Below are 53121 nucleotides of genomic sequence, written 5' to 3' on the forward strand. Positions count from 1 at the left end.
ACTTATACATGAGCATATAGGGTAAACAAGCATCCCATTCACAGGCAACTAGAAAGGAACTTAAAGAGCTCTCTTCTGAAGGATGCATCTTCCACCTAAGAATTTCCTTGGAAAAGATGTTCCTATCTTCAGGAATAAGGTTTCTTTTCCTGCTGTAGTTCTCATTCAACCTTCACTCCTCTGATGTCATGTGTTTCTAGTCTCAAATCCACTGCCAATTTTCATTCTCCTCATATACAACGTGTAGGACTGGTTTCTGGTTTAACAGTTCTAATAAAGACATCTGCTCTCAAGACAGAATAATTATTCAAGAAAGGTTAAAGATGTTCTCAGTGAACCATGAAGTGCTCAAAATCTAATTAGTATTACAATTACTGTATGAATTTGATACTCATACTTTCTAATTCATGGCAGTTGGGGATGCTTTCATTAGAAAATTGGCCCAATCTGAAAGAAGAAGGTCAAATTACATGGATATGAGAGTTCTCTGATTAGATTTTCCCCTCTGTTTACTTTTTCTCTGTAAAAAAATTGTGACAGTCTTTACTGGGAATTTAGCATATTGGAAGAGGGAGTGATTCCACACTTATTTCTTAATTAAATTGAGGATGGAAATCCTATGTCCCTGCTTCTTGGACTGCAGTCCTAGTGAACATAGTTTTTTTTTCAGTGTCGGGAGCGACTTGAGAATAGTTAATAGTGGGAGATGTTGGAAGCAGCAATCCAACAACAACTGCTTTTGATTCTGAATATTTCAAAAGTGTTAGGATCAGAATGTATTCTTATAAACTTATTCAGATTACAGTCAACCCTCCACATTCACTGAGGTTAGGGGCACAGGACCTCTGTGACAGTGAAAAACCACAAATAAATAAATTACAGTGAGAGAACATTTCTCTAGGAATTTCTAAGTCTTTCAGCAGGACTTTATGGCCCCATCTACATTGCATTGTAATGTAGTGTAGGGGCCACGTTATCATGAGGCACCCAAATGATGCCTCATGATAATGCACATTAACCCAGAATAAACCTGGAAATCCAAGTTTATTCCAAGTTTTAAAACACCTGCAAAGATCCAGAACCTTTAGGATCCAGATCCAGATCTTTATAAGTGTGGGGTGTGTGGAGACTCCTTCTGGGATGGTCATCTGTGAACCCAGGAGTAGTCCACACATCAGTCCTGTCTCTATGGTCTCAAGCAGCCCACAGAGGGATGGCAATGCCATTGCCCCCCTCCCAAGACCCCATTTCCCAGGCACTTTCAATCTTTACAAGAAACAGTCATAAGAGTTGGTATTGTTCAACCCCTTCGGATGTTCCATTTGGAGTGTGAAAATCCAAAAAGATTCACGCTGTAGGAGCTTCATCTGGAAATCCATGCCCTTGGAAGGTGTGACAACTTCTAGAATCTGGACCTGGAGTGTTTCAGGATTGTGTTTTAAATCTTCCAAATGCTTATAGAAAATCGAATCAGTTCACATGTCCCTGCTCACTAATGTACATAGGCCAAACGAGCAGGGAAGTCAAAGTCCATATTATAGAACACAAAAGTAAGGTCAGGAAACATTCTACTGATTTGATTTTCTATAAGCATTTTGAAGATTTAAAACACAATCCTGAATCACTCCATGTCCAGATTCTAGAAGCTGTCACACCTTCCAAGGGCATAGATTTCCAGACAGCTCCTACAGCCTCCTATATTGAAGGCAAAACAAAACCCCTTCAAGAGACGAATGGCTAGTCAAAATAGCCAAGATAAAAAATATGGATAGACTGACTTATCTGATTTCCAAACAACTTGGTAAGGCAAGAAAAGAAACTGATTGGGGACAAATAGAAAACTATTTAATACAAGGAAAATAGAAAATTACGGAGGAAGGCTGGAGAGAGGAGAGAGATCCAACCAGAAGAGACCCTCCCCTTCTCAGAGAGGAAGAAGCTTGGAAGATATAGAAAATAAGAGAATGAAGAAAGAACTAAAGAAACCTGGATGAAAGACCATCCGCCCCTGGAGTTGCCTGGAAGTAAATACCTCCCCCTTCCCCCTCATCCTGTATTCTCTATCTACCTTCTGTCCCTCCTTTTTTTTTCTTCCTCTTTTCTTCCCCCCTCCTTCCCTCCTATCCTGATTCCTCATATATCATTTTTATTATATATATTTAAAAACCTTTAATAAAAATTATTTTTAAATAAAAAAAACCCTCTGAGGATGCCTGCCATAGATGTGGGTGAAACATCAGGAGAGAATACTTCTGGAACACGGAAAACTCACAGCAAACCAAATTCTAGCTCTGCTTCGATCTAATGATTAAAAGTTTGGTTAAATTGCTGACCCTATCTGGAGCAACATCATACTCTGCTTATTGTTCATTCTACTTATATTCTGTTCTTGATCTATGAACATTTTGAAATACAGTAGTCCCCCCTTATCTGCTCATTCGCTTTCCATGGTTTCAATTTCCCAAAAATATTATTAGTGTACATCCAATATTATTTGTGGCTTCAGGCATTCTTGAAGCATATCTCCTGTGGATAAAAGGGGGTGTTGTATTATTTGTCCCACTTCTTTGGAACTTGGGGAAGGGGTATTTTTGGTCACATTTCCATCTTTTAAAATATGAATTTTGGAATAATCCAGTTACATTCTGCACTTTAAATGACTGTGTCAAAGTCAAAATTGGACAATTTTTTCCTCTACTTTACCTTCCATTAATATTTCACCTTGCTCTTTGAACCATGAGGAGATTTGCTCTCATCTTTCTCTTATTACTGATGTTTTGTTAGCCTTTCTAACACCCCTTTCTATTTGAAATTGAATTTCAGAATTGCCTTTTTGGCCTTTTGTTCTCATTCTCTTGTTACAGGCTTCCGCCATTTATAGCATCTTTAATTATATATTACCCCCTTTTGTGTTTTTAATGTATATTCCCCATTTAATTTTCGGGTCTAGCTTTTTTAGCTTGTCTCATGGCAGGAACAGCCATTCCTTTTTCTGTCTTTTTTCTTTTTTTCCTTTTTTAAAAGCTGGTTAACAAACAATCTCTTTCTGCCCCTGTCTTGTTCCTATAGACAGGAAGGGAATGGAGTGGTAGGCTGTGGTAAAGAAAAGAAGTTACAAGTGAATCAATCCAGATCATACATAAGTAATCATGGGACTTCACCAATGCTGAAGGGAAGTGCAATATTAAAGTCTCGGTCTTTCCAAAATCTTTCAGGAAAAGGGAGTACTAGTTACAATAAGCAGTTACCGAATGTGTCACATTAGGCAGACAAATTGCAATTACATCATGGAAAGCATTTCTTTTACAAACACAAATAATCTGTTAATTACCTTCTTTTGTAAAAGCAATTTCACTTGTTCATCAGATTCTATGGGGTGAATTAAGACAGTTCCAACTAGTGGTCAATGAAAGTGTGGAGCAAAGCTTCTTCGCAACTGTACACAAGAAACCAATGCACTTGCAAAACGGGATGGGTCACTGAAATAAGAAGCTCTACACACACACTTCTGATACAGATATATGAGGAATAATTCCGTATAGCAGGCAAGATCTCCCCTGCCTTAATATAACCAATGTCCAGAATATAACCAATGTCATAAATGTTTTGTTGCTACCATTGGCATCTGTTTGGATCATTCCTTGTGGGATGAAAAATTATGGGAAGCTTGGACTATACATTTGCATGGATATAAACAGAGTCTGGGACACATGTGACCAAGTAACATCTGAATGTGGTCTAGATTGCAAAATTGATTACCACTTCATTAGACAGCTTGATTTGCCCATCGTATACTGACTGGCTCGACCTTGAAGGAGCTGGGGGCAGCGACTGCCGACAGGGAACTCTGGCGTGGACTGGTCCATGAGGTCACGAAGAGTCGAAAACGACTGAACGAGTAAAGAAGAATACTGCTTGCTCTCAACTTTTGACACGGAACCCATTACACAACACATGTGTACTTGCGGCCAAGTGGATTCCCATGTTGCCTTTGGATCAACGAGAGGAAGCTAGGTGATGACACTTCCCCCCATGGGATGGGGTTCCAGGTAAGTCAGGCAATGTGGGGTGTGGAGTGACGGGTTCTCTACACCCTCCACCATGGGTTTGTCACCATGTGTGGCGAATCCTTACCCCTTTGTGATGAAGATGAACACATGAGCTAGGTGTCCTACATTCCTGTAAGCAAGTGATCCAAAAACTAGGTGGTTGAAGTGTAAGAGCTGTCAAGGAGTTAATTCAGTTCAGGTGACTCACAGGAGAGCCAGCAGAACGAAGACAGAAATAATAAAATGGTGTTAGCTGATCCAGAAGTTGTTTGCAGGCCAGTAATAAAGCCAGAATAAAGTAAAACAGAGTTGTACATTGTAGCCAGTCCAAAGTCTGACAAATATTACTAGTGGTCAGAAAGAAGAGTTGAAATACACGAAACTGCTGAGGAGCGCCTGGGATATTTATAGGCAGGTAATTAGACAACAGGTATCCAAATAGGTCAGCATTTCCTACTTAATAACTCTTGGAGTGCTGCAATCTCTCTTTGTTGCTCAGTGAATGATGGCAATGGGTCACCCGTGTCTGAGTCTTGTGCTGGTTGCAAGCTCAGAAAGATTGTCCATTATCAGGAAATGCAGCTTCCTAGCAATTTGTATCCTCCTCTCTGTCTGAATTATCCAACTTTAGAGAATGGGTTATGAAACAAGAAAAGACTGGAAGTTTGCTTTCACCTGGTCTTGCTGGGAACAGCAAGATTTCAATTTTTCCTCTCCTTTCCACCCTGATGGGTTGAGTACACATTATTTTTGCACTTTGAACTCAGTTTGCACCAGCTAAAATAAAGTTGGACAAAGAAAATGGGAAGAGGAGAGAAAAACTTTGACTCTTTAAAAGCAGCTGAAAAACTGTGACAACAGAGGATTAACTGGGACTATCCCTGCCAAATCAGGACAGATGGAGCATATATTAAAGAAGTAGCAAGAAGACAGGGTGACAACTATGCCATGTGCTGCATGGGATGAGTCAGCTGTTACACTAACAGGTAAAAACAGAAGTGTTGATTAGGTCCAGGTGAAATGGTTTTTTTTTCATCTACCTAATCCCAGATCTAGTCCAGATTGACAGCTGCTATGCTGAGTTTCAAGAAGAAAATGGCTAGTTATTTGCTAACAGAGCCCTGCACTCCATGCTTAGACTGATGCTTAGGCATCTTCTGCATGTGAAGGAAATATCAGCCACTGAACTGCCACCCCACACAGACAAATAATAGGTTACTCATTACCAATGACAGTACAGTACAGAGAGGAGACATGATAGCCATGTATAAATATGTGAGGGGAAGTCATAGGGAGGAGGGAGCAAGCTTGTTTTCTGCTGCCCTGGAGACTAGGACGCGGAGCAATGGCTTCAAACTACAGGGAACGAGATTCCACCTGAACATTACGAAGAACTTCCTCACTGTGAGAGAGAACTGTTCGGCAGTGGAACTCTCTGCCGCGGAGTGTGATGGAGGCTCCTTCTTTGGAGGCTTTTAAGCAGAGGCTGGATGGCCATCAGTCGGGGGTGCTTTGAATGCAATTTCCTGCTTCTTGGCAGGGGGTTGGACTGGATGGCCCTTGAGGTCTCTTTGATTCTATGATTCTAGGTGTTGTTCACCATGAAAATACACACTTTATCACAGCTGATAAATGATTTCTCCCCTCTTGTCTCTCACCCAGTTCATAATATATTGAAAAATATAGCTGTCAAATCTCTTACCACTGTAGGCAAAGCAAGAGGAACAAAATCAGAGTCTTTCTGGTCTTGTTAATCAGCCTGGATGCACACTGAGCTATCTTTATGGAAGATACTCAGATTTCATGCAACTGCTTATTAATAACTGCAGATATTGGAATAAATCAAATGTTAATACCATCTAGAATAAAGACACTGAAACATGTGGGAATTATGTTAGATATTAGTTTTATTCAACCTTTGCCCATAAATAAGACAAGTTGTACAGTAGAGTCTCACTTATCCCACATAAACGGGCCGGCAGAACGTTGGATAAAAGAATATGTTGGATAATAAGGAGGGATTAAGGAAAAGCCTATTAAGTTAGGTTATGATTTTACAAATTAAGCACCAAAACATCATGTTATATAACAAATTTGACAGAAAAAGTAGTTCAATACGCAGTAATGTTATTTTGTAATTACTGTATTTATGAATTTAGCATCAAAATATCATGATATATTGAAAACATTGGCTAGAAAAATGTGTTGTATAATCCAGAATGTTGGATAAGCGAGGTTGGATAAGTGAGACTCTACTGTATTTAGAAAATGTTGTGCAGTTCTCAGAAAGACTAAGAGAATCCTTCCCTAACATAAAAATAGTTTTCTATCTGGTTACTAATTTTGTGGCTTGTGCCTCCTGCCTAATGTGTATTTTATTGAACCAGTCAATGAAACCTTACCTTAAATAGCTTGCTCAGTTTGAAACTTAGTTTTTCCCCTCATGGGTTTAGCTTTCTTATTCTCAGAACGGTGGATAATTCCTGCCAGGATGGCTACCACTTTCTCTTTTCCAATTAACACCTGTGGGCCAAAGTGGATCCACAGATTATTTTCATTATTTTCTGAAGCAATATAAAATAGAAATATATTTTAATCATATTCTAGCTAGACTTCTATGTCATGAATGTCAAAACCTCTGCATGTACATGAGGTTTCCTACTATGGTAATTGCAGACAGATAGACATAATTTACACACAGGTTATTGCATCCACCACAGCTGGATACTAGAGAGATGGGGGGAAAGTCTGCCTTTTTGGATTGCTGCCTATTAGTTTTATATTGATTTGTTGTTCCAGTGAGTTGCATCGAAAGTCATACTTCCAGCTAATTAGAAATTCCTTTATGAACATTCATACATTTTTAAAGAACGACCACTGGAATCAGAGCTATTGATATTTTTTATTAAATGCATATCTTACCCACCTTTCAAGACTCCAGACTTCCCATGGTAGATTACAATGTATCTTATAATATATCTGTATACTGCTATGCATGTATGTTTATGGTTATTTTTTTTAAAAAAACAACAACTAATTGAGACTGTTCAATAACCAAAATTTCCTAAATCATTAAAAAGTACAATAAAATAGATACAAAATATAAAGATGAAAGTGGAATCAGGCATAAAAAATAATGTAGCAAATAATGAAACCAGAACAGGACCATTAAAAAAGAGAGCTTGGGTTTAACAAGATATAACAGCATTGTAAAAACAACTACAAAAAGGTGTTGCAGAGGGAAAGGGGGCAATAATTCAAGCAGCAGAGATGGTTAAAGCCACTGAAATATTCATAAGATGGTCTGGACAATATGCACACCAAAATGTAGATCCGTGGCTGGGGACCTGCAGCTCACAGGTTTAATCTGAACTAGATCTGGACCCCAAACCCAATTCCCCCCATCCTGCTTTGACTCCTCCCTGAATCTACTCAACCTGTACCTACCACTTTGGGTCATATAGTGGAGACATTATTGATGACCGCTTTCACATATTGTTGCTCCAAAAAAGCCCTTTGATTCAAATGACACAAATAATAACATTTTAAAGCCCTCAAGATCAGGCAATGGATCTGAATATACATATCTTTGGAGAAGGATTAGGCTCAGTAGTTCTCAACCTGTGTTCCCAGAGGTTTTCACCTTCAACTCCCAGAAATCCTAACAGCTGGTAAACTGGTTGGGATTTCTGGGAGTTGCAGGCCAAAATCTCTGGGGACCCACAGATTGAGAATCACTGTAGGGGAAGATACTAAAATTGGCTTGTTTTGCATGGTTTGTGTAAATCACGATATTACTGCCATGCAATTCAAGGCTGGTCTGCTGTTTTTGGGAAGGACAGAAGTGTTGGAAGGGTAGTAGTATCCAATTTCTGCAATTCTAAGTAAATCCATAAATGGAGGGAGGTGATCCTTCAAATATGATACTCAATTTCTATAACCTACAACATGCTTTCTGTATAGAAGTCGCTGTTTAGTAGTATATTTGATATTCACTGTTAAAATCTCTGGGAAAGAATACTTTCAAAAGAAGCCATGAAGGAGAATTATAATTCACAGTCTACATAATTTTTCACAAATGAAAAATTTAAAAACCTGCAAATTAGAACAAAATGTAATGTTTGTTATGCTTGCTGTTTTTCACAAATGTAATAGAAGGAATAACTGCAAGAAGATCGTGTCATTCTGCTTGTATTCTTTGTGTGGTTGACATACATGCATTCAGTTGTCTGATTATCAGCTTTGATCTTGGATCTGTAAAAAAACATGATATGTATCTGAGTTGCAGAGAAATACTAGTTAAGAAAGATGTGAGGCCACATTGGCCAAGATGCATCATTTGATCTCAACTCAACAAGAGATAAGTGGCAGAATCTTGCCTTTCCTAGTAGGCTTAGGCAAAAGTAAACTGCTGCAGACACTACTAGCTGGTGTCTCCTTCCTCATTACTAACTTTTCTTTCCATTTTACCACTCTCTGATGTTACTTAGCTACATGTGTCACAGTTTTCATGCAGTCTAATAATAACTGCAGGATCACAAATTGCTCCTTTTTGTTGCCGCAATAATTTTCCGTTACATTATGTGTGACAGGGACTACAATCCATGATCCCTGGAGTCAATCCCCATTGCTATCCTGGTTCATTAGGCTCTAAAAGCCTGAAGGAGCAGGATGGCAGCCCCACTCTCCCCTCCCAGCCCCCCCCCCCCCCCCGTTTTCACCTAAACCTTACCTGGTCCCTGTTTCCCCCTCAGATAAGTTTAGGGGAAAATAGGGCTGGGGGTTGACTTGATGCCATCTTGGGTCACTCTCTGGTTGACCTGGGAGGGCATGTCGCTACCACGCCAACAAAAGCACGAGGTTTAGGGCTGGCAAGGGGCCTGAATATCCCGGTTCCCCCTGTGATTTTTGCCCTATCTGGAAGGGCCCTTCCTCTGAAATCATTCCACATTAGGAGTGTACTTCTATATTTGTTATGGAAGAGACACTATAAAGGATGCACTTATTTCCCTCCCATGTCACTGGAAATGACAAACCCTTTCCCGCAATCTTGGGTCTTTCCATCTCATCGGTCATAAAAAAATGAGTTTGCAAACATTAATTTAAAAAACATCATTAGTAAATGCAACATACATGCCCTGTAGAGGTGTATCATCCACCCAAAGCCATTCTCCTTTGGCATATGTCTTGAGGCCAAGCCAGTAGCTAGACTTCTGTTGATGATCTAGAAACTTCCAGAAAGGAATGGAAATATAAAAGGTCACATCAATGTCTAAATTAATTGCTCAAGTCCCCATCATATAGGAATGTTGATGAGGTTTACCTGAGCAAACATAATAAGAGCTCAAAAAACTCCACCCAAAGAAAATATTTTCAAAACATCTGGTCTCATACCTAAGGTATGGTTGGCATGTATATTTGATATATGACAAAATGAAATTTGACTTTAAGAAACACAAGATAAGAAACTCATAGATAAGAATATGGAATAAAAATAAAATACTTTTTTACAATAAAATACTTAGAGGCATTTCTACAGTTAAGAACCCCAAGGACAGAATATGTAACTTATATACAATTATTAGATAAGTGGGTACCACAGAAATTAAAAACGTGACAGGATCTACAGAAAGAAGATTCAGCAATGACATGGTTTCACTATTACCAACTTCAACAAAGATATTGGTTAGATGATTAAAAAGGTATACAAGAATCTGAGGGTCATTGGAACCTATTCCTAGAGATTAAAGACAAACAGATAGGGAAACTATACCTGTCCCTCCTGAAAGACTTTACAGTTGATGAACAAGTAAAAAACCCAAAAATCCAATGGGCAAAAATGTGGGCCAAACAATAAAGCCAGAAGAATGGGAAGAACTGTGGAAGAAACTACTAAAATTTACAAGAATAATTTTAAATAAAATGATATATAAATGATATATATTTATTTATGAATGATTTGTAAAAGTTCCAACCTATGCTGGAAGTGTAACCAAAAGACTGGAAATTTTTATCTTTTGTGGTGGATATGCCCAAGAGCAATGAAATTCTGGACAAATATACATAGACAGAGATATTGAAACTATTTTAAAGATTACAATCCCACTGAATTCAGAATGTTTTTATTGGGATTGTTAGGTAAACAAGCATTAAAACAACAGGAAATAATTTTTCTTTACATGATGGCAGCGGCTAGAATGGAAAATGCAAAATTATGGAAACAGCAAGATATACCAACATTAGAAGACTGGATTACAAGTTTTCAAGATGGCTGAAATAGACAAATTGACTACAACTCTAGAACAAGTCAACACCAAAAAGTTTAAGGAAGAATGGAAACCTTTCATGGAATGTATCAGAAGAAAATGACTACAGTTGGGTCTGTTGGATAAAGACAACCCCCTTTTTCTTCTATCACCTACGAGACATTGGATACCTGATAATTTTACTTTTACTTTTATTTTTATTTTTGGATTTTTTAAACAAAGATATATAAATGTTATATACTGTTAGAAAAGGAAGAAACAAAGATAGTTAAATATATTATATTAAATATATTAAAGAATAAATTAAATATATTAAGTACGTAGATGAAAGACCATTAAAGAATATCCGGTGCTATGGGTTATATTTCAGAAGAAGGCTGGCAAAACCATTCTGAGTATCCCCTGCCTAACAAAACTATATGAGGTTTATGGGATTGTGGTGAGTTGACACGTAATCTAAAGTACTTGCAAACATACAAGTGAAGGAGTTGAAGAAATCTGGTACTAAGAAGGGAAAAACTGAAAAATAGAACAAGTACCACCTGGACACTCCACCATGCTGAACTTTATGGAACAGCAGTCAAAATAAAGTCACTGCTAAAATAAACTATGTCAAATTCTATTTGGAGTTAATAAAAAGGCATTTGGGAGTGACAGTAAACAGAGGTTCTCTGGTCTGATGAGACAAAAATGTTCAAATTGGTGGAGTGTCCAAGACTAAAATGTTAAATTTTGGTCTTGCAAAAACAGAAAACATTTCCTCTGTAGTAAACATTTTATGCATGCAAAAAATTTTGTGTAGTTCTATCTTCACAAAATAATTCTTCTACTACATTTTGTTGCACTGGAATATGAGATGGATACAGTGAAAGAATGCTACTTTTCTCCTACAGCATTGTTCATCTTTTCATGTGAAATCAAGGATTTATTTCCCATAACCAAAGTAATATTAGAATGGTTTAAAAATTCCCATCATGACCTAAAGACAGAGGTTGTGCAAAAGGTGCAGATATCAGAACTTACTCCATTCCAGGGGCACAGTATTAAGAATAAAGAAGGTTATCAACAATGGAAACACTGTTGTAAAGAATGCCCAGAAAGGAAAGTATTGCTTTCCCATCAATTGCTGTCTTTAAAAATTAGGATTAAAACTATTACATTTTAACCTCGGCTATAACTTTTGAGCAATTAAAAGATCTAGGAGTATTCCAAGAGAGAGCCATGTGAGGATTAAAATTAGAATATAATTATAGAATTTAACCCTGGGTAGGTTAGGCAAAGGATTGGGTCCAGGGAAGTATCCACAACACAAAATTTGACCAATTTGATACTACTCTAATTGTGCTGCAATTATCCTGTAGAAATGAGTGGCTCACCTTTCTAGTTGCATTGTCATGGACCACCACCAAGTGTCCAGCAAGGTTAAGGCAAATATTATCTGCATCTGGCCAGGTCTGCTGATGACTGGAGAAGTAGTAACATTTTGTCTGGAACTTTTGCCAGTGATCTGGACATCGAGGAATAACTGCAAAGCACAGAGACCTGGATAAGACAGCATGACATTGAGAGGATTCTGTCTTCCCAAAATAAACATGCACCACCAACCTCAGCTACTATCATAACCACTTCTTCACACTAGCACAGCTTCTACTGGACTCTCCATTATGTGGGTCCAATACTATGAATGTGAATATTTGTTTGTTTGTTTGTTCAACCTCAGCCTGAGTACAGACATGTTGTCTTTGGTCACTACCATGGATCATCACATCAGGCTGATGTATTATACAACAAAGGCTTGTTCTGCCCCTTTTCTTTTGGATTGTGTGGCTCTGAGCGTAATCTTCTCTATAGCAGCCTGGTTACTAGTTCCCACGTATGTTTGTTTGACTATGACTCTAGAGCAGGGGTCCTTAAACTTTTAAAGCAGAGGGCCGGTCCACAATCCTTCAGACAGTTGAGGGGCCAAATTATCATTTGGGGGGAAAAACCGAACAAATTCCTATGCACACTGCACATGTCTTATTTGTAGTGCAAAACAACAATAACAATGAAAGAACAATACAATATTTAAAAATGAAAATAATTTTAACCAACATAAACCTATCAGGATTTCAATAGGAAGTGTGGGTCTGCTTCTGGCCAATGAGATAGTCAGGTTAATTAGGGTTGTTGTTGTTGTTGTTGTTGTTGTTGTTGTTGTTGTTGTTGTGTGTCTTCAAGTCATTTCAGACTTTGGGCAAGCCTAAGTCCAAAATTATTTATTTATTCATTTACTACATTTATTTACTACATTTATATCCCACCCTTCTCACCCCGAAGGGAACTCAGAGCAGCTGTATGTACATACAATATATTATATTATTAGCATAGCACAATATTAGCATTATACTATATTGAACTATACCACTATACTGTAATATTATATGTAATATATAACATATAATTAATATTATCATATGGTATTATTGTTAGCATTATATTGTATAAAATGATAATATTCTTATCAATATTATGTATATACAATATATTATATTATTAAAACTAATATAAAAATATTATATTATAAATGAGGGTGGGGGCCAGGTAAATTACCTTGGAGGGCCGCATCCGGCCCCCGGGCCTTAGTTTGGGGACCCCTGCTCTAGAGACTAGGGTTCAGTTCTCTGTTTGGCAGTGAAAACTCACTGGCTGACCTTGGATGAATCACACATTTTTAGTCCCAGAAAATCATATGATAAGTTCACTTAGGGTCAATGTAAGTAGGAAATGACATGAAGGTACACAGAACAGCACAGGCACATGCTTCTTATATCCAAAGAAAACAGTGGCAACTTAGTATTCTTTTTATTCATGAAAAACAAACCCACATTTGAGGATTTTGACAACTGGCCTAAATTTATCTCCATACGCACCTCATTATGTCCACCTGATCCTCCAACTCATCGAGTCTATCCTTCCTTCTTCTCAAAAAACCAAGTGTGAATTCACTAGCTAGCTACCCACATGCTTTCAATCTATATGTGTAAGAGATGAAAATGTAGACTCAGACAATCTACAAAAGGTTTATTTTTATTTCAGAATGAGCTGAGTCTTCTTCATTGGCTAACCACTCTGTTTATTCCGTTCTTCAACAAAAGTAGTGCTATCATACAAGCTACCATAATATCTCTAAAAATATGTTCAAAATACAAATAATATTAAAAAAGACCCACAACAATTAAACATAGTAACAGCAATCTAAATGCCACTCAAAGCCTGAAGGGACAGAGACACTTTCCTCAGGCCGGTTCCACACAGGGGAAAAGTCTGCTCCAACCTGGGTTACGACAGACTTCTGTCCCCACATCAGCTTGAAAAACCCATGCTTTTGGAGGGAGGTGTCTAGATGCCCTCCTGGAATCTTCCAGGAGAACAAGGAGACACCCACACCACCTCCCCAAAACCCCTTTAAAAACCCCCCAAAAGAGAAAACAACTTACCAGACAGCCATTACACTGCTGCCGGAGGTCTCCTGATGCGTAGAAAGGACACACTAGGAGAAGGATGGGAAAGGAGCAAAATAGTTCCTTGCCCCCCTTCTCCTGGCACATCATCTTACATGCCAGGAGAACTCTGGCAGTAGTCTAATGGTGGTCTGATAAGCTTTTTTTTTTCTCTTTTTGAGTTTTTTTAAAGGGGTTTCTGGGGAGGGGGTTGGTGCCCTTGATTCAGCCCAGATTCAGCCCAGAAGTCACCTATGCAGACTGCCCCCTCGGTAATCCCAGGACTACTGAGGGGCAGCCTAGACAGGGTCCATACTGGATTAGACCCAGGTCTTTTAGGAATACTCGGGTCTTTCAAGAAGATCCAGATTTAATCCAGTACCAAATTAATTCAGGACAAAGCAGGGTTTTCCTTTGGATGCCCCAGGTAAAAGAACGAGTGGGCTTTTTTTGGGTGCTGTCTGGATGCACCCTCAGGCTTCTAAATCTGTGAAGATGTTTCTGTCCATTGCATATTTGTTGTTTATTGGCTATTGTTTTCACTTAGTTTTAGTTGCCATGAAAAGAAACCATGCATTTAAAAATGATTTGTTGTCACTATTTGAGGCGTTGCTGCACTAGACTAGTGGAATTGTCCAACATAAATTCCTTAAAAAAACAAACATTAGCAGAGAAGTTTTAATAGAAGCTCTTTTCTTTGGTGCTAATATATGGGGGGAGAATCCAGATCTCCTTTTTGTGCTATCCTGATAATCCTTTCCATAGGGTTTTAATTCTTTAAAATTAGAAATGCTTCATTGGAGTCATAAGACTAAATTACATCTAGCAGGGGTGGGAGGAAGACTAAAGCTGAAGATAAAAGGGAACCAAAATGGTTTAAATCCCCACTCAGTCATGAAAATCCCTTGATTTCCTAAAACAAAGGCAATGGCACACTTCCTCTGAACAAATCTTGCTAGGAAGAACTTGTAATGGTGTTGCCATAAGTCAGAGTCAATGTGAAGGCAAGTAGCCTTGCATCTAAAAATCAGTCTTAGAGCGTGCAGAGAAAGTGTTTCCTTGTCTGAAGAGGAACCCATCCATTGTATTTCTGTATGAGTCCTTGTTTTTGGGACAAGTGAGAGAACTAAAATCTGCTCCATCTCTCTGCACCCTGTGTAGATGAATGATATTATCTCAGGAAATGCACAGAAACTGAACAGCATGACCCATCCCCATTTGTGCTTGATTGGAAGAAAGCAAAAGCAGCATAGAGGACAATCTGCTCATGGATTGGTACTTTAGACACAAATGGGCTCTCTCTTATTTGTTCAGTTTATTGTGGTGATCCATTTGCAATGTGGCAAATCGTTTTGGAAGACAGGATTAGCTTGAATATTAACAATGGCATTTTTCAATAATGTCATATAAATTCACTGTGGAACTTACATTTCAAGAAGGCCAGGACAAAAGCAGAGATGGCTATTAACAGGAAAGCGCACATCAAGATGGAAAGGAGGCCAATCCAAGAATACCGTTTTGTATTGTCAGTATGTGTGGTGGGCCTGAGCACATCTGTAAATAACCAAAGTGATCTTATAGCACAAGATAGTTGGTATAAAGCAGTAGGACACATGTGGCCAGCACACATCGTAATGAGAGGGAAATAATCATAAACAGGAACTAATATAGCCATCGCAAAAGTTGGGAAACACTGCAGGAGCTGAGATCAAAAAGGACGTAAGATGGGTTGATGTGGGAGGACTGATATTCCATCATGCCTTGGTGCATGGCATGTGAGCCTATCATCTTTGCACCTTCTAACTCCAGTACTTTTGAGAAAACAGAGGACACGCCTAGGCTGAGCCGATGAAAAAGAATAAAGCCCTGTATTATAAAATCTGGAGCAGGCGAGTTGTGATTTAAGATGAAGAATAAGAATCTTACCTTTGCATTCTGTTCTTAGCTCTTAGAGAAAAATGGGTCTAATATGTAGAACTGATAATAGAATAATACATTGGAAGAGACCACAGGGGCCACCTAGTCTGACCCCCTGCCATGCAGGAAAAGCACAATCAAAGCAGTAGTGCTGAGAAAAGCTATTACTCAAGAGTGTGTTTATTTTACCCCTCTTCTCAAATATGACTCATCAGTCTGACAAATAATTTTGTTTTATGAATTATAACTTATGGGTTATGAGAACTAAAGATATCTAAAATAATATTATGATGTGGCCTCTCATCTCAAAGGGCTTCATCAAGCAGCACTTTGGTTAGATGGTCTGTGATAGAGTGACTTCTTAAAAAGACTCTATTGGGATTTATGCAGGTGATGGGTGCTTCCACACTAGACTTAAATGGGCATTGAAGTGGATTAAAAAAACCTGCTTCGGCACGCATTTAAATCTTCACACACACACCCCAAAAGCCAGGCTTTCCCGGGGTGGGGTCTATGTGCCACCCCAAAGCCCCCCAAAATAATTCCTAAAAGTTTAAAAAAAATATCATGCAATATTATCTTCCCTTTTGCGCTCTCCTGGCCTGAGAAAATAACATGACAGGAGACCGGGGGAGGGGGGGATTTTCCTTCTTGCCTCCCCTCTCCTGGCACGTCATTTCCTTGTGCCAGGAAACCACAAGGAGAAAATAATGGCAACCGGGTAAGTTTATAAAAACCCTTTAGGCGTTATTTTAGGGTTTTGGGGGAGGGGTGGGTGTCCGCTTGGTTTTTTGTACCCATGGAGCCCTAAAAACCAAGATGGCTGTGTGGACTGGGCCCAGGGATTGCGTGACGTGGTCCCTGGACTCAATCCACACAGGGCCCACACTTGGTAAGGCCCAGATCTTACCAGGTTTCTAATTAATTCAGAACATCTAGTTTGTTACAAACTAATTCAATTCTACCAGAGACGTCATTTGAATGCCTCCAGTAAAACCAAGACAGGTTTCAGTTTAAAGGCCTGTCTGGATGGGCCCAATGAGAATATTAATTTTCCACATTGTTTGCTAAAAGCCTTTTTTAATCTTCAAGCTAGGAAAATATGACTTATGGATCTGATGGCCAAGAATGTTAGTGCTGTTAATCATTTCTTACCTGGTCTGGCCTTCATGGTTTGTTCTGGGACTTGTTGCTGCCATTTTAGGAAACTTGAAGGTATAACATTCTCATAATCCCTTTCAGAATTTGCAATACTGACCTCAGACCCTAGAGAAAGAAACAACTGAGAAATTCTGGTCTTCAAAAGTAAAGCTTGCTTGTTTAATCCCCATGACAGAGATGTGAAATTGCCATGAATCACAGCATCAGGTAAATATGCCTCAGATCCTATTCATATAAACACATTCACTGGAAAAATAACAATTCCTTAAATATCCACTCCCTATTTACAGAGAAGCTTCTCCCTATGACATCTTAAAAATCACATTGGAGGATCTATGTATATGTGCAAACTGATCCGCTGGCTGGCTGGCTGGCTAGCTGGCTGGCAAGCTTTTCAGAAGCATTGGCATTGGAAGAAAGGTGAAGGAGGAAAAGCTGGAGGAACACAGTCTTGATTTTGTCTGCAGCGTTTGGTAGTAAATAGACAAGATCTTGAACTAGAAAGATAAGGCACATTACTGAAGGCTCCCTCATATTTGGCAATGTTTTCACAGCCTAAAGGTAAGGCACATCACTGAAGACTACCTCGGACTTGGCAATGTTTACACAGCCTAAAGAAGCGGAGCTTCTAGGATCTTTAGTGCAATGTTTTTATGGATAACCTCAGTGGCCTGAGGCCCAGGGAATTTTAATGGTACATGTCGTAGTTATTAAGCTTGTTGTATATGGTTTATGGGGCCCCTGGTGGCACAGTAGAAATGGAGATGAGCACCAACCCCAAGAGTCAGACACGACTGGACTTAACGTCAGGGGAAACCTTTACCTATATGGTTTATGTAATGTGTTATTTATTTATCTGTTATGATGTTGTGCTATCTATGTCATGTAATTTTTGTTGTTTTAACCATCGTTTGCCGCTTTGAATCCCACCCATGGGAGAAAAGCGGGAGAAAAATAAATAAATAATAGCTAATCCTATTGTAACAATATGTGGCTCCCAGTGGTGAATATCCTGGAAAGCACTTCCTTTACAAAGGATAGAATTAACAGATTATTTGTGTTTGTAAACAAAATGTTTTCCTGGCTGTTCCCTAAGAGGGTATTGGTGGGGAAGGAGTAAAATCATGGGAATGTAAAGACACTTTCTGGAACATGGCCACACAGCCCGAAAGACATACAACAACCCTGTGATTCTGGCCATGAAAGCCTTCGACAACATAAAGACACCATTGTTCTGCTGTAATTGTCATTTGCCTCCCCTGTGTGATAAATTCATAACTAGTAAATAATCTGAATCCAGATGAAATGTAGCACTCTGTCCAGGGTACTACTTTTATCCTTTCTTTACTTTACACACTCTCTCACACAAATTGCCCAAAATTTTGAAAGCATTATTTGAATGACATCAACGTTCCTTTCTTTTTCAACCAAAGGCCAGAAAACGCAGAATAGTGTAACATCCCTAATGACTGCTGGAGAGGAAATGAGGGGTGGATGGAAGGGACATGTGATAGAATGTATGATCTACCACATGAGTTGCTGAACTGCAATTGTCAACCCCTGTGAACTATGATGATCTGTCCATAAGCAGTGTAATTATTCTAAGAAAGACACTGAAGAGAAAGCTAAAACCGATACTGAAGATAGACTAGGGTAAGTCCGATGGGCCAGCATGATGTATTGGTTTGAGTATGGACTCTGTAAACCAGGGTTTTCATCGCCATTTGGTGATGTAAACCCTCTGGGTGATTCTGGGCAATTCACATTCTCTCAGCCTCAGAGGAAGCCAAAGGCAAACCCTCTCTGAACAAACCTTACCAAGAAAATTCCATCATAGGGTCACTATAAAGTGAAAACAATCTGAGAGCACCCAACAACAAGTTAATCTTGGATAAAGCACTGCTTCCCTAACATTAAGCTGACATTAAAAACAAGTCAGTCAGAAAACTGGTGAGAAATCTCATTTAGGATTGAATGCTAGCTTCCTACCAATTCAGATCATCATTCTCCCCTACAATCAGGTTTCCTGGCCACTAAAAGTGAAAAAGCATTCTCCCTTCCCTTAGACATATTGAGGTTATCCCCACAACCCCTTTAGATTTATTCAGATTAAAGGCCCTTCCACACAGCCATATAACCCAAAATATCAAGGCAGAAAATCCCACAATATCTGCTTGAAACTAAATTATCTGAGTCCACACTGCCATATATTCTAGCTTAAAGCAGAAAATGTAGGATTTTATTCAGCTGTGTGGAAGGGGCCTTAGTGGGGCAAATAGCTTCTGCTCTATTTTGCACAGGATGTATCTCTGTTCCAAGACATTTGGCAAGCCTTTCTGCCCCTTGTCAAGTTTTAGTCTCACTTTGTAAAAGTTGCTTCAGTGATTGGAGTGAATAGCACAATTCATCAGAACAAAGTGTAGATAAGTTATAATATTATAAAGACGTCTTTCACGGCAATGTGGTCCAAACTCCCTCCGAGCTTAGTTCTTACCTGGTCTACGGGTCTCCATGTGTTGTTCTTCCCTGGTGTTGAGCAGCTTCAATGTGGCAGGACAGTTGAGTCATTTAACATTCTTTCTCAAGTGAGCAGTGTGTCTATTTCCGCAAAGACAATGATCCATTTGTAAAGGAGTGGATCTCAACGGTTGCTGCATCTTGCAAAAAAGCCTCACAGGCTCTTCCTGTAGCTGAGAAACCACAGACAATGTAGTTCCCAAAACATGATTCCTATGCCAGCTCCTTCAGATTACTCCCCTGTCAGTAAAGGTCAATAAAACCAAACAAGAGAAAAATAGGGAAAAGATTATAATGTATAAGAGTCACAGGGGTTCGTGAAAAAATATATATTTTTTAAAAAAAATATCAATGTCACTGTATGGACTATTTTTAAAAAATGGACTAGTTATCTCATGAACCCTTGTGAGTCTTATTTTCATTTCTGTTTCTGAATAAGCAAGAAACAATATAGAAAGGGAAGTCAGGGAATGTAAATGATATTTTCTCCTACTAGATCTGAGGTGGGTAGGTGTGGAGGCAGAGTTGCAGTGGTCTACTGTTAAACCATCCCACTGATCAGATGCCCTATCCTACAGTCTGAGGGATTTGAATATATCCATTTAAAGTGCGAAATTGATTCTGTCAGTGCTACCCACCATACTGCTCAATGGCCTTCCTTCTTGAGCTAGCTGTGTGGATTGAGTTGGCGCTGGAATTTTTTCCACTAGTGATGCTGGAGGACTTCATGCTAAAGCTGTTTCATTTGGAGTGGTTCAAGACTTCATGGCTGCCATGACAATCATGAATCTGTCCCATGTAATATTCAGCCTAATTCGTATTGCTGGCCACACTTTAGAGCTAGATGGGATGATGATGATCTTAGAATGGAGCAAGTTTTTATCATTCTGTTGTCATAGACTGAGAATTGGAGCCTTTGTGGGGGTGGGGGAATTATTATTATTATTATTATTATTATTATTATTATTATTATTATTATTATTATTATTAAGTAAGTAAGTAAAGTAAGTAAGGGGGAAATATTAACATGGCCTATCCCAGAAGGTTGATGGATGTGGATGGCTTCTTGAAGTGTTTCCTGCTATCTCAGGTTTAAGGTTTAACACTTAACAAAATCAGTTTAGAAATCTTGGACACGTTTTCATGTCTTGCTTTATCAATCTGCTTATCTTGTGATGCTGAGTTATAGCTAGATACCCTGTTTATATAATGGGTTAAACATTGGTACTAACAGATCCCTAGGGTCTATTTACATTATAAAATATAGCACTGGGGTGTCATTTTAACTGCCATGGTTCCATCTTATGAAATACTGAGATTGACAGTGAAACTGGGAAAATTGAGAGCTCTTGAGTAGAGTGCTCTCTTGCCTCTATGGTAGTGCAGTGGTTGTCAACCTAGGGTTCCCAAATGTTTTTGGCCTTCAACTCCCAGATATCCTAACAGCCAGTAAAGTGGCTGGGATTTCTAGGAGTTGAAGGCCAAAAACATCTGGAGACCCCAGGTTAAGAACCACTGCTCTAGTGGGACTATGATAATTAAAGTGGAATAATAGTATTACAATTCTATAGTGAGAATAGACTCCTGGTTGACTGCTGGAATGTGAAAATGGCATGACTGGCTGTGGGTATAGCTTATTTCAGAACAGAGCCAAGTCAGCTCCCTGCTTTTTCAAGGAGCTAGCTGTGAGCAAGTGAGATGGAAGGCAGAATAATGTTAGCAGAAAACCTCAAATCTAACTAAATACATACTGTTCAAAGGTTTACTCTGTAGCAATGCAGGCAACAAAGAAATGATTGTTTTCTGTCATCATTGCATCTACAAAAGAGACATCTGGCAAAGCTGTTTCAAATACTCCAAGGTCTATTACCTTCCTGTTCCCAAGAAGATAAACCACTCAACACTGTGAAGAAGTTGCAGATGGAAATAGTGTAAACTTATCACTAACATGATTCTCGATAAAGCACATATTACATTCCTTCTGAAATTCTTTCAATTTTTCCCATTAGCCAATGCATGGAGTGAATATTGTTCAACTTTATTGTAGCTTTCTTCAACCTGCAACCTCCAGTTGTATTTAATGACAATTTCCATTATCATTATTCAGGTGCTTGGATTGCAGTACAATACATCTTAAGGTCACAGGGTTGAGGACAAAGGATGTGGCTGATAAACCTAGACTATATATATAACAAAATGTCGAATTTGCCTATTTTTCTCCAGGCACAAACTTCCTTAATTACAGCTGTTGGGGATAAGAGACAAGGCCTTCTTAGGCCCCTTCCACACAGCTGTATAAAATCCACATTGAACTGGATTATATAGCAGTGTGGACTCAGCTAACCCAGTTCAAACCAGATATTGTGCTGTGTGGAAGGGCCCTTAGAGGCTGGTCCTAGGCTTTGAAACTCCCTTTCTAGGCACCCTAGGGCCTTTCCACACAGCCGTGTAACCCAGAATATCGAGGCAGGAAATCTGGTTTGAACTGGGTTATCTGAGTCCACACTGTCACATATTTAAGTTCAAAGCAGAAAATGTGGGATTTTATTCAGCTGTGTGGAAGGGGCCTTAGGCTCTTTCTACACTGCCATATAAAATCCAGATTATCTGCTTTTAACTGGTTTATATGGCAGTGCAGCCTCATTTAATCCAGTTCAAGGTAGATAGTGTGTTTTATCTGCTTTGATAATCTGGATTATATGGCAGTGTAGAAGAGGCATTAGAGTTCTTCCCTTTACAGGCATTTTTAAATTATTATTCTGACAAGGTTTTGATAATCAAAGGTTTTTAAAGAAAGGATTTTAAGAGGTTGCTGCAGTGGCACTTTTTACAATTACATTTTTTAGCTGGATGCTTTTGTTTTTAAATATTGTTGGTATTTTGTTGGAGGTTTTTTTTAAATATATATATATTTAAAGCTATATTGAATTTTGATTTAAAAACTGTTTGAATCCTGGTTCTGGTGAGATGAAAGCTTATAAAGAAAGATAATAATCATAGAACTGGTTCATAAAATGGCTATTCCCCCGCTGTAAACATGTTACCCCACCTCAATAATGCTGTTGCACCCCTTCCCTTTTCTTTGCTTATATAGTTCACCATAGTCAGCAGTGACTACACAAGAGACTGGCTCCAGAGTTAAGAAATTCCTTTTGAGTACTTGTGCAGCATTTGTTGTCGACCGCACTTTAGGGGATCGGGCCCTTAAGGAGAGACCCGACCCGGTCCTGAGGGAACGGACCTTGGCGAAGCCAAAAGAAGAATATAAGCCGCAATACAACCTGAAGCCTGAAATGAAGAAGGTCCGCCAAAGTTGAAGGAAAATCCGCCAAGGAGTTTTTATTGAGCAATTCAGCTGAAAAGGACGCTAATAGCGATCATTCAATCTACTAGCGTAACATATGTTTCAAATAAAGTCATATTTATACAATGTTTCGGTCTGACAGCCCTTTGAATTTCCCGCCCCGCTTCCCTGCCCATCTGATCGCGGATAGGCTGAGAGGTTGAACGAGGCGGGCTTTCGTTTCCCGCCTTGCCCTGCTGGCCCAATGGGGAGCCGTTTTTTGTCCCCCCTCGGGCCAATCAGAGAGGAGGAGGCGGGAGCTATTGAAACAATGAGGTGGCAGGACAGGAAATATCAGATTAATTCTGGCCCAGCCGATTTCTAAAGGAATAAATGGCACCCATCAAGGATGTCCGGGGTCCTGTCACGTTCACAGATTTTAGATATGCCTTGGGGTGTCAGACGGGAAGTGGTGATGGGTGGTGATGAGCCGTCATTGACGGGCCCCACAGGGTGCCTTCCAGCGGCGTCCTGGCCTGGGATATGACAATGTTTGCCTTGGGGGCGAGTCACCTTTTGGAATTTGGTGACTCTAAACCCTATATTGTCCATGCGATCGGAATGAGATTGGATTAAACTGTGGCAGATTATCCTTTTGTTTTTGGGAAGGGAGGTCTGGGTCATAGGGCTAAGGTTCACGTTGGGGTCATAATATTTCCCATTTGATTTCATGATTTGGCAATTATATGGGATAGAATGAAAATTAAAATAAAGTTGGAACATAAACCCAGCTGGGAAAAACACATATTTTCCGGGGATCCCAAAGAGTATAAATACATATAGGCAGATAGCTAGATTTCAAGGAGGAAAGGGAGAATCCATAGAGGGGGGGTTACATTGCACAAAGGGGAACCATGAATGATATAAGCAATAGAAAACATTTGATAAGGACGAAGTTCACAACATCTGGGGAACCCGATATGGAAATTCATAAGAGTGGAGTTCTAGCAGCATAATTTCACAATCCATGAAGTTAGCCCAACGATTAGAAATTCATACAACAGTGAGTCATGAGAGTGTCCAAGTACATAGAATATGAAAATTCATGGATACATGAGGAAAAAGAGTTCATCTGTGATGGGAGGAATTCGTAGAGGTGGCATGGGGAAGAGGCACATGTGGGTTGCAGTCTTTGGAAGTATAGGATTTCATAAGTCCAGGGGTAGGTCTGGGGAAGAGTGTTCTTCTCCTTCATAAAATCATGAAAAGTATGAATGAAACGTGGAGGGCACCCGTCCGGGCATCCCCTGGCAGCTGTAGAGGGTGAGGGTCCTTGGAGAACTATGTCTCCCCAGCGAGAGAGCGATCCCCCATCCCCAGGTCACAGAAAGGGGGTAGGTATCTCTTAAACCCATTCCGCGGGCCGCGGGGAGAGGAAAATCCGGGATAAGGCAGCAGCTTGGCTTGAAAGGAGCCGTCGGTCCCGTTTGACAGTCAGCTGTTGAGGTGCCGAAAACTGGACCGATTCCGGTTCTGCTGGTTGTCTTCGAGTCAGGAGCCTTAGAAAGGGTTAGGACTAAAAGAGGAGCGTTCTAGGGGTAATTTTGATAGAGATATGAGCCAATTTGTATCGTCCGCCATGTTAATCTATGGCGGAGAAACCTCAACCGGAGTTAAAAGGACGGGAGGGAGAGAGAGAGATTGCATGCAAAGGAGGGAGTCAGAGAAAAGATACAAAATAACCAGATAGAGAGTGTTATTGTTAAAATAAATGCTACTTTTATTGGGGGATTTTGTTACATAGTTCAGGGAAGGGGAAAATGAAGAAAAAAAGTCTTTTAATAATAGTCTGCTGCGGTCCCGCTTCGTTCCTTTGGAGAGTAACCTGCGGAACTCTCCGCTGCGTTTTTTTAAATTAATTTAGAAGCCGGGGTTTCGGTCATCATATTCCCCACTCGGTAAGGGCGGGGCGAAGTGGGAGGAGCCCATTTCGCCCCTGCCCTACCGCATAAGCATTATAACCTCTTAGCGGCAGCCTGGCCATCTGCTGAGAGGGGTTCGAATGGTTCTTTTTGCGACAAATTTGGAACAGAGCGGGCAAATGCGACCAGCAGCAGCTTATTATTAGAAGGAAAAGGATTACAGCTAGAAAGAGGAGAAAACCTTTGCAAAACCGGGCTAGAATTGACAGGGAGGGTTAGAGAAGAAAGGAGAATTAGGGTTAGGGTTAGTACGCTGGACAGCTCCCCGCGCTGAAGGATAGGGAAAGAACAGGGAAAAAAAATAGAGTGAAAATTAGAACTCACGGCTCCTGATTCAGCACGCCGGACAGCTCCCAGCAGGGAACCTAAGGTGTTCAGTTCTTCCGAGCGGGGGGGGGGGGGTTGAAGTGAGGGCCGATTTGACAGCTGTCAAAGTGAGCTGTCAAATGTTTGTAGGTCCAAATAGGGGTGTTCCCGTGGTGCTAGAAGGATGGGATTTGGAGGGGTCCTTGGAGGGGGTCTTGTGCTTCCGTCTCTGGCGTTTGGTCTTTCTCCGGACCTCGGGAGGGTGTGGGTCAGGACAGCTTGCGGGCGGCGGACCCTGAGGAGGTGTTTTCCGGAACAACACCTTCAGGTCGTCTCCCGGCTCAGCAGTCCACAGGTCTTTGTCTTCCTCACCGCTGGTGGGGGCTGGTTCTGGTTCAGGAGCACTCTTGATGGATCCTGGCACGGATTCCAGCACCTTGCAAGCGGTGTAGGAGGTCAGGAGGACTTCGAGGTGGTTGTGATGCCATCTTCACCAGGCGCCTCCTAGTGTCCACAGCCAGGTCCAGCCCTCCCACCCGGGAGGAGGTCCGAGGGGTAGAGAATGCCTCAAGACAGCAAAGAAAAGAGATCACGTGTCCCATCCCCCTTCCCCTTCCCCCAAGACCCTAAGTGTGGAGGGTTAGTTTTATAAGGAGGAATAAAAGGAGAAAAAAATGGAAATAAATCATTCATACCTTCTGGGACATCTTCAATACTGAAGGTTCCTCTGGCACCCTCGCAGCCATGTTAGGGCTCCCCACTCGCGCCTGACCCAGCGACCAACAGCGAGGGTCCTGTTCGTGGCTCCATGGGGACACACCTTTAGCCTCTTCTCAGGTGAGGGGGGGTCGCCCTTACCTGCCAGCCTTCTCCTGGTCTCGTGGGGGCGCCCTTCCCTCCCTGCATTAGAAGGGGGATGTTCTTCTGCTCAGGGTCAGCCTTACGACCCCTGCCAGGGGTTGGAGCCAGCTTGTGGGTGGGGGCCTCATCACCGTGATGGCACCCCACTGGTTGCTCTCGCCTTATCTGAGCTGGGTTTCTCAGAGTCCCTTTATAGCCACAGGAGCGGATGATGGTCCTGGTAGTCCAGGTCGGAGTGGAGTGCCTTCCATGTGGGGTGCCAGGATCCCCATTCTACAATTCCCAACGGTCCCTTTTATACTGAGAGAGTGTTAGTAAAACCCCTAACCCATTGTATACACAGTCATTCAAGAGATAGCAAACAAGAGGGAGAGAGAGAAACAGAGAGGATAGCTCAAGGAAGAAAATCATGAGGAAAAGGAACAAAACTTGGTTCCCCACATTTAAAGGACAGACAAAGCTCCAATGTCAAGGCAATCAAACAAAGAATACTACTCAGAGAACAGGGAAGCCCCAGGCAGGACTCAGCCAGTCTCTGAAGATGGAAGGTTTTCCAAAGATACACAATAACCCCCAGAGAGGAGGGGGGCTGAGAGAGAAAGATTTAAAAAGGGGGGGTTTTTGCAGGGTTGCCCAAAGGGATTGGGTGAGGAAAAAAGAAAAAGGGAAAGGAGTCTTTGAAGACACAGGATCCTTTTGTTTGAGCAAATTTCAAGGTGTGACCTGACGATTTGGAAAGAATGCCAGATCAAAGGTCCCACTTACAAATTGTAACCAACAAAAATGCAATTTGACAGTCTAAAAATTTATGTTCCTCTGGGATCTTTGGGGAGTTTCTAGAGATTTTGGGTAAAGTTTTGAAAGCAAACAGAAAAGAAGAAGGAAAAAGGGGATTGAACTGTGACCCAAGAAAATTCAAAAACAGATAGCTTTTTAAAGGAGGGAGAGAGGGGAAAATGATTCTTTGGAAAACTATTGACAATACATATTCAGGCTTCAGATAAAACAGAGGATGGCAATGGATGTCTTATGGTCTCTGAACAGTCAATTCCTCCTTCCCCTGCCTCATCCCCCCCAGGGCCCCTCCTTTCCCCCTGTTCCTCTGGCCAAAAAGGACGAGCGAGAGGAAGAGAGGGAGAGATTAAGGGAGGGGGGCTGCAAGGGGGGAGAAGTCTTGGGGTGGAATGGAAAAAAAGGCTTAGAGGGATTCGGTTGGGGGGGGTGGAGAGGGAATAGGAGGTTGGGAAATGGAGGGGAGATGGGGCTGAGAGAAAACAGAGGGCTGGGAAGCGGAGGGGGGACGGGGTGAAATGGCAGGGAGTTGGGAGAGTGAGTCTGGGAGAGTGGGATCCCGGGAAGCAGAGGTTCCCTTGAGGGGTCGATTTGGGGGTTCTGGATCGGTGCAGGACTCAGGGTGAGGAGAAAAGGTGGGGATGGGGATTGGAGGAGGGGGCTGATGGGGTGGGGAGGAGGCAAGCAAATGTGTCCAGAAAATCCTCTGGAGGAGGGGGTAAGGGGAAAAGGGTCTAGGGGGGAATCTTTGGGGGGTTGTTTTTGGAGCCCAAATCTCTGCATGGGAAGACGTGGACCCCCCTCCCCCCCTCCGATTCTCTCCCTGGCTTAAGGCCATGAACATCGCAGCATAAGCAAGTTGGGACCACTTGCCCTCCCCCTGGCGAGTCACCTTAGGTCAACACTCCGAATTCGGCGACTCAAGCAAGGGGGGGCAAGCTGTTCCCCCTTCAAGGGCCACAAGGGGCCACTTATGTGCTCTGAGTTAGCCCAACCTGGCCTGCACCATGTTTTTGATGCAAAGCCCACCCCAATTGGCCAGGACCTTTCCCAATGGAGAATCCCTGGGGATGTCTGCTGGGGTGGGACACCCTAGATGTGCTGAACAAACACCCATTCTTGGCTCAACCCCTGCCCAGTACCTGACAGTTAACGGAGTAACGACTCACCCAACCGGCTAGGTGCCGCTCGTCCTTCCGAGAGTTCCCTTCACCAAGACTGAATGGCTGGCGTCCGTGGAATCCGCAGGTGCCCCGGGAACACAACCGTTCCCCTACCCCGCGATTCTTGGACCTGTAATCTTACAAGCCAGACTGTTCTCACACGCCCCCCGGGCGCCAGATGTTCCCGCGTTTCACCAGGAATTTGTTACCGAGCCCTGATCCGAAGTGCAATACCTCCAGGGCTCCTCCCACCTGGGTCTCAACAACGGGGCCGGTTCCCTTTTATTTTTTACAGGGCGTCCCCTGTTTCACGTTGGCGCCTTTCCTTCGAGGAGCTAAAAATCTGCTTCCTCCTATCTGGCTCCTTTGTTCAGTACCCTGAATCAGATCTAGAGAGAGAAAGGGACTGCCAGAGAAATTTGGATGTGAAATGAGGTCAAATTGTTGGTCGGAGGGCCCTCCTTGCAGCCGTTTCTCTCCCCAACCTGTTCCAGAATATCTGGACCAAGGTCGCCGCTTGGAATTTTAGCCTAAAAAATTGATTTTCGGAACTTCCAAGCAAGTCCCTTCGTGGTAAAGCCAAATTATGTTGTCGACCGCACTTTAGGGGATCGGGCCCTTAAGGAGAGACCCGACCCGGTCCTGAGGGAACGGACCTTGGCGAAGCCAAAAGAAGAATATAAGCCGCAATACAACCTGAAGCCTGAAATGAAGAAGGTCCGCCAAAGTTGAAGGAAAATCCGCCAAGGAGTTTTTATTGAGCAATTCAGCTGAAAAGGACGCTAATAGCGATCATTCAATCTACTAGCGTAACATATGTTTCAAATAAAGTCATATTTATACAATGTTTCGGTCTGACAGCCCTTTGAATTTCCCGCCCCGCTTCCCTGCCCATCTGATCGCGGATAGGCTGAGAGGTTGAACGAGGCGGGCTTTCGTTTCCCGCCTTGCCCTGCTGGCCCAATGGGGAGCCGTTTTTTGTCCCCCCTCGGGCCAATCAGAGAGGAGGAGGCGGGAGCTATTGAAACAATGAGGTGGCAGGACAGGAAATATCAGATTAATTCTGGCCCAGCCGATTTCTAAAGGAATAAATGGCACCCATCAAGGATGTCCGGGGTCCTGTCACGTTCACAGATTTTAGATATGCCTTGGGGTGTCAGACGGGAAGTGGTGATGGGTGGTGATGAGCCGTCATTGACGGGCCCCACAGGGTGCCTTCCAGCGGCGTCCTGGCCTGGGATATGACAATGTTTGCCTTGGGGGCGAGTCACCTTTTGGAATTTGGTGACTCTAAACCCTATATTGTCCATGCGATCGGAATGAGATTGGATTAAACTGTGGCAGATTATCCTTTTGTTTTTGGGAAGGGAGGTCTGGGTCATAGGGCTAAGGTTCACGTTGGGGTCATAATATTTCCCATTTGATTTCATGATTTGGCAATTATATGGGATAGAATGAAAATTAAAATAAAGTTGGAACATAAACCCAGCTGGGAAAAACACATATTTTCCGGGGATCCCAAAGAGTATAAATACATATAGGCAGATAGCTAGATTTCAAGGAGGAAAGGGAGAATCCATAGAGGGGGGGTTACATTGCACAAAGGGGAACCATGAATGATATAAGCAATAGAAAACATTTGATAAGGACGAAGTTCACAACATCTGGGGAACCCGATATGGAAATTCATAAGAGTGGAGTTCTAGCAGCATAATTTCACAATCCATGAAGTTAGCCCAACGATTAGAAATTCATACAACAGTGAGTCATGAGAGTGTCCAAGTACATAGAATATGAAAATTCATGGATACATGAGGAAAAAGAGTTCATCTGTGATGGGAGGAATTCGTAGAGGTGGCATGGGGAAGAGGCACATGTGGGTTGCAGTCTTTGGAAGTATAGGATTTCATAAGTCCAGGGGTAGGTCTGGGGAAGAGTGTTCTTCTCCTTCATAAAATCATGAAAAGTATGAATGAAACGTGGAGGGCACCCGTCCGGGCATCCCCTGGCAGCTGTAGAGGGTGAGGGTCCTTGGAGAACTATGTCTCCCCAGCGAGAGAGCGATCCCCCATCCCCAGGTCACAGAAAGGGGGTAGGTATCTCTTAAACCCATTCCGCGGGCCGCGGGGAGAGGAAAATCCGGGATAAGGCAGCAGCTTGGCTTGAAAGGAGCCGTCGGTCCCGTTTGACAGTCAGCTGTTGAGGTGCCGAAAACTGGACCGATTCCGGTTCTGCTGGTTGTCTTCGAGTCAGGAGCCTTAGAAAGGGTTAGGACTAAAAGAGGAGCGTTCTAGGGGTAATTTTGATAGAGATATGAGCCAATTTGTATCGTCCGCCATGTTAATCTATGGCGGAGAAACCTCAACCGGAGTTAAAAGGACGGGAGGGAGAGAGAGAGATTGCATGCAAAGGAGGGAGTCAGAGAAAAGATACAAAATAACCAGATAGAGAGTGTTATTGTTAAAATAAATGCTACTTTTATTGGGGGATTTTGTTACATAGTTCAGGGAAGGGGAAAATGAAGAAAAAAAGTCTTTTAATAATAGTCTGCTGCGGTCCCGCTTCGTTCCTTTGGAGAGTAACCTGCGGAACTCTCCGCTGCGTTTTTTTAAATTAATTTAGAAGCCGGGGTTTCGGTCATCACATTCACTGCATATGGCAGGAAAATATTTAGCATTGGAGAATCCAGATTCTCAGAAATGAGGCATCCCTATTCACAGGTCCTCAGTTTTACCACACTTCATCCTCAGTTTATTCATTTTTATTCAGAAAGTCTTCTGGTTATTTGTTGGTAATTGGAAATTGGGCTTTTGATTAATTGTTGCTGAACTTCTCATGCCCACATGCATTTAAAAAAACAACAACCATGCAATACTGTTTTAATAATATAATCTGTTTCTGTTTCAGCTGGAAATGATGATATATAAGTAAGCAAATAAATAAATAAATAAATAAATAAATAAATACTTGCATGGTACAGAAAAACTATTAATTCATGCTTAGAGGAGAGATAAAGGGAGACAGCTTCATAAAAATCTGGTCAACATTTCACCTCTACAACATAGATATGAATTCAACACCTTGACCACCAATACATCAGTTGAAGTGCTGGAATATTACTTTTTGACACAATGATTCACAATTGGAAAGACACTGAGGAATTGTGCCTGGATTTGATTTAAGCATGCTGAGTGGAAAATGTGTAGGTCTATGATAGCTAAATGTATTAATTTAACTAATGATATGTGTGTGTGTGTGTGTGTGTGTTTGCAAATGTACTTAAAATTTAAATACAATATAATTTTAAAAGAATTATAATGAGAATGTTTTGACTAAGTTATATTTGCAAAGTTCCGGCTTCCAACAGAAAGCAGCATTTTGAGATTAGAAAACAGAAGCAGCAGCTGTTGTCAGCCTCCTCGAAACATGCCCTTTGGTGGATAATGCAGAAGTTGGTTAGTCATTCCTTATTCTTACAAAAGCTTCAAACAGGAATGAATTAACTGCCTGCTTCTGTGCCCATAAATATTTTGTAGCCTATCTAAGATTACGTATCATCACAATGGGGTGACCTGCTTCCTTATGATCTCTCCACTCACAATTTTGAATTTGTATTTTTTGTTGTTAATGGCAGCCAAGTCGACTATGACTGACAGCAACCCTATGCATGAGCAATCTCCAAAATGTCTCTACACTGTAGAGTTAATGCAGATGGGCATAATTTAATTGCTATGGCTTAATACTATGGAATCATGGTACTTGTATTTTTACAAGGTCTTCAGCCATCTTTGTCAAATAGTGCGTGTGTCTCACCATGGAGTCTGTCCACCTGTTAACAGGGCTTTCCTTTTTTCAACTGCCTTCTACCTTAATAAGCTTGTTTTACTTCTCAAGAACAAATTAAGTCTGAGCCATCCATAGAAGACAAGATGATTAAACTGAGATCAGGCATCTCACAGTTTCAGTTTCTTGGCTTCTATGAACGGCTCAGGCTTAATTTGCTTGTCTTTTTTAGTAACACTCCTTATTGTACAATGAGCCTGATAAACAATGACAAACAAGAAACTCAAGTCTTGCATCCCAAACTAAACCTTAGGCCATCAAGATTTGCAACAAAAACATCATCTGAAAGGCTGGATATGATAAATTTTATGCTTAATGCTTCATTTGGACCCAGGTCAATTGATGGACATTCAATCATTCAGAGGCCCACTTAAAGCCCTCTGAATTTTTGAATGCAATAGATTGCAGCTCCCTAGATATTATCCATGTGGAAATGCCAGCCTAACATTTGCGCCATTAGACATTGGCCACGAGATGGAGTCGAAGAACATGCTACGAGGTGGAGTCCACAACATGCTAGTGTGGAGAAAAGCTAACCACAGACCACCTATGACAATGCAGTCTTAGCCCTACCACATGCACAATGGAGGACCTTCCCATAGCAACACCAGAGGCACTCAAGTGGCCAGACACTGGTCATAGGACATTTAGTATCATGCCATGTTTTTAACTTTTTGTTTTCAAATACATTACAACTGTACTCTTGGTTCACTTCTGACACAATAAATAAATAACTGTCCACAAAACAGTACTTCTATTGGGTCACCCGAAATGTTCACACTGGCAATGAAGGTCCACATAGTTAAAGCAATGATATTCCCCATTGTAACCTATGGATGCAAGAGCTGGACCATAAGGAAGGCTGAATGAAGGAAGATAGATGCTTTTGAACTCTGGTGCTGGAGGAAAATCCTGAGAGTGCCTTGGACCGCAAGAAGATCCACCCAGTCCATCATCCAGGAAATAATGCCTGGCTGCTCACTGATGAAGTATTTTGGCCACATCATGAGAAGACTGGGAAACTTGGAAAAGATTGTGATGCTGGGGAAAATGGAAGGAAAAAGGAAGAGAGGCCGACCAAGGGCAAGATGGATGGACGGTATCCTTGAAGTGACTGGCTTGACCTTGAAGAAACTGGGGGCGGCGACGGCCGACAGGGAGCTCTGGCGTGGACTGCTCCATGAGGTCACGAGACGACTGAGACGACTGAGTGAATGAACACACACACACCAAAATATTCAAAATACATAATCCAAGGCTTTGAAACATTGGCTTCTGCTTCTGGGAAAGATGTTAAAAATCCTACAGAAGCAACCATGGTGGAGTCATCACCATGTCTCAGATGTTGCTTCTGTTATCAGTTAAGATGGTCTGGAGCAGGCATCCTCAAACGGCAGCCCTCCAGTTGTTTGGGCTTCCAAATCCCAGAATTCCTGACCTCTGAATAAGCTGGCTAGGGCTTCTGGGAGTTGAAGGCCCAAACAGCTGGAGGGTTAACGTTTGAGGATGCCGGGTCTGGTGGGATCTCAATGCAGCCATAGGACACATCTCTTCTTAGGTTTTTCTTCACTGCCATATAAGGCAAAATGAAACTGCACTATATGATCAGTGTAGACACTTAGAATACAGTTTTGACTGCATTACGAGTCTGCACTGATTCTATAAGCTGCTTCAAAATGAATTATATAGCAGTGGACATGGGGCCCTAATGTGGGGACTAGGGAGCTAGGGAAATAAAAGGTAATAAAATTTCAACTCATTTTTATCAACAAAGTAGCTTATGTTGCCTGAATATTAAGAACTGTTACGTTAATACTGCTAACTGAGTTGAAATTAGAGTATATCTTTTGTCCCTAGATCTCCACTCGGCCAAGAAGCAGAGTAGTCCCTCTCCTCCCTGGGATCCCTGCAGACCATCTAAACTGGCAACAGAACTGGGTTGCTGTGAGTTTTCCGAGATGTACGGCCATGTTCCAGAAGCATTCTCTCCTGACATTTCACCCACATCTATGGCAGGCATTCTCAGAGATTGTGAGGTTCATTGGAAACTAGACAAGTGGGGTTTCTCAATCTGTGGAATGTCCAGGGTAGGAGAAAGAACTCTCATCTGTTTGAGGCCAGTGTGAATGTGGCATTTGGCCATCTTGATTAGCACTGAATGGCCTTGTAGCTTCAAAGCCTGGTTGCTTTGCACCTGGAGGATTCCTTTGTTGGAAGGTGTCAGCTGGCCCTGATTGTTTCTTGTCTGGAATTCCTGTTTTCTGAGTATTGTTCTTTATTTACTGTCCTGATTTTAGAGTTTTTAAAATACTGGTAGCCAGATTTTGTTCATTTTCAGGGTTTCCCCAGGCAGGAAGCAGCCAGGCTTGGAAGCTGCAAGGCCATTCAATGCTAATCAAGGTGGCCAATTGCGACATTCACACTTGCCTCTAACAGACAAGTTTTTCCTCCCACCCTGGACATTTCACAGATCTATAAACCTCACTTGCCTAGTTCCCAACAAATCTCACAACCTCTGAGGCAGCCTTCTATAGATGTGGGCAAAACGTCAGGAGAGAATGCTTTTGGAACATGGTCATCCAGCCTGGAAAACTCACAGCAACCCAAAGCAAGTGGCTGAAGGGGAAAAAGAAGGGGCTTGAGGCTGTTAGGAATGGTGGGAATCGAAGTTCAAAACACCCGGAGGCCCCAAGTTTGCCCATACCTGATCTAGAATGGATACAGTTTGACCCTATTTTCACTGCCATGGCTCCCAATGCTAGGAGGTCATTGGATTTGTAGTTTATTGAGTTACCAGAACTCTTTAGCAGGGTGAAGGCTAAGGATTTTATAAAACCACAACACCCATGAGTCCATAGCACTGAGCCAGGGCAGTTAAAGCCGGGCCAAACAGGGCAGAGGCAGCTTGTGAATCTCGCCCAAGTGATGTCACTATTCCCAACACAGCAAGAGAAGCACTAGTCACAGCGCGCATGCGCGTCTCCAATATTGACAGAAGCCAAGCCGCACATCCACTCTAGCTGGCCATCGGCTCAAGGGCCTGCTGCAAAGGCCTAACCCTGCTAAGGAACGGCCTCGTCTCCCATAGCAACGTCCCTGCTCCCTCCGCCGGACTCCTCCCACCTAGTCCCATTTTACGGCGGCCGTAAAGCGAGCGTCGCAGGCGGAAGTGGCAGTGACACAGGCTTTGCATCGGCCGGAGGGTGAGAGGAATGGTGGGCGAGGGAGGCTGCTGGGGGAAACGCATGGCGGCTTGGGGCATATCTTTTCTCCCCCATTACCAGCATTTTTGTCTTGTTTAGAGAAGGGTGTATTCACACTGTAGAATTAGTGCAGTTTGACACCACTTTAACTGCCATTTCTGAGTGCCATGGAATTATAGGAGAGGAAGTTTTAAAATGGCTGTACCTCCTCTGCTAAAGGGTCCTGGTGCCTCACCAAACTACAGCGCCCAGGATAGAGTAAAACTAGGTACAGGCAGTTTGGTATCTGCAGATCCATGCTGCTACACCTGGTTTCTTTCAATCTAGCAGCAGCCTTTAGGCCCAAGAAATTTGAGAAGAGAACTGAGGTCCCTTCTGCACTACCATATAATCCAGTTCAAAGCAGTTAATCTGGATTTTATATGGCAGTGTAGATGGGGCCTGTGTTAATCCTAGGGGAAGCACTATAATTGCATACAAAATAGTTTTTTGTTAGTCTTGTGATGTTGCAAAAATTGTTCTACATTTATTTGGTGCATTCTCCAGGAAAATACAATATATATAGGTAGATGTCAAATGTATGTGGTAATGTAACAATAACAATATCAAATCTTTATTTATACCCTGTCACCATCTCCCCGAAGGAACTCGGGGCGGCTCACAAAAGCACTCCAAGTGCTGCACGTAGACAATAATACATAAGTATAAACACAGTGACATAAGTATAAAAACAACGCACATAAAATCCCAATTAATAAAGTTATAAAAATTATAAAATTTCCTAAAATGCAGTAAAACCTGCGAATAAAGCTGGCTATCTGCAGTAACAAATCAAAGTGCGAAGTGACATAATCGGTGGGTCGTCAAGCTGACTATAGATTACACACAGTCAAAGGCCTGTCTGAAGAGCCATGTTTTAAACTCCCCTAAAAGGCTTGAAGACTGGGGAATAATCAAATTTTTTTAGGGAAGGTATTCCAGAGCCGGGGAGCCACCACTGAGAAGGCCTTCTCGTCCCCACCAGCCATACTTGAGACGGTGGTGGGTCCAAGAGAAGGGCCTCCCTAGCAGATCTCGATGCCCACGCTGGCTCATAGAAGGAGATGTGATCTTGAAGATAGGTTGGACCTGAAGCGTATAGGACTTTATAGGTAATCATCTGCACTTTGAATTGGGCCAGAAAACTTGTCGGAAGCCAATGGAGCTGCTTTAATGTAGGCTTGGAGATGATGACTAACTGATTCTGTGGTGGAGATTGGGTCCAAAGCTGGCTCTACGTGGTTTAGTAATCACCCGTTACCTTACATTAGCTTGCTTATTTGACTTTTGTATAAATAACATTTATGAATTGCTATGCATTCAGAAAAAAGGTTACATTGGCTCAGCAAGGTGTTAACCATACCAATAACTTCTTTTATTTTCAGCACCATGGATGCACGTTTTACCCGTGGAAAGTCTGCTATCCTTGAGCGGTCACTAACTCGACCCAAGACAGACATCAGCCTCAGTGCCTTTTCACTGCTGTTTTCTGAGATTGTGCAGTACTGCCAGAACAGGGTCTACTCTGTTTCAGAGCTGCAGAACAAACTTTCTGAACTGGGTCAGCAGGTGGGAGCCCGTATCTTGGATGTGCTTGTGATGCGGGAGAAGAATGGCAAGAGGGAGACCAAAGTCATTAACATACTGCTCTTCATCAAGGTGACTGTGTGGAAGGCTCTTTTTGGGAAGGAGGCTGACAAGCTGGAACAAGCCAATGATGACGATAAGACCTACTACATCATCGAGAAGGAGCCTCTCATCAACACTTACATCTCAGTTCCCAAGGAGAATAGCACTCTGAACTGTGCCTCCTTCACAGCTGGCATTGTGGAGGCCATGCTGACTTGCAGTGGCTTCCCTGCCAAAGTCACAGCCCATTGGCACAAGGGCACCACCCTCATGATCAAATTTGATGAGTCAGTTATTGCCCGAGACAAAGCTCTGGATGGCCGCTGACTCCATCCAATGTGAAGCAATCTGAAATGTTGTATATATGTACTTATTATTCAAAAATAATACCCCTAGCTATGTTTGGACAGTATACAGTCTAAGCAACAAGGTCCAGAGTGAAGCCTTGTGTCCCATTCACTAATGCTGACAGTGAATGTTTATACAGTGTTTATTTAGAACCACTTCTGTTTTTTACTCTTGTTAGAAATTTAGGATTTAATAGGAAATGGGATTGCTTCCCTTACCAAGAGTTATGTTACCTGTTAAGAAGGGCTAAGCTATGTACGATCAGACGTCAGGCTTTCTTTGCTGCTGCTTCCTTGCACATTATTATTGTTACCCCACAACCCGTTATTAGAAAATATTAACAAAGGTAAATGTTTCTGGAATGAACTGCAAAACCTTTCTCGATTCTGTTGCTTCTTACCTAGTCCTGTCAGTTATAATTTTTACTTGCTACTTACTTGCCCCTTTGGCTGCAGGAATGAGCTGAAGGCAGCATGGCAAAACAAGTTCTATAAGGCTGGTCCGAGCTGTACATACACATTTTCTGTTAAACTAGTCATCGAAACAATCTAGATTTTTAATTGGTTTGTTTAGCAGTTGAGGAGCTGTTTAAGTTGTTGTGCCCAATTTGCACTTTTGACAGCACAGAAATCGGAAAAAGACATCTGGTATGTGAAGCTCAGCATGGATTATAATAAAACTTTATTTGTAGACTGTTCTATCTTCCCGAATTAACTTCCCGTATTTCTTCTCAAAGCTGTGAAGGAGAAAGGTGGCATAGGGCGTGGTGTTTTGCTTAGACTGTTATCTGCTCATGCCACTTATAGTAAATTGGCCTTCCGTAATCTGATTTATTCCAGATAACTGGCACACATGTACAGGGAGGTAAAGAATTTCAGAATAAAATATCCCAAGGGACATACCTAGATTGGGGAGAACTGTTCTCAACCATGATTTGGTATAATAATTATAATAACCTTCCTAATTTGTTGTAAGGTATTCTGCAGCACTTTTAAAAACTAGTTTGATATTATCTCACTAACTAAAGGTTCTACATGTCTTGAAGAATTGACTTACTGAGTAAAAGTGCTATAAAATGTGTCCTTACTGATTTTTCCAATGTCTTCCTCTTTGAGCTTGACTTCATTGGTTAGTGAAGCGAACTAAGTCATTCTTGTACTGTACACAACAGATTACTTGTGGTTCTGAAGGGCACTATTTTTCAGAATGTTGTACTGAATCATATGAGATATATATGTGTGTGTGTGTGTGTAAGTTCACTGAACAGATGAAAATGAAGTTGTGTTTAGTAATGTTCTTTGAAAATGAACCTTTTCTGTTCTCAGTACAGTTCATTAATTGAGACGTTTAGCATTCATTTACTTAATACAAGAGAGTTCATTTCAAAAGTCATTAAATTAAGTTTTTTGCTAGGTTCTGTATGCCTTAGTGGCCCTGTTTCTAATTGAGGTTTTGTAGTTTCTGTTCTGTTTGTAAATTCTGTCATGGTCTTTCTGTCTAAATGGGTAGTAATTGGATCTCAGCAAATCAGATTTTCCAAATGAATTACTAGAGGCCAGGAAAAGTTAGATGTGAAAACATCAGGAGGGAACAGTTTGCTAGCTCCACTCCAAATCCAGCGAAATTGATCTCCTCTTCAAATGTTTTGATTTCTTCCCATAGACTTTCATTCTGGTTGGAAAGGAATAAAGTTGATTTGAGATCTTGATCGTATTTATGCCATCCTTCTCTTCTCCTTTTAACCATACCACATGGAGGCATACAAACTCTGTCCTTTTAATGTTTTAAAAATGAATTCAAGTGAGGTAGTGGCAAATATGGTTCACTTTATAAAGAATTCTGTATATGGCATTGAACAAATATTTGGAGGATGCAACAAGACTTTTGTCTTAGCTTGGTTAGCATTGTGTCACAGCATAACTCTTTCTGAAAAAAGAAAGCTTAGTTGATTTAAAAAAAAGTTTGTGAAGTGTTGGCACTCTTCCAAATTCTACAGAGAAGTCAGTTCCCCCCAAGAGTTTTGTTCAGTAAATATCAGACTTCTGTACATGCATGGAAATCAGCCTATCTTGTGGTGAAGTGATAATCTCCTTCCTGTCCTGTGGGGGAGGAAGGAGGGGATAAGCCCTGATGTTTTGCTCCTACTGTTATCTGAGCAAAAATAACTGTACAGAAAATAACTATATATAGTTATCAAAATAACTATGCACAGAAAAAAGCATATTTTAATACAAGTAATACAATATGCTATTTTCTGAGCATAGGTATTTTGGAGTTGAGCTTTGTTCACATTTGTTTCCTGTAAGTGCCAGGTAGGTGTGATAACAGAACTGTTGAGATAGATTTCCTCAACACGAAAGGATTAGGAGGTGGAATCCAATAAATAATGTGTAAGAATGAAAAGCTCTCCAGTTCTTTAGAAAATATTCCATTAGACATACTTCGATTAAACATCCATTGTGCTTCTGAGAAAAGGTTTAGTACTTGAAAACAGGCACCAAAGTAGAATGTATGCATGTCACTTTTACAATTAATGCAGGAGTGCATAAATTTCAATTTTCTCCCTTAAATATATTAAGTTTTTGAATATTTATAATTGCTGGAAAAATAAATGCTTTTCTGTTTTATAACAAATGCATTTGTTTTAAAAAAAACCCTTCAGATTAGCAGAGATCTGGTTTCACAACTCTACATATTGCAGTTACGCAATATGTGGGTTGTATTTTCATACTTCCGGTGTTTCATGCTGATCATATCCTTGTTCATCTACTGTTTCTGAGAAGACTGGGACTTCCTGGAAATGGCTAATACAAGTTTTTCACAGTTGCCATGCAAGATCTGGTATATGACTTGGGGTGCATCTACATTGTAGAATTAATGCAGTTTATCACTACTTAGGCTCCTTCCACACTGCCCTATATCCCAGTATCTGATTCCAGATTATCATATTAGCCCAGATTATTTGGCAGTGGAGACTCATATAATCCCGTATAAAGCAGATAATCTTGGATCAGATCCTGGGATATAGGACAGTGTAGAAGGGACCTTAATTGTTAAGTCTTGATGCTATGTAATCCTGGGATTTATAACTTGGTAAGACACCAGCATACTTTGGCAGAGGAGGCTAAATACCTTGTAAAACTACAAGTCCAATGGTTCCATAGCATTGAGGTGAAAGTGATGTCAAACTGCATTAATTCTACAGTGTAAATGCATCTTCTCCAAAAGAAAGAATGGTGTGCTGAAGACAAGTGCTTAGTTATGAAGTGTTCCCAGACAAAAGAAAAAGAACAAGTTGAGGCAGTGAGGGAAGCAGGAAGGCTCTATGGACAAGTGATCTATCTGCTTGTACATTATTTCTTTTGCTTTTGGTTGGGGGATAGTTGTGTGAGGGTTTTTGATATGTGTAAAACATGCCATACATCAACACAAGGGTGCATAAGCACACATGGTTTTCTGGGAAACCAGTCCAAAAAATTGCTAAGGTGCAAATCTAGAGATTCTTCTTTAGGATGGTGTAGTTAAATACATTGTTTTTCCCACTGCCTTGCTGAATGTTTACACTCCCAACATCTTATGTCTCCATTCTTAATCTAAATTTTCTACTCTAGCCTACTTCTGTTCCTAAACTCATTTGGCATCTGAAACTTGAGTGTATCCCACATATCCCTCTGACTGTTCAATGACGTTTTGATAGGACAGGTAGAGATACAGGTAAAGATAAAACAAGTTGAGCTTACTCAGAGGTGACTGGGCAGAGAACTTAGCTCCTAGTTACCTCCTATTAGGTTGAAACTAACTCAAAATGCTTGGGGGTTCATCAGAACAATAAGCCAATTGCAAGATGGTGGCTTTCTCAGAATTTGCGATGGCACAAACTGGCCTTTTAGTGCAACTGGGCATTTCCACAAGCAAGCTCCATTGAACCCTAAGATCAAACTGCATGTGAGAAATATCCAACAGAAAATTGAAAAATCAAAAATGTTAATGTTTTGATATGTGTGTCTGACATTCGTGTTAGTTACCAGTAAAAATTGTTCTTGTGTTTCCAACTGTGGTGGCTGTATTGCTACAGCTCAAACCAATACTGGCTCCCTATTACTTAGGAACAAATTGAAGGAGCTGCAGTCTCCCATGTCTTTTACATACTAAACGAAACTAACTTCTGTGCTTTATCAGATAGAAAGGAAACTGATTATGATAGGAAACCCAGGCATCGGACCCCATCCTTCCCAAGAACGGCTACTACTGATATAGCCTCATACCGCCATGGATGATGCCTACCAGAATGAAGATTACCATAACAGCAGCATTTTAGCAAAATTGTCTCAGACTCAAGAAGTGCAGTCTGGACCCGAACATGCAAGAATAGTTGATGGGGAAGACGAGGAGACATTCTCAAAGGGCCGCTCTAGTTCTAGGCATGTTGATGCCAAAGACAGAAAAAGAACTTACTTAGGTAAGTGTTCTGGCCAGATGGGAAGTCTTATGCCTAACTCGACCCCCCATAAGTTCAAATCCAAGAGTAATGCAGGCTTCATATTTTTTTATTACATTCTCCCCACATTCATACAGACATAAGGCTGGTCTTTAAAATGTATGCACTTTAAGGGTTCAAGTTGGGGGGTGAGACTTAAATGGAAAACTATGCATAACTTAAAGTACCTTAATAGAAATTATTCAAAATGGTTCTTATTTTAGTTGCCTTTTTATTAATTTTTATTTCATTTTATTGGATATTTACTCTAATGTTCTCCCAGATAGGATTTGGGGACCTCTGTCTTATTTGGGGGTACATTATAGCAAAGGGGGTGACAACCTATACAATCAACAAGTATCAGTTCTGTTTACATAACATTTGCACCTTCAGTGTTGCATGTCATGTGTATATCAAGTGGTAACAATGCTAATTAACTAAATTTTACTTCCAGGTTGTTACTCAACAAAAATAAAGTTGATATCTCTACAAAGTATATAGATAGCCAACTAATTATCAGCAGACAAGTGAATGCATCCCAGGACTAGCCAACTAATAATCGCCCACTATTGTATTAGTACTTTTACAGCTTCTTGAAAAGAAGTGTACAGCAGAATCAAAATTGCTTCCTGGCAATTGTTTCACGTCCTGTGTTGTTTCATGAATGGAAAGTTCATAAATAGGAAAGAATTTGACAGCTTCTAAGTACAATGAGCCCTTGGTATCTCCTGGGGTTTGGTTCTAGGAACCTGTATGGATACAAAAATCCATGGATGTTTAAGTCCTGTTATATACATTGTCTTAGTAAAATAATATTCTTTATATATAGTGGCCAAATGAAGGCTTGCTTTTTTTTTTTTTTAATTCCAAGCTATGGATGATTGAATCTGTGGATGCAAAATCTGTGAATATGGAGGGCCAACTGTAAATTATTAGAAGATCTTCCTGTGCATGTGTGTGTCATACATATTCTAGATGCAGATTTAATAGTTTTCTTATGTGAACATGCTTTCTTTGGTGTAGAAATAGCACAATATGTGAAGTGATGTGAACTGTGGTGGGAGAATCCAGTTCTGACACGTTGGGAAGTTTATTAACCTTTCTCTGGATCAAGGCTTTCCAACTGGAGGGTCACTGACTGGCAGCCCCAGAGAACAAACGATCCCATAGAAATGACATTTCTGTCCCTAGATTCAGTGACTTCAAGCCAAGTTTATGAGAACGCTTCTGAACTGGAATATGGGTCCTTCTCATTTTCGGGCCTGCGGATGAGGAAGCTGATGGAAGATGGAGTGAAAACTGAGTCATGTGAAAAATTTACTGCACCTCTACAAATGATATTTGTTATGTCTAAAATGCTTTGGAAAGCAAGTGGGTTCTTCTAAAACAGTATGTCATATAAGAAACTGACATTGTAGGATAGTCCAACAATAAATCATTAAAATTATTCAGGGAATCATGTGGATCATTTGATGGCTATATGTTTTGGTTTCGTGCAGACAGCGATAATCTTTAGTGTATGTCATCTGTTCGTCATCACCACTTTATAAACTAAATAGAATCTGGGCAAAGCTGCAAAGCATATGACAGGTAAGAAGGCTCTCGTAGTACAGAGTGGTGACATGATATACATTGTTTAAAATAAACCATTATTTATAAATTACAAGATTTTGTATAGACACTAAGAAAGTTCAAACAAACAAGGAAACAAATGAAAATATAAGTCCAGAAGCATATTAGGGCACCATGCTGTCTTTAAATAGTTGTGGAAGCAGTGGTATTTTCTCAGAGGTTCTGAGGCTATGGTCCCCAATGCAGCCAATAATTTCACAAGATCACATACAGCTCCACTCTTTGACTAGCCAGATGAGAAGTGAACTAACTGATTGTTGTCCAATGGAGTAATGGCCTAAGTTTTGCTTTGGTTTTTGGGATGTGCAGGGGTCAGAATATTTGAGCCTTGAATCACATGGCTTAATAAAAGGAAGGGCAATTCTGTGACACCTACATATTTTCAAGTCGTACATTTTATGTCCCCACTCTTTAATTGACAGTGTGGTATTTCTGTCAATAGCAAAGCACAAAACAAACTTTTCTCCTTAGCACCCACCTCATTTAACTAAAGGTGAGTTTACCTCCTAGAGAGTAAGAAAACTGGGCAAAATAAGTAAGTAAGTAAAACTTTATTTCTATCCCGCCCTATTTCTCCATGGGGACTCAGGGTGGTTCACAACATAAAAGGCAAAAATACAATACCGTATTGTAGAACAATAGACTAAAACGATTCAAAATAAACATAACTAAGCATTCAACAATAAAGCAAATCATATGAAAACAACAATAATAAATTACACAATGTTAATAAAACAAAGTTAAAAGCCATGTCTGAATTCCATTCTGAGGAATTTGCAACAGTTGTAATTATGTTTTGCATTGAATAAAAAATGTCTTTGAGAGCCAATCACCATTGGAAGGAGCAATATTAATAAAGATTTTTTCTTGATTTTGTCTTCTGCATATGCTCTGGAATTAATTTCTCTTTGTACTTTAAGACTTCAGGATATTGATCGCTCAAGTCTAAATCAATCATACAATCCAAAAGAATCTGGGAGTCATGGTGGTTGTGCTTTCCTCAAACTACACTTTCTTACCCTTAGTGGTGGAGGAAGCGCCCCACTTTGGGAGTAATATAAGCGGTGCCTGCCCTACATGCAACAAAAAGGCAAAACAGGGCAAAAATGCCCCATGTGAATAGGTGGTGAGTTGCAGTAGCATTAAAGACAGCCAACGGCAAAACAGTGAGCAGTAGACATTAGAAGCTTCAGCCTGGATTTCTAGAGTTTCTGCTTAGGGATAGGCAACACCAAAACATGTTTGTTATTGGGTTTTTTACCAGATTTTTTACTGCCCTTCTAGACAGTCGCTATATCCAGGATCTGATCCCAAGTTTTCTGTTTATCTGGTAGTGTGGACCCATATAATTCAGGTTAGAGTAGAAAACCTGGGATCAGATCCTGGCATATGGGGCCTGTCTGTAAAGGCCCTAAGAGAGCAGCATGTTTTCTCCTAAGGATGTAGAATACCTCAGGATGTCAGATTCTGTATTTCAAATTATCTGTACACAGATATGTCTTTTTATCCATATAGGAACATTAGAAAGATAAAATCTGACATCCTGAAGGTAGTACATTTTTTAAAAAGTCCAGCTGCATTACTACAAAGGCAATGCTTACTTCATTTGGTCAGTGGAACCCTAGAGGCAATTAGTTATCTTTCATTTGTCCTTAACCTATAACATGTATATGGGTGACTGGAACTTACTGCCCCAGTAATCCATGACCAACCAAGGGTTTCCTCTCTTGCTCATACAGATAAATGTGTAATTTATTAGCCTTCTAGAATTCTCTGTGAATTTGCAGTGTAAAATCTCAGACCTTCCTGTGACTTCCAGAATTATTCTTATTAACAGCACCAGTTTTATTCCTGGATGAAATGGAGGGAAGAGCCTTTGGCAAGAGACACTTCATCATCTTCTGTGTCACTCTGTTTTGCTCCCTGATATTGGTGATAACAGCTCTTCTGATGGCAAGCTTGCGGTGTAAGTCCAGTTCCCAAGCTCAAACCTTCCTGGACACTATTTCTATGTATTTGAAAGCATGAGCTAAGGCTGTTCTTAATCCCCATCCCCACTCCTCCATTCCCTCACTCGCATTCACAACTGATGCCAGATAGGTGGAGTATCCCTCATCTAGAATGCTTGGGACCAGAAGTGTTTTGGATTTTTCTGAATTTTGAAATACCTGTATTTACATATATCTACATAATGAGGTTTCTTGGAGATGGAATCCAAGTCTAGACATAAAATATGTTGATGTAGCATACACACTTTATGCACATAGTATGATAGTGATTTAATCCAATAGTTTAAATAACTATGTTAATGAAACAGTTTGTGTACATTGAACCATTAGAAAGTAAAGGCTTCATTATCCCATGTACCCATGTAGACAATTTTGGATTTTGAGGCATTTGGGGTTTTGTAATCTGGATAAGTGATGCTGAACTTATATTAATGTAGCAATGAGGTTCTGTAACAAAATAAAATGGGCAAATTGTGAAGAAATCAGATGACAAAAGGATATCAATTGCATTCACTGACATGGCTGTAAATGGACTGCTTTCAGTTCAGTCACCTTACAGGGTGGTTTTATACAGCCACTTAAACCGAGTTAGGAAGTGAATTAAAAGGAACCAGTTTCACTGTGAAGCGCCTGCTCAATCATCCCAAGAACCTGAGATGGTGTCCACAAATATTCAATGATTGTGGATTGATCCAAACCCAGGAATGATTTTTTACCTAGTCCTCCGGAATACATTGATATGCATTGCCATGATCATTGGGGATCAGCACTAGACCAAGGCATAGGGGAGAGAAAAGGGCAGAAAGCGAGAGTTACCATGGAAGCTAAATGGTTTCTTTTCTGCAGGTGTTTACCTTCCAGTCAGCTATATTTCTGGGTTTGTAAAATGTGTCAGTACTGGCTCTACTTTAATGGGGCTCCACATTTTTAAAACTCAGATTTGAGCTCTGTGTGGGACATACACCGATTGGCTTCAGTGGATTTTGTGGCCTGTTCTAGAATTTGCAGTGGGTTTTTAATACTCTGTTTCTGGCTTGATGCATGCTGCAGTGCACATTATACAGGCATTATAGTGCCTGTATAGAAGCACTGACAGAAAATTGGAGAAAACGAAATGTGTATTTTCCCTTCTTTTGAACCATGTACAAAGAAAGATGGGAGGGTAAAGAGGACTTGAAGATAGGCAGAAAGGAAATTGACTACTTAGTTGGTCTTCTATTTCCCCAGTTGTTTCTTATGCTCCTTTTTCCATGGAGGAGGCAGAAATGCTTGTAACCCCATAGGATATCCCCCACCACCACTCTGTGCTGAATTGTGTAAGAATTAACTGAATATAAATGTGGAAATGCCCTCCTTTCCTTTAACATAGTGATCCATTTTCTGGACTTCCAGAAGGGAGTCAGGTGCTACAGACCTTTAGCATATCCCCAAAATCATTGTTTGAATTTGCTCTGAAATGAACCTGAATGATACAGATGACTTTGGATGCCTATGTAGTTCTTGCTAGAAAAGGGAAAGCTGTTGTGTGAATATAATGCATAGTACAATATTCATAAGACCAAAGAGTCATGTTTGTTCACCATTAGCTCCGTATTCATCAGTGGTGGTATCTAATGGCCAGGAGAAAATGTGCCGGGATGTTTAGGATATACTTTCTTTGGCCTGCCTTTTTTCAAGGATCAATTCATTGCAGGCATTCCCAAATGTCCATCTGGGTGGCAGAATGTCGGAAAGACTTGTTATCTCATCTGCTCAGAAGCAAAGAAATGGGAAGATGGCAGAGATGATTGCCAAAACCAAGGAGCAGATCTGATAATAATTGGAGATAAACAGGAACAGGTGAGCCTATTGTGTTCCAACTTGTATAAGAAATTGATATGCTGAGAACAGGGCACAGAAGGATGTCTGCACTTGCTGTTCTTGCACACAAACTCAAGAGTGAGTGAGACATCTGAGTAGATATAAAGCTATCTTTTCATCAAAGCTTTATTACAATTGGATCCCAAAATGTTTGAAGATGTGTCATTTTGTATATTTTGGAGAATATGCTTGAATTGTGGCAATCTAATATTACCTGCAGCAAACACAGCTAAATTTCATGTCACCAAAGTGTTAACATGTAAGCTTCGGGGTAACATCATACAGGACTTGGAAAGAAAGACAAGAGACAACACCAATCCAATCAGAAACCTCTATGTGAGAAAATGTGAATGTTTCCATATCCTTTAAAGGTTTTTTTTTCCATGTCAGGAGTGACTTGAGAAACTGCAAGTCACTTCTGGTGTGAGAAAATTGGCTGTCTGCAAGGACGTTGCCCAGGGGGCAACCGGATGTTTGATGTTTCAACATCCTTGTGGTAGGCTTCTCTCATGTCCCTGCATAGGGGGCTGGAGCTGACAGTGGAAGCTCACCCGCTCTTCCTGGATTCAAACTGCCAACTTGTCAGTCAGGAGTCCTGCCGGTACAAGGGTTTAACTCATTCCTCCACCAGGCGCCTTTAAAAGTGAGAGCTTATGTAAAGAAAGAAAGAAAGAAAGAAAGAAAGAAAGAAAGAAAGAAAGAAAGAAAGAAAGAAAGAAGAGCAAGAAAGGGAATTTGTTGGGACCGGTTTAAGGCTTGACAGTAGTGTCCCTTGCTTTGGGAAGTATGGCCAATGCTGGAAAAAGAAGCCCAGACTGAAGACACAGATTCCCAACAGCAACAAAACTGGAGACCCAGATTGCAAATACTAATAGCATCATGAGTAGAACAGGGGAAAGTCTAGCTTAACCAGGCATGTCAGGACGTATGTTTCTTTTTATTCTTGGTTGAAGACAGCTTACTAAATTTGTAACTTTTCTTTTCACCCCGAAGGGCACTCAGGGCGGATCACAATGTACATATACATGTCAAACATTCAATGCCATTAGACAGACATACATTAGACACACACAGACAAAGGCAGAGAGGTTATTTAACATTCCCAGCTTCTGGCTTCTTGAAGGTATGCTCGATTCCGGCCACAGGAAGAGCTGCTGCTTCATCATCCACTGTGATGGTGAGTCCTTGATGGAGTACTTCCTCATTTTATGGCATGCACACACGCTGTTGGACATTTTTATGGTGATGTAAATTAGTTAAATTAGCCTCCCCGCATAAGTGGTCCCTAAATTTCTTACTTGACAGATGTCTTTCGGGTTGCTTAGGTGAACAATGAGCTGGGGCTATTTAATGGCTATTTGATGGTCGGGCACTCAATCCGACTCGGGCTTCGAACTCATGGCCTCTTGATCAGTAGTGATTTATTGCAGCTGGCTACTAACCAGCTGCGCCACAGCCCGGCCCCTGTGTGCCATTTGAAGCAGAACAAGGTAGGAAAATAACTGCTGGTTAGCAATATTTTTTATGATCATCCCTTTGTAGAAGGTATGTGCACCAGAGAAATCCTTCTGTCTAGTGAACTAATTCATGAGAAAGAAAGTTAGGCTAAACCTCTCCTTGATGTTTCTGTATCCTGTTTCCAGGAGAAGGCAAGACAGCACTATCAAATCATTTTACCTAATTTTAAAAACGGTTCTTGTTTTATGCCTCCCCCCCCCTTCTTCCCATTTTTCCCTAGGACTTTCTAAATTATAAAATGGAGTCCTACCGAGAATTCTGGATTGGCTTAAAGCATGCTGGAGGCGAAACATGGAAGTGGGTAAATGGGACAAGCATATTGTCCCAGTAAGTTCCATTCTTCCTTGGATATTACATTGCTTTTACCTGTGTATGTAAGAGAGAGAGTCTCAGGCATAGGCTTGAGAACTCCATGTAAAATAAAAATTTAATAAAACAAATAGCATTATTGATTGTAAGAAGTAACAAATGTACGAATGCTATCCTTGTTTCAGAAGGTCAGTGCCTGGATGATGTAGATAACAGAAATTATTTCTTTGGCAGTGTTGGAAGTCAACCTCACACTGCTCAAGTCTGCAGTCCTCATTAGGTACAATTAGTTAACATTAGGCTAGGCTATGGAGTAAGAGAGAAGCTTAGACCCAATTCTTTTCCATCAAGAAATATAGTTCTTATATTTTAAATAAACTTTTTTGAAATTTTAAAGATTGAACTTTGCATCTTTGCCTCATAAGCTCAAGAATTCTTTCACAGCCACAACACTTCACCTTCTGCTTGCTGTGAGCTGACTGCTCAGTTATGTATCCTGTTCATATTTTTGGATGTTCTGCTATTTTTAGGAGAATTCCCTAACAGGCAGGGCTCCTGATATTTAGAGATGGAAGGCTTCATAGGTGGCAGGAAAGAAGGGGTCTTTGGAAAACAGCCCTATGCAATATAAGAGTCTAAATAACAATTGCCAAAGATCAAGTGGTCAAAAGTATACTGTAATGACAAACCATTTGTGCATTCATGCCTGTGCTAGATGGATGGATGGATAGACAGATTTTAAGAACAGACACACATATCAGGAAACAGAATTACAAGTTGATTTTTCTTTATCTGAAATGCTTGAAGTGAGCTGTGTTTTGAATTTTTTCAAATACTTGCATATTATGGCATCTGAGCCCTTGCAATTATAGCTGTCCAGAGAAGCTGAAGAAACTGAAGGAAAATGGCTAAAATGGATCTGTGCAAAGGTCTATCCAGTACTGCCTTCCAGAGTGTCATAGCAATGGAGAATATGCCATTTTTTCTGCACAGCCAGTGCTCATGTTTTCATGTTCCATGCAGAAAATACACACAGTATCAGTAAGAGGACATTTTGAAGTTGATCTGCGGTGTGAAAGTAGCACCACACTTTGTCAAATGCAGGTTTATTGCTTCACAGTCAACATACTCAAGCATAAGAGCCACCTTTACAGTGTTCAGTGCTGTTCACTCTTATGAAACTTTGTTGTACAAAGCTGCAATCACACAATTATCAATAGGGGTACATGCCAGCAGGAGCATCCTTATTATTTCACATCTCTACTTGTGGAATAGCACTGATTTGCCAAGCCCTGTCCCATGATTGTACTTCTGTGTACTTTTGTAACCCTATCTCCCTGCACTCCCTGCTCTTGATTTTTTAAATTATTATTTTAACGATTTTACAGTTCCAGCAATGTTTAATTTTAAAAGTGCCAAATATTGCTATCTTTAAAAAAATTTGTAAATGGCTTGGTAATACTAATGGAACGTGGGATGAGTAGGAGTGAGGAGGGGCAGAATCTTGCCACTGACATCACGTTGCTGCTGGAACAGAAGTGGAATGGTCCCACTGTACAAGATAGGAGATGAGAACAGGGTGGAATTGGCAGCTATCAGTTAATAGAGGGAAGGAGGCGGACCAGCAGTAAGATGCACACAGTACCCTGTGATAGGAACCATTGCCAAATGCCACTTTGCTTCCCTCATGTGATTAAGTCCTACAGTATAGTGGTACGTTAAGGACACTTCAAGTGGTATAAGCCAAACCCTCCTTATTTTAACACCAATATGTGAATATTTTGTGCTATTTCTTCTTTAACTGGCCCCAACTGCTGCTGCATATTTGGGGAAAATGGATTCCCAGACATAACTTTTTCTCCTAACTTCTAGATCTGTCCCATATGTCAAATCCCCAATTAGTATGCGGCTCACACTAAGTGCTGATTCTTTTTCAGAAGCCTGAGAACATTGGAAGGATTTGAAGATATAGGTGATGGCCCTTGTGTTACATCAAAGAAAGAAGAAAATAATCACAAATGGAGCCGCATTGACTGCACAAAGATGCATCCATATGTTTGTGAAAAGTATATGTATGTTAATTGTGTCCTGCAGTCCCCATTAGGATACTTCTGAGATTACTTTATTTGGGTGTCTGGATGTGTAAAAATAACAGATTTTGGAAATGAAATTGTTTTTTACTCGTTTGTATTTCAGTTCTTTCAGCTCTAGGGTCATTACCTGCAGATGGATGTGTTTTGGGAAAACATGAAAGGGATCAAGGAGTGGCTATTTAAATACAGTCGACCCTCCACACACACTGGGATTAGGGTCATAGCACTCCTGTTAAAGTGGCATATTGAATTGATGATCTTATTGATTATCTCTTCCCCCTTTCCACTTTTTCTCTTCCATCTCTCTCCATCCTCAAACCTTCCAAAATAATGAGGAGAGATAAGAATGGTCACCTATTTTTCCCTCTATCTTTATGGGTATGGACAGTCTCCCCACCCCACCACCACACACACATACACAGAGACTCTAGATCCAACAATACAGGACAGTGAAGCAAACAAAAGACTGACAAATCAAGTAATATTGGTTTCCCCATTAGTAGGAATAAAAAAGAGTGGGGAAGAAGCAAGGAAACACCAAACTTCCTGTAAATATCGATCAGTCTTCTAGAGTTTGAAAAACAATGTTTTAATTACAGGAATAAAAACAATGATCTCTCCATATATCTGGCTAGCACAAATAAACTCTGTAGCATGCAGCACTTGCCACTGACAAATGTTTAGAAACTTCAGGTAGATCTAAATGATGGAGCCATAACTAGTTATATGAGGCATGTGTCTGTATCACAGCCTCGCTAACCACTGTCCATTTCCAGATACAGTTTAAAGTGCTGCTTAGTTGGATGGAACAATAGTAGGAGAACTGAGAAAGCCCTAATGACACAAACCACCTTCCTATCCTTCCTGCTGCTATGTTGTGGGATGCTGGTCATGAAGTTGAAGGGGCAAAGATGTAAAAGATGTAAAAATACTCCTCTTAATTCAAAGTCAAAGGCAGGAGGCCCCTTTTCTGTGGAGAGGGCGAGGAAGGACACCACAAAAGTTGGATCTTCAAACTGCAAAAAAACCTATTTATTGCGAGCTTAGCAATAACAACAAAAACATGCATACATCGATGCAATAAAAGGATTTGTTGCACTTTCAAAATGGTTGCAAGGGTTTTTATCATTCTACAGAAAATAGTAAGCATATCCTTATAGGCTTTCAAAGATAATTTACCCCATTCATCTAATGTTGGCTACATCACAAACATCTTAACCATCATGCAATTCCATTGGTTTTCTATGCTGTAACAACATGTGACTCTTTAGACAATGGTGCTTTTCATGTTATTGACCCTGATGTCAACACCAGCTTATCTTCCTCTTGTTGCAAGTATAGGTTCGAATCCATATGGGAATCCTAGGGAGTAGTGGTTAACTGGTTCTGACTTGCTGTATTGTTATTATTGAAAGTAACTTCTTTTTCTCTGGAACAACTCTTTTTCCAAACATCAGCATTTTCTTTCAAACATAGGCTTTTCTCAAGCATAGGTCTTTGCAACTTAGGTCAATCAAAGCATATGGGACTTATAGTCATTGGAAGTATCTTTGTCTTTTTAAACCCACGTCCCCCTCAAAGTGATTTATAGTTTCCAAATCATGACCTCCCTGAACCACCGTAAGCTGGATAGAAAGTATCCCAGAAGCAAGCAAAAATACAGCAGAGGCCTTTCACAGAAAAATATGTGCTTCAGGCCATTTATCAGCAGAGTCCAACTACCAGGATATGCCGATCCTCTTTACTTGTTCTAGTAAACAATCAGAATCACCAGATAGTAGTCACCAGATAGTAATCATCGAAAAGGACATTAATTGGAGGAAGCTTCTTGGCATGGAAGATGGAGCGACAAGACCCCCCCCCCCCCCCAATGGCCGGAGTTGAGCACGACCTCCAAGATGCCAGAAATAAGATTGGGGGGGGGGGGGGATAGCCTTCACCTTTGTTGTGTTGTCTGTCCTGGTTAATTGTATGATTGTATAATCGGCATTGAATGTTTGTCATATGTGTGTTCTATGAGCCACTCTGAGTCCCCTTCGGAGTGAGAAGAGCAAGGAATAAAAACTGTAAATAAATAATAGTCGCATACTACAGTCACATAGGGAAAAAAATATGGATTCTTTCATCCTCCTTATATAGCCACCTGCTAATAGGTCATCAGTAAGGGACACTGGCTGATGTAACACCTTTGCAATAATTTTTACATGGTTATGACTCATTCCCTTCGGTATTACATCTTGACACTCACAGTCATTTATACTCAGGTGCTATAAATATTCCATATGTTCATCAAACAGTATTTTCTCCAAGACTAGAAATGCTATGTCATTTTTATCTAACATGCCATTATACAGGTACCACTGTAGCTACTATGCAAGGTAT

General features: G+C 40.9%; 3 protein-coding genes across 4 annotated transcripts; 2 read left to right on the forward strand and 1 right to left on the reverse strand.

Annotated features, from left to right (window-relative positions):
* Positions 1–6932: 6932 nt before the first annotated feature.
* On the reverse strand, positions 6933–19713 carry LOC103277803 (killer cell lectin-like receptor subfamily G member 1). Its single transcript, XM_008104223.3, has 6 exons — positions 19370–19713; positions 16870–16980; positions 15226–15351; positions 11692–11840; positions 9183–9280; positions 6933–8303 (listed from the first exon to the last, which is right to left on the reverse strand). Exons 1-6 carry the CDS (start codon positions 19386–19388, stop codon positions 8174–8176), a joined length of 633 nt encoding a protein of 210 aa, XP_008102430.1. The 5' UTR covers positions 19389–19713; the 3' UTR covers positions 6933–8173.
* Positions 19714–34596: 14883 nt separating this feature from the next.
* On the forward strand, positions 34597–38549 carry trappc5 (trafficking protein particle complex subunit 5). 2 transcript variants are annotated; one of them, XM_003217060.4, is made up of 2 exons: positions 34597–34825; positions 36250–38549. In XM_003217060.4, exon 2 carries the CDS (start codon positions 36254–36256, stop codon positions 36818–36820), a length of 567 nt encoding a protein of 188 aa, XP_003217108.1. In that variant the 5' UTR covers positions 34597–34825; positions 36250–36253; the 3' UTR covers positions 36821–38549. The 2 variants fall into 2 exon arrangements, with proteins under 2 accessions (XP_003217108.1, XP_062826816.1); XM_062970746.1 differs by lacking the exon at positions 34597–34825 and adding an exon at positions 35144–35976.
* A 137-nt stretch (positions 38550–38686) lies between these two features.
* On the forward strand, positions 38687–52381 carry LOC103277802 (snaclec 3). Its single transcript, XM_008104222.2, has 5 exons — positions 38687–41300; positions 44788–44916; positions 46653–46798; positions 48558–48664; positions 50584–52381. The coding sequence occupies exons 1-5, from the start codon at positions 41111–41113 to the stop codon at positions 50759–50761; spliced, it is 750 nt and encodes a 249-aa protein (XP_008102429.2). The 5' UTR covers positions 38687–41110; the 3' UTR covers positions 50762–52381.
* Positions 52382–53121: the final 740 nt, after the last annotated feature.

This window comes from Anolis carolinensis, chromosome 2 (assembly GCF_035594765.1).
Source record: "Anolis carolinensis isolate JA03-04 chromosome 2, rAnoCar3.1.pri, whole genome shotgun sequence".
In the NCBI taxonomy this organism is placed as follows: domain Eukaryota; kingdom Metazoa; phylum Chordata; class Lepidosauria; order Squamata; family Dactyloidae; genus Anolis; species Anolis carolinensis.

Coding starts and splice junctions, on each gene's coding strand:
- LOC103277803 (XM_008104223.3), bottom strand. Junction 11,841..15,225: donor TGTCCTGGCCTTCTTGAAAT/GTAAGTTCCACA, acceptor TGTGCTTTGCAG/TTATTCCTCGATGTCCAGAT. Junction 8,304..9,182: donor GATACACCTCTACAGGGCAT/GTATGTTGCATT, acceptor GTTTTTTTACAG/ATCCAAGATCAAAGCTGATA.
- trappc5 (XM_062970746.1), top strand. CDS start 35,903: ATGCCCACGCTGGCTCATAGAAGGAGATGTGATCTTGAAGATAGGTTG. Junction 35,977..36,249: donor AAGCGTATAGGACTTTATAG/GTAATCATCTGC, acceptor TTTTATTTTCAG/CACCATGGATGCACGTTTTA.
- LOC103277802 (XM_008104222.2), top strand. CDS start 41,111: ATGGATGATGCCTACCAGAATGAAGATTACCATAACAGCAGCATTTTA. Junction 44,917..46,652: donor TCTGATGGCAAGCTTGCGGT/GTAAGTCCAGTT, acceptor AATTCATTGCAG/GCATTCCCAAATGTCCATCT. Junction 48,665..50,583: donor GGGACAAGCATATTGTCCCA/GTAAGTTCCATT, acceptor ATTCTTTTTCAG/AAGCCTGAGAACATTGGAAG.